A 66,136-nucleotide genomic window follows, 5' to 3' on the forward strand; every position below is an offset into this window, starting at 1 on the left:
AAATGGACTAAGGAAGACTTCCAGACATCACCGTCTGTGAACACAGTTCACCCTGAATTCCATAAATGCAGGTTAAAATTCTATGATGTAAAATAAAGCCATGCATGAACACCATCCAGAAACACCTCCGTCTTAATCTGGGCCAAAGCTGATTTAAATTGGTCTAAGGCAAAGTGGAAACTTGTTCTGTGGCCAGAACGATCAAAATTTTAAATGCTTTCTGGAAAGCATAGACAGTGTATCCTGCAGACTAAAGAGGAGAGGGAGCATCCACCTTGTTATCAGTGGACAGGTGAAAAGCTGCATCTCTGATGGGATGGGGCTGCATTAGTGCCTATGGTGTGAGCAGCTTCCACATCTGTGAAGCTCCATCAACGCTGAAAAGTACATGGAGGTTTTAGAGCAACATCTGCTCCCATCCAGACAACGTCTCTTCCAGGGAAGGTCTTGCAGATTTCAGCAAAATGATGCTGAACCACATCCTGCATCCATCACAACAGCATGGCTTCACAGGAGAAGAGTCCGGCTGCTGACTACCCTTTATCTGCTGCCCTTCACTCTTTTTTATTTTAGCCCTTTTCTTCCTGTTTCATCCTGTTCTTCATTTGCCCTCCTCAAATCTCTGTTTACTCTTGTTGTTAAGTCTGTCCCCATGGCAACAAAGCTAACCAACATATTTGGGGAGAGTGAGTGGAAAAGTAGAGGACTATGAGAGAAAAAGCAAGATGCAGCCAAAGGGAGAAAAAGAAAGAAAAGGAGAGCCAATTTTAAACACTCTCCAGACATGGCAAAAAAAACCATCTCTAGAAAAGTGAGCCCAGCTTTCCAGCTCTAAATATTTTTTAAGATGCACATGGGAGGGAAAAACAGCATCCAAACTGTAAGGACATGTGAACAGAGACCAGTGAGAGCCAACCAGCAGAATCTTTTGTTCTCTTCATGGATAAAACATGTTTAGCAGTGAGGCTCTGCGGTGTCCAGGTCTTCTCGAAAAGTTTCCAGTCATTTCTGCTTTGTAAAAGAATATGCCAGGAGTGTGACAGTGGACAGGAAAAATATGTGGCAAATTTTGGTAATTAAAGGTTCCAGATATCACAGGGGAGGGTGTACAGCACAGGGGAGGGTGTGAGTGTGGGGTTATATGGGGTGCAGATTGGAGTAGTTGGGGGGTGGGGGGAAGGGGGTCGATGGCACCCTGGTTCCTGGGGGTGTGCGGCTGGAACATCGGGATGTGTGCTGGCCTATGCCGGGTACCTGTCTGGGGGGGCCCGGTCCTCCCAGGCATGTTGCGGGCCCTCTGCCTTTAGGGGGTGGGGCGGCCGCCTCTGGGCTCCTGGGCCCCTGGGCCCTTCTCTTGGGCTGCCCTGGGTGGCCGGTCCCTGGCGGGGCAGGCAGCTGCAGATCTTGGCCCACTGGGACCTGTGCCCCAAGACCGTGGGGGGCTCTTGCTGGGGCTCTCCTCTGGCGCCCTTCGGGTGGGGCTGGAGTCGTCTTCGTGGTGGGGTGGCTTGGGTTAGTGCTCCGGGTCTGCTGCTGAGAGCCCGGGTCTCTGGGCTGCCCTGGTCTGCCTCTGACCTCTGTGGACGCTTGGTCGCATTTGCATGATCTCACTCACCACTCTTCATCACTGATCACTCCTTATTCCTCATCCTCTGCGTGCTGACACAGTCACTGAGTTGTTCAGTGGGTTTTTATACTAAGAGATAATTCTTTTTTTCATTTTTCCTGTGAGTTAGTATCTGGTCGCTGATATGCTACTTTCATGATATGTCTTTTTGATTTGGTTATTATTTAAAAATTCTTAATGACTAGCAGCTCTAGTTCTTTGTGTGTGTGTGTGTGTGTGTGTGTGTGTGTGTGTGTGTGTGTGTGTGTGTGTGTGTGCGTGTGTGTGTGTGTGTGTGTGTGTGTGTGTGTGTGTGTGTTTCTGTTTTTGTTTTTTGTAAAAGTTGTAGGAAGTTTTCTGGTGTGTTCATGTACAGGTGTAACAGTTTGTTGTCTGGTGATGGTGTGGATTGAAGGGTCGTTTCCTTCTGTCTGTGATCTTTTTGTCTCCTTTCTTCTTTCCCTTTTGCATCTTTTTGCTATTTTCCATCTTTTTCTGTCCCCTCCGGTCAGGTCCAGCAAGATTACATAGATTCCGTGATTCAATGTAAATAAATAAATAAATAAATGAATCAGATTATCAAGAGGAGCCTTACCCATAGGCCTCCCTTGGCAGAGCAAATTTGTCCAGCACGATACAGCAACCAGATTATCATTTTGCTGCTATGATGCTGGACAGGACAAGTTAAAAAAAAAAGGTTCCAGATATCAGGAAATCGTTCATGCCCAAGAATCTTGATATTGTCATTTTTTCTTTCCTCCTTTAATGCATCAAAAATGTTGCCTCCCTTCAACCTTAGATTTCAGCAGACACAAAATCAATATACAAATAAATAAAAACAATGGAAATGGGGGCAATGTCACAGAAATTAAATGGATTTCTGATGGAAAGTTGCTCTGTTCTTCAACTCTGGATCTCTGGCAAGACAGGGTGGACAGGCAGATAAAGAGAGGGAACGGGGCGGGGGGGGGGTTAAATGGACAAAGTCAGATAGATATGGTGATTTCAGCGGGAGCCATTGAAGCTGCTGCAGAATGATGTGGTGAAAAGAAGAAGAATAATTTAGGCTGCTCAACACCCCAGAGTAGTTTACCTCTGGTGCCACACCTGGAACTTGAACCCAGGCCCTCCAGGCTACCACTCCATTACACACACCTGAAAACACTTACTTACAAAACTGATCACCAATCAGCCAACCACAAATAGGCCTCAACTGAGCCATTTTGAGAGGTCATGAGAGGTTATGCATGGAACAATATTTCAGATGATATTAGAGCAACGTTGGTGGATCATGTGATAAATCACAGCCTGACAATGATGGAAGCTGGGCAGAGAGTCCACCCACGTCTAAGCCAGTTAACAGTTGCATCCATTATAAGGACATTCAGGCTGAAAAAACAGGTGTGTCTTCAATTCTCCACTCCAGTCTGTACCTGCAGTATTTACAGTATTTGTACTGTGTAGTACTGTGATGTGCAGCATTGAGTTAATATCATTTGTAACCTTTCAGCACTTTCATTTGTGGTTGTTGTGAAAACCATTTTTGAAAAAAAAAAAGGTGTTGCATTGAGCTTTGGAGAATGCTACCTGATGAAATGAATGGAAACAGTGAAAATGATATAATCTGCCCCCCTCACACAAATAAAAGAAAATCTAAATCAAGAATAAGTCTAATTTATTTAACTAATAAAGTTAACCAAAAACAGCTGTAGGCCAACATGTCGATGATTTCTGACAGATACTTCAAATTTTACTTTTCATTTATTATCTACATAATAGAACAAAACAAATTAGTCTCATTTATTATTTTTTATTATCATATAATCTTTAACAAACTTTGTTAAACACAATAACTGATTTTGTTTCTTTAGTTTCTCCATATTGTTCCATAAACTGACTCTAGAAACACATTGCTCCAACACTTCATTTCTAAATCTTGGCTTTTTAAATATCTCATATCCTTTTAATTTTAAAAGCTTCAAAATACTATAGATCACCTAATTTCAGTAACTGTAACTTAGTAAATAACGGTTTGGATGGATCTCTCTATGATTCATATTGCTCTTTTCTGTGTAATGAAAACTGGATTCATGTATGTTTTACATGTAGTACTTACCAATATTTCAGTGCAGTACGTCAGATATGGAACAATAAAAGAATTATATGACAGATACAGAGCATTATTGTTCAATGAGTTATTTTTTTTTATAACATATCAGCTGTTTTCGCTATTTTAGTTTGTATACCATTAATATGCGATTTCCCTGTAATATTTTCATTTGAAGATTAAGTAAATAAAAGAGCACGAAAGGAAAAATATAATTTCATTGAACAACATACTTCAGATGAGATGAGCATAAAGAAGGGTTTTACTGGAATGAAAATCCTTTAAAACTGCTGGTGATCTAACAAACAGCAGGGAATGAGGAAAACCTGAAAGCAGGTGAAAACAAATTCAGATTGGCATGAAAACCTTGGCTGGGGTTTCCCCACATCTATTAGATCATTCCCTCCGCTCGCTGAACATGCGAGGGACCTTATCTGATAATGGCTCAAGTATTTGCTAAACAAGGCCCCGCTTGTTATCTCTGCCTGTGAGTCTTGGTCTTATAGGATTATGGTGGGAGTCCCCAGCAGCATGCTTTCAGAGTTTCAGCAGATTCTAATGAAACTGGCCCTGGTCCGCTGAGGATCCCACTACAAGATGATTACATAACTGTAGCCGTGTTGACAAAGTGGTGTTTCATGTGTTTCTTACAGGCTGGAGACCAGCATCTCATCAGATTTCCCCTCTGAGCTATGAGTTTGTAGAATGTGCCAGCAAATCAGAAATTGAGATGTTGGTGCCATCCTTTAGCTCGGTGATGTTTGCAGATTGCTAATGTGATTTCAACTTGCTGATAATGCACAGAAGTGTAACGTTGGAGGAATCCTCCCACAGAACAAAGCTCTCACTATGTGGCAGGGGAACATATTCTCAATCTGCCCCTTTGTGGTTATGAGATCCTAAAGGCCTGTGCAGCCTGATATAATGGAGTAATGCAGTAGAGGAGATCACACATATTTACTGCACATACACACTCAGTCACTTAACTGGACGTGCACTTGGAGTATCACAAACCCCTGCCTTTGTGTCCCATGCACACAGGGAATCCTGTTTAACGACTCTTTTATTCAGCTCAAATGTCATGGAGTGTGAACAGCGGGGTTCGCGTGGCTGGGAAGGTCAGGCTGAAGGAGCAGAGGTCATCTCGGTCAGATGAAGTGGCTGATTGTGCAGTGGGATTGTTGTTCTGCTGAATATCAGTAATGAGGGAGTTGGCAGCAAAAAAGAAAAGTCAGAGGACAGATGAGCAGCATCAGCCAGGCTTTGTACTGTCACACTGTTCTCCACACACACATGATCTACTTCCTCACCGATACACTAGGCGAAGGACACTTTGTTTTGGCCAGTTTAATGTGTTGCAGGCTATAATGTAAAAATAAATAAATAAATAAATAAATAAATAAATCACCCCATATCAGCCTTGATGATCTTAATAGCTTCAAAGCTCCGGGAAGGAAACCAGTTCTCAGCTAAACAGACAGGACAACATGTTCTGGGGCCTCAAGCGCAAGACTGTGCTTAGCAAAGCAAACTACAGGTGGCGTCTGCAGCGCAAAAAAGGGAATACCATTCACTTCAACTTTCAGATTCATAAAAGCCTGCGCATGCACATCCCACGCCTGTTTTCATTTATAAATCAGAATGAACTCTAAAGAGGGCGCACGTAAGGGAACAACTTGCCCTGTTTATATGGTGGGTGTAAATGGTCAGGTGAATGCCTATAATAAATATTCAACACATCTTTTCCATGGTGGCTCTCGAGGGGAAAAGAAACAGAATTTTTTGGAGTGTGAGACTAAAATCCTGATGGACCACATTGTAAAACGTAAAAATGTTTAATTGGTGGGCACAGCGTGGGCATTACTTGTGTCAGAAAGGCAGAATAGCGGCAGCAGGTGGCAGATGCTGTCATCACAGTGTCAGAAGGCAAGACATGCCAGAGGCATTGGAACATGCGACTGGATATTTCAGTCGGTAGAGCATCTGTTTGCCATGCAGGAGATCGAAGTTCGAATCCCACAGGGGTGAATGTTAACACCTTCCAGTTGAGGCCTAAGGCAAGACACTACAGCCCACAGTAAGTCGTTCTGGAAAAAAGCGTCTGCTAAATGACAGTAATGATGCCGATAATGTCGCCTTTTCTTTTAATGTATAAAATAAATATGTACAGATACATCTGAGATTGGTAGCAGTTTATTCAGTGTTAAATAATATTTCTTTCTAGGTCCTAAGTGTTCCAGCTGGGTCGGCGGTGCTGCAGCTGTGATTGGAGAGGGTGAGGCCAGAGACTCCACCCAGCACCGTTGTGGCCTCAGAGGAAGTCCGGCAGGTGCAGAGGGACACGATCACCACTATTAACAATGTGGCCAAGGAGTTGTGGGAAATAGAGACTGTCCTGATAGAAATTGGGGCAAATATTACAAAAGGATTGTGTAAGAATAAATAAATAAATAAAGGAAATCCACCTCTTATATGTTTCATAAGCGTTACATCACTTAGATTCTCCAGCCTCCAGTCTGTCCCACTCTGCTGGGTCTTATAATGAATGACCAAAGCTTTCTTCTCACATTTTATTTTACTGACTGGTAAATGTTGGCAGCAGACTCTCAACCTCATCATTTCCTTGATTTTATTCTGGACCATTGGTGTCGCAGTTTCCTGTTTTCCCAGATTTTGTGCGTATGCCAGGGTCAGAGTTTGCGTGGAGGTTGGAAAATTCTCCCCCCAAGTTTGTTTTTTATAAATCTTAAAACTTGACTATATTTGGCGTAAGCCAGTTTTTATACTTATGCCAGCTCTGTAAATGAGGCCCCTGGTCTCCATATTGACCTCATATCAGCAATAATCCACCTTCCACACCAGTTTCAGTGAATAGACAACATGTTGTAGACATAAAAAATACAGTTTCATCATGTGACGGCTCTCCAGATACTGGTCATTGCTGCGTTTCCAGTGATGTTTCCAGGCAGCTGCTGCAGCATAACAGAGAGGCTGGTGGTCTGGCATTGTTTTAGCTAAAACCACATCCACACCAAGTTCCTGCTGCAAAGCAACAACTATTTATATTCATCACCTACTTTAAGTAAGGTGGGCTAGAAAGCACCATGTGTGCTAAAAAAAATTAAAAAAAAAACATATGTGGAAATTATTACATCAAGTTTCTTCCACAACCTCATGTACTTACAGCAAACTCAGATTTATCAAGTTAAGAAAGATTCAACAAGCTCAAATCCTTCCAGTTAATTAAACTCAGTCACTCAAGCTAAGAAAAAGCATATATATTTTTTGTAAAGCTAACTTGTCAGATTTTAGTGTGGTGTTGTGTACTGCACATTTTATTACAATCAAAAACAAAGTTGATGATGTCAGTCTCGCTTTTAAATTTTTCCTCATGTGTCCAAGAATCCATCTAAGACAGTTCCTACTTTGAGTCTGAGCTGGGAACATGCCATGTGCATGTTTACATGTTCTGATTCTCAGACTTCCTTTATAGTCCAAAGACATTCAAATTAGATTAAGTGGTGATTGTGGACTGACTGTAGGGGTGAGTGTGAGCATGCTTTTTTGTACCTGTGTTGTTTCTGTGATGGACCCATGACTCCTCATCTTCAGTGATGGCTGCTGGGATAAGTTCCAGCACGCCCCAACCCTGCGGTGGACTAAGCAGGTATAGAAAATGAATGACTGCAAAGATGCATAAACACTGCCATCTACAGGCTGCTGTTCTTTAACACATCAACAGCAAGTTAATTGATGCTTTTTTTACTACTGTGTGAAAATTGGGACTTTAAGTGATCATTAAAGTGACAGGATCTTCTTTCCTACTACTTCTGAGCCAATCACTCTAAACCCTCTTCTTTAAAATAATCTTTTGTTCTGTCCTTTAGGAAGATTTTTGAAAAGGGAATCTATCATAATCTTCTGGGGTTAAAACCGCATCATTGCTTTACATATGTTTTAAAAAGTGTGTAAGAGGTGTTATTCTTAGAAGATTCTTAAACAAACTTAAAGATACAGTTGAATTAAATACAATTTATTTTAGTTTTTTTTTTTTTTTGTCTAATTATAATCAGATTAAAACAAACCCATTATATGATCCACATTGGTCCACTTTATAATAAATGTGTTCATATTAACCAAATAATTTTTAAAAATTATCTAGTAAAGGAAACCAAAGGATTGCATTGATTAAATTCTCCACCCTGAGCTGCACAAGGAGACAGTGGAGAAGACAAACTCCCTTTTAACAGGAGGGAAAACATCCATCAGAACCCAGCTCAGTGAGGACGGTCAAATCAATCACAACAATGTCAGAGAAGAGAGGAGCCCAGTGCATCATGGGACATCCCCCAGCAGCCTCGGCCTATAGCAGCAGAACTAAAGGGATGGATAAAGGTCACCAAGCCCAACCTCCTAAAGTCTGATCTGAAAGGTCGAGATCTCTGCTTCCTGAAGCCAAACTGGAGCTGGTTTCATTAGAGAGGTCTGATAACTGAGGGCTCTGCCTGCTAATGGAAGTCCATAAAAGTGTTCCACATATTCCATTTTTAAAGCTCATCTAAAAATGCTTAAAGGAACAACAAACCTGTGATTTTTCTGATTCTTGTGCTGTTCATATGTATCTGTTCTTTGATTGCATTTTATTGTTTTATCTCTTTTTGTATTATGCTGATTTATTTCTATCTTTCCACAGATGGAAATGAGCATTCTTTGCTATAATCCAGCATGTTTACATCATACCGTTTTGGTGCTGATGTTCATTAACCTGCACTGCCCCAATTAAACAAACAAGTAAAATTTAAAAAGCATAAAATTAATTCTGCTATTGTCTCTATTAGGCAGCATTAGTTAAAAGGTGGGTTACGCTTCTTACAGCCAGGTTTCTCAAACAAACTGGTAGGTGCAAAGGAAGGAAAAACTAGCCAAGTAACCTTGTTGAACACAAGATGGCATCCTAAACCTTACCAAATATTTCCACAGCTTATAAGTCTCAGAACAGTAGCTTATTAAACACCTTTATTTTTAATCATGAAACCTTTATTATTACTCTGCCAGTTAGTGAAATTATATCTTATATTATAGGGTCTGGGTTTTTTTTTCTTTTATTTGTTTGTTTTTCTTTTTTTCTATTACATTATGTTATATTAAAAAAGGGGTCAATTAATGTTTGACCACAAAATATTTTGGTTGGTTCAGTGACATCTTAAAACATCTTCATCATACAGTTCACATCATCAGATCAAGACCACCACACCTCACACATGACATTAGTGTCATGTTATTGAATATTTTATGTTGTCGTAAACATACTACTGTAAATAGATAGATAGATAGATAGATAGATAGATAGATAGATAGATAGATAGATAGATAGATAGATAGATAGATAGATAGATAGATAGATAGATAGCGTCTGTCTAGAGTTTGCTGCCAGCTGGGAGAAACATTATTCTGTGAAGGGGGGCGAATCTTCTCAGATTTCGCTCAAACTGGTCCTGCTGCTCATAACAATGTAGCTTCTACTTGGATCCACTTGAGCCTTAGAGTCCTCGGAAAAGGGAGATCTCGAGAAAGAGAGCCTGTCGATCAAATAAAACATGCTGAGAAGAAAATGACCGCTCGGTTATGCTGCCTGTCCCGTTATTTTTCCAGTTTGAACGGCGGGAAAAGTTTTGGAGATAAACGGCTGCAACTTCAGGACCACCGGCTTTCCGATGTCTGTGTGGAGATCGGTCCAGTCCACGTGACGTCTGAGCGATACGAACTTTTGACAGAGGCTGGAGGGTAATGCACGCGACCAGGGACACGAACCATGGTAAGCTTTAATATAAATTTATGTTTCCCCTGCAGCAAGCCTCCGAGACAAGATTCAGCCATTCAGAAAAGCTGAAATATTGTCCATATATTCCCAGTTTCATTAACACTATAACCGGCAGACCACGTCACCTGAGACAATACCCACTGATTAAAGAATTTTATACTACAATGTGGAACTTCTTGGTCTCATCCACTTTCTCAGCCAAATGGGGTCAAATGATCTATTTTTAGGAGGACAATACAAGTGAATTGTTTTTGCAGGTTCCCCAAAATCAACCTATATGTGACGGATTTTTGATAACTGACATATTTCCACCATACCAACTTATCATAAGAATAATAATCATTTCAAGCTGTAGTTCTTTTTCTCTAAAATCATTGTTGTATTTACCTTGCTGGCATTCAGTGACATTAAATGAAATAAATGACATTTTTGACTTTGTAAATGGTTTACATTCAGTGAGAGGAGAAATATCTTGACACATTTGCACAGCAGCTGTAGCTGTATTGACGTGCGGCGAGGTTCATGGCTACTGACTCCTTTAGAGTCAGATTTACAACTCTAAGAACTCAGTATCTATTCAGATGGCAGAATATTGACCACTGGAAATGTTTCATATCTCCTCAGCATTCCTCGCTCACACACCAGCACAAACACACACATATATTTGGCCTAGAAAGAACTTTTATAGCAGCAAGAGACAATGAATAGAGCAAATTTGCGCCCTCCATGTGCTTTAAACCTTGCATATTCATTCTAAACAAAGTAAACTTGATTTTAACCCTCAGTAAAATTCTTAAAACTCGAAATTCTGGTGATTTTATAAACTTGAATATCGGTTGCTCATCAAGAGGATAACAAAAAAGAAAAAAAAAAGTAGAAAAATTTGCATAGCTCACATTTTTATTTTAAAATATTTGTTTTTATTTATTTATTTTTAGACGAAGCAGAGCATAAAATAACAAACCACTGCACCACGTGACCTGCTGACTTTAGCGAACACTGACACGGTAGCAACAAGCACCTGCCAGCTCACGTGCGCCCCCTCAAGGTGCAGCAGAGTACTGTTTGCCTCACTTTACCTTTTCTGCGCAGTTTATTGTCTGATCAGCGAGAATAATTACATCACACACTTACATTAAAACATTACACAGACTGTAGAAAGTCATGGTGTATAATAAATCTTTCTGCAAACTTTATTTTGGCGACAAGCTGAGAAATAGAAACGGGCACGCGACATACAGCCATGAGGCTCGCCGCTGCCTCATCTCGGGTTCCTGCTCTGTATTTGGGGTTGGCAGTGGCTCAGGTGTTAAAGCAGGTTGTCCAATAATTGGCGGTTCAATTCCCACTTCCCCAGTCATCTGTCGTTGTGTCCTTGGGCAAGACACTTTACCCTCCTTGCCTCCAGTGTTGGTAGCTCTGGTGGATATGAATGTTCGGTGATGGTCGGAGAGGCCGTAGGTGCGGATTGGCCGCCGTGTTTCCATCAGTCTGCCCCAGGGCAGCTGTGGCTACACATGTAGCTTACCATCACCAGGTATGAGTGAATGAATAATCGTTTCAGTGTAAAAACGCTTCGGGTGCCTTGAAAATTGCTATATAAAATCTAATCCATTATTACTATTATTTGATTGGGAAATGAGCAAATTCAGTGATTTTACTTTTTAAAATAACTGGGGTCATACAGAAAATACATTTGTAACACAGATCCCTGGACAAATATTAAAATGATACTATTATAAAATTTATTAGTTTTATTTTTTTGTTGTTTTTTATTGTGTCTCACCTGCCTCCCCTGACTGCACATCACTGACTTTAAGGCTGTAAGAAGCTAGGACTGTTTAGTGCACATGTAGCCACTTTATTTGATCAATGATTAATAAATATTTTATTCTAAAAAGAAAAAACATGAACTATTGAATTGTGCACTGTCAAAGTAATTTTTTTGGCATTCATGTGTGGAATAATTTGTTTATCCTAACCACATATACTGTTTTACTTAATTGTGTTTACATTTTTTATTTGTAGACAATGTAAACATTGTAAACTATATATGTGAATGTGCTACATGTTTCTCAGGAATAGGAATGAATAGGGTAGCAGTTCTAGTCCCCTTACTAAGGCTGTTGCTTGTATTAACGTTACTTGCCTCACTGGTTGTGTGTAACATGATGGTCGTCAGTGTAGCTCATTGTAGACCAGAATGTGTGGTGAATGTCTTCTTGTTCGCTGGAAAAGGCCCTATGTTTGTTTTGTTTTTTGGCTGTTCTCATTGTTCAAATCATGAAAACGACCAAGGGTACTTCAGCGTACCTTGTGACGTTTTAAATAAAGGAGAGTGAGCCAAGGATTTTATGAGAACACATCAAGAATAGTGGCTCGTGGACTCATTGGGACCAAAAGGAATTTAGTTAAATTCTGTCTGTGCTTGCAGTGATCGCTTGGTTAAAGGTTTGTTAATTCAGTCACTTTAGCTGATTGGGGTCCTTCACTGTTAGTTTATGTTGTGGCTAAACTGAAGCTCATGGGGCAGTAAAAGCTGTAGCAGCTTTCTTACTTTATATGTATTGAGCTAATTTGAATGTTGTCTAATGTTTTAGCTTCATTCTCCAAGATGTTCTAGCAGTATCTGTGATGTAGATGACATGGACTGGGCTCCTAGACCAGGGATTACCAGCTCCAGACCTTAAAGGTCACTGTCCTGCAGGTTTAAGATGTCTCTCTTCTAGGGCTGGGCGATTAATCGAATTGTAATCACAATTGTGATCTGGGTTTTCAACAATCATAAAATTGAAATGATCCGATTATTTTTGTCCTTCGCAGTTTCCTCTTGTGCTGTTTTCAGTTGTAAATCAAGTGCCACTGGCATTGCAGCGCTCTGCTGCAGACCCCCGACCGCTTTAGTTTTATTCAGCACGAGTTGCAAACACGTCGCCAGTTAAGAGCTGAAGACACGGGAGGCGATGTTGCTCCTTCTTCATCATTTTCTATGGACATGCACACGGGGGCTTGCGACGCTACACAAAAAATAGAAAAATGTTCCATTTTTATGAGTCACCACTAAATAATCCACCAACTCCCAGAGAGACGGACAGACAAACATTATAAACAAACATAACTTTTTTCTCAATTAACATTTAATTTAAGAACCTCATCAACACGATGGACAAACGGCATCAGTGCCATCCCGTCTCCATGTTAGTGGAGTGGATGATGAGTGTGGTGAGGGTGTTGTGAAGGACGTGGCGACAGTCCAGTATTTCACCACCGCTACGGACCTGTGGTCAAGCTGCACCATAGAGCCGAACATAGCTGCTGGTCTGAGACAAACTAGAGCTACTGGGACCTGGAGGAAAGATGCTGATCCTTTTCCTGTCCTGTTTATCACTGAGGCAAACTTGGTAATTACAATGTCTGTATAAATACTATATCAACTGTAGTTATTCTTTATACATGGCAGAGTATTGGTGACTCACTAATGTCCAATGAAGTTGCTAATGTATGATCCACACCCATGCAGACATTTAAAAACAACCTTTAAATAGAATAGAATAGAATAGAATGGAATAGAATAGAATAGAAATACTTTATTAATCCCTTTGGAGAGTCCTCAGGGAAATTTGGGTACCAGCAGCAATACAACACCAACAGTGAAGCAGGACAAGCACAAGACACAATATATACAGGTACAAAGCAAAATAGAGGCAACAAGGTGCAAGAAAAGCACAAATAGAATGCAATAAATAACAATAAGATAAGTTAAATAAAACAATATAAACAAGCATTGCACACAGTAGAGGTGGTACAGATTCCCAGATCACTATTGCACGTATAAGTTATAGCAACTGTTTATATGGGTTATTGTGCATGTGTTCTATCAGGCGGACTGCACACCTCCCTCTCCCCCCTTCTTCTCCCCCTCCTGCCTAATGCAGAGTTGTACAGTTTGATGGCTCGAGGACAAAGGAGTCTCTGAGCCGGTTGGTCCTACTCTTGGGGAGGAGCAGCCTGTTACTGGTCAGGCTTCTCTGTGCACTGATGACAGTGTGCAGAGGGTGACTGGCATCATTCACAATAGCCAGTAGTTTCTTTTAGTGTTCTCTTCTCTGCCACTGTCACCAGGGAGTCCAGCTTCATGCCAACCACAGAGCCCACCCACCTGATGAGTTTTTCCAACCTGTTAGCACACCTTTTTGTCATGTTACCCCCCCAGCAGACAACAGCATAAAAAAGCGTACTAGCTACCACAGACTGATAGAACATCCACAGGAGTTTCCTGCAGATGTTAAAAGATCTCAGTCTTCGCAGGAAGTACAGACGGCTTTGGCCCTTCTTGTACAGGTGATCTGTACAGCATGTCCAGTCCAGCTTGTTATCCAGCCACAACCCGAGGTACCTGTAGTTGTCTACAATCTCCACCTTGTTGTCCCTGATGGTCACTGGACGTGGTTGTGGGCTGGACTTCCTGAAGTCAATAACCAGCTCCTTAGTCTTTGAGGTGTTAAGCTGGAGATGGTTCATCTGACTCCAGGTGACAAAGTCACTGACCAGTGACCAGTCCTGTACTCATCCTCTCCATCATCCCTGATACATCCCACGATGGCTGTGTCATCTGCAAACTTCTGGATGTGACACAGCTCTGAGTTGTAACAGAAGTCTGAGGTGTAGAGTGTGAAGAGGAGGGGGGCCAGCACCGTCCCCTGGGGTGCTCCTGTGCTGCTAATAACAGTGTCAGATGTGATGTCCTTTAGCCTGATGTACTGCGGTCTCTCTGTGAGGTAGTTACCAGTCCAGGACACCAAGCAGGGGTCCACCTGCACCTCCCTCAGTTTGTCCAGAAGCATCAGGGGCTGGATTGTGTTGAAGGCACTTGAAAAATCCAAGAAGAGGATCCTCACTGTGCCCCTCCCCTTATCCAGATGTACTTGGACACGGTGTAGGAGGTAGAGAATAGCATCCTCCACACCCACACCTGCGCGATAGGCAAACTGTAGGGGGTCCTGGGCCTGTTGCACTTGGGGCTTGAGGAGATTGAGGATGAGCTGCTCCATCGTCTTGATCAGCTGGGATGTAAGTGCCACCGGTCTGTAATCATTCAGCTCACCAGGACGGTTTTTCTTTGGAACTGGAACAATACAGGATGTTTTTCACAGGGTAGGCACTTTTCCCAGCTGTAGACTGTGGTTGAAGACATGCTGGAGTGGTTCCCCCAGTTCAGCAGCACAGGTCCTAAGCAGACGAGGAGGCACTCTGTCAGGGCCTGCTGCTTTCCATGGGTGAAGCTTCCTCAACTCTCCCCTCACCTGTTCTGCTGTTATGTGTGGAGGGTGTTGAGATGGGGGGAGAGGTAAAGGTTGGCAGGGGGGCTGCACAGGGGATGAAGTCAGGGAGGTTGTGTACTGCAGTGGGGGAGGGGGGACCGTGGGCTGGTCAAAGCGGTTAAAGAAGATGTTCAGCCTGTTTGCTTCTTCCACTGCCACCCCCTAACTTAAATCTTTTTTCTTTTTCTTTTTTTTTGACAGTGTCCCATGGCTGACCATCAGTGGCTATAGGTCTCTATAGCCACTGATGGCAGCAATGGGATAGCATTGGGATTTGGGGATGTGTTTCCTGCAGCCATGTTTATGTTAAAAGCTTTACTGAAGTCCCTACCTACAGATGATAGAACTCAGCTTTGAATGAATACCAGAAGCAGAAGAAGAAAAAGAACTGAGCAGTAATTTTTCAGCTACTTTTCTTCAAATAAAAGTCACTCAAGGAGTCCAAAGTATTGACAAAAACATCTATCAAAGGTATCAGGCAATGAGCATGCAACATTATTTATCAGTTAACGTTGCCATGAAGAGTAGTTGTGGCAGATAGAAAACACAAACAGACTAAATGACCACAAGTGAAATGAGAGAAGCTTCTGTGGAATGAGGTAAATCACTGTGTTGTCTGATATTTGTCTGATATTTGCATTAAATGCATTATTATTATTATTATTCCCACAAGTTTTTCACAAAGTGTTGGTTTGCTCATTAAACCAGCGTTTCATCCGTCTTAAAGAAGTCCCCAAAGTTTCACATTTCAAATTGGTTCCATATGTAAGGCAGACACACTTCAGAGTTTCTGGTTCCACATGGAAACCAGGAAGGAAACTCTTTGCCCACCCTCTCCTCTTCTCTTCTCTTCTCTTCTCTTCTCTTCTCTTCTCTTCTCTTCTCTTCTATTCTATTCTCTCCTCTTCTCTGCTCTTCTCTTGAAGAAGTGAGTTGCCCTCTGACTGTGGTCTGCACACAAATCCCAGACAGTTCATCTATGTTTTTACCATGGCTGCTCTTCATGTTACAGGGGCCCTACACTGGAATTCGAAGCTGGGCACACAAACCCTCCACAGCCGCGGTATAGTGAGTCTTTGTATGTTAAACACCAGGGACTGCAGCTGATTGTGTTCTCAGCTGTGCTCTCCTGTTACTTGGGTTCACCTCTGTGTCTCTGTAGGAGAGGAACAGAAAATTAGGGTGAACGCATGCTAGTTAAACATTTTATGTTATGTTCACTGAAAGAAATGAAACACTTGAAGTAATCTGCAACAACTAATATTTTAGCATTGTGTTGAATAATTTAGTTTAACTTGACATTTTTAACTTCATGTAAACTCATCATTTAGTTTCTTTAGAATAAAGAATCAATTTCATGGAAAACAAACTTAAAAGATTCAAGTTATTCCAAAGTAAACATTTGATTTATCCAAAAATAACTTCATATTCACATTTTAATTAATAACTTAAAAAGAAAGTTTTTGTATTATACATTTTAGCAGGTAATTTTCATTTATAAATTAGGATTACTACACTACAGCAGATACATAATGACAAACATGTGATTCTGCACCTTTATTTCCACCACTTAGAGGCTGGTGCTACTGGTGGGCTTCTCTTCCTACTGACCTCCACACTCAACCTTAACATTCAAACAGAACAGAATATTCTGTCTGAATGTTTACTCAATCTAAACACAGGTAGTAAAGCACATAACTAAAATTTATAGTGTAGCAAACACAAAAGGTTAAATCCCTGCTAAATATGAATTTCTCTTGAGTTTTTGCAGTTTTTGCTTGAACTGAGTCAGAACGATTCAGATTCTTTATTTGAAAGAAACTAAATGATTAGCGTAACTCTGACTGTTGAGTTAAACACAGTAAATTAACTTGGACTAACTTAATTAAGTCCGTCGTTACAAATGAATGAAATTAATTAAAGTTGGTTATACAATTCGCTTGATTTCAGGTTCATTGAATGAATAAAAAGACATTTTTAAGTGTATTCATGTAAAAAAAAAAAAAAAAAGCCCAAACACCGTTTCTGGAGTGTAAATGTCAGGTCATGATGGTCTGTTGCAGCGATCTTAGAACCCACAAACCCCCACCTCCTGGACCCAAACTGGAAGCAGCTTTTCTCTGCTATTAAGGGCAAATGTAAACATACCTGAATTAATTTTGGTTAGATTAACAGAGCAAGTTTAAATGACAGGAAAAGTTGTCCTTGTTATAAATGCAGGTTTTGAACTATAATTACATAGCTTCGGGCTGTAACCAGGCCCTGGTCCCTGTATAATAATATAATAATGGTGAATGGAATTCAGAGCCTCCACCACCTGTGAATGTGCAGCGTCTTGCCAAAAAGCCTGAAGGGGGAACCCAACCATATCTCAAAACCATGATTCAGATATTTAGTAATTAGGCAGCTTGTTAACTGTCAGCCATGTTGCAGTCAGTTGGTGTTGTGATCTGATGTGGTTAACATGAGCTAGATGCAAACAGAACGACTAAAAGACTTACCCCTCATCTGTACAACAACATAGCAGAAACATTAGTAACGATATGCCAGTTTATCCAAAAACATGCAGCATTTAAACCCTAAATGCAGGACAGAAATGACCAAATAAAATGCTCCTCATGTGATCAAGTGAAGGAACCATCCTGTCCTGATTAGACCAGATGATATCTTGATGCATCACCTGCTGAAAAATTCAGTGTCTGACATTATGATTTGAGCAACTTTTCAAGAGCTAGAGGTTATTTTAAACGTACATACCTGTACATATCCATATCTGCTAATGTTGACCACCTCAACTGACTCACCTCATCATACAAACTGTAGCTAAATCTATTAAGTAAGATATAAATAATAAAACAAGTTGTCTTGTAAATGTTTTATATAAAAAATATTCGCAGCTTCTATTAGGAATAGCTGTTTATTTATTAAAAAATGCAATTGATATTGTCTATGTCATTTTCACTTATAACTAAATTCATCCTGCAGACTAGATTGGTCCCTCTGGTAGGTTGGTTTTGGCCCCAGGGCTATATGTTTGATAGCTCTGCCTTATACAATTAGCGGAGGTAATTACTGAATCATTCATCTACTTAGGCCAAGCTCCACAGGTAACATCAGATGCATTTCAGTAAACACTGGTTAGCCCACTTCCTGTGGTATAGTTACAGTAAAAGATGATGCACTGCATCTATTCCACAGAATGACCAGGAACAGGATTTTGTTTTACATCAAGATTCATAACTGAAATACTGAAAAACTGACTTCTGTTGTGACAGTTCTCTGGCCAACACAGTGCTCCTCCTCCTGCAGCTTTTCAGTGTCACACAGTTAGGAGTCAGAGACGGTTGCTATTCCTGAGAAAATACAGTAGATCTAAAATAAAATATCAAGCAAAAAAGTTCCACCAGTCAAATGAAGAGCTTATGTCAGGTGTGTCCTGCAGGTTTTAAATGTTTTCCTGATTCATCACACCCGATTCAAATTGTCAAGTCTTGTCAAAGCAGCAGGAAACATCCAAAACCTGCAGCACCTCGCAGCCCTCGAGGACCGACTTCAGGTTTCCTCTTTGTGATCCACACTTGGGTCTCACCTCTGGGAACTTCCTCTTCTTCTTTACAACAAGGTTTGCTGTCGTTTGATGGGACAGAAGGGCCGTGTTGTAATCTGCATAGCCATTTTTGGAAGGAACCATGATGGGAATGCTGGTTAATGCATGCTCAAGTGTTTCCCACTCACTGAGATTCATAGCAGATACCTGTGTGGATTCACACTTGCTTTTATACATGCACATACTGGCTGTACGTACTTTAGATTTAGTGGCTACGAGTGTTACACAGGACTCCAGGGAGACAAGAGCAGGTTAGCTAGACTTTATTATAAATCAGCAGGACGGCCCGGAGGGCGAGCAGACCAGGGCCAGGACTCGGGAGGCCGGACTGACTGGGACCGGACCGTGGGAAGACGAGCAAGCCAGGATCTGACCGCTGGAGGGCAACCAGGAGGAAGAGCAGGCTTGGGCCGGGTCACGGAAGGGAGACCCAGAGGACGGGCAGACCCGGGCCCGATCTCTGGAGGAGGACCCGGAGGACAGGCAGACCTGGGCCGGATCTCTGGCGGACGGCCAGAGGGCTGCGCAGAGTGGAGCTGGATCTCTGGTGGACGACCAGAGGGCTGCGCAGAGAGGTGCTGGATCTCTGGTGGACGACCAGAGGGCTGCGCAGAGAGGTGCTGGATCTCTAGCAGGCGCACTGAAAGGAGCTGGATCTCTGGCGGTTGAGCTGGGAGGCGAGCAGGCTGGATCTCAGGCGGCTGAGCAGGCTGGATCTCAGGCGGCTGAGCAGGCTGGATCTCCGGTGGACGGCCAGAGGGATGCTCGGGCTGGAGCTCAGGTGGACGGCCTGAGGGATGCACGGGCTGGAGCTGGGGCTCAGGTGGACGGCCTGAGGGTGCACGGGCTGGAGCTGGATCTCTGGCAGGCGCGCAGACAAGAGCTGGACCTCTGGCAGGCGCGCTGACAACAGCTGGACCTCTGGCAGGCGCGCTGACAACAGCTGGACCTCTGGCAGGCGCGCTGACAACAGCTGGACCTCTGGCAGGCGCGCTGACAACAGCTGGACCTCTGGCAGGCGCAAGGAGCGCAGGGAGGCTTACTGACTAAAGCCGGAGCGCAGGGAGGCGCACTGATTGGAGCTGGAGCACCAGGAGGCATGCTGACTGGAGCTCTGGAAGGTGCACTAGCTGGTTTTCTGGAAGACAAGCACAATGCATTAATTCTGGCGGGCGACCGGGAGGTCGCACAGACAGGGGAAGAGTCTCTGGTGGGTGACCGGAAGGTCGCACAGACAGGGGAAGAGTCTCTGACGCTGACAGGAACTGGATCTCTGGAAGGCATGCTGACAGGGGCTGGATCTCAGGAAGGCACGCTGACTGGGGCACTGGAAGACAGATAAACGTTAAGGCGTCTGGCGGGTGACCGGGGGTTCGCACAGACAGGAGCTGAGTCTCTGGCGGGTGACCGGGAGTTCGCGCAGACAGAAGAGAACAGAAAGGAACCAGCAGCTGGAGAGGAGTGTCCCGCTCTGAGACCCCCTTGGAGACTGGAGCCACTGGTTGAAGAGGAGCGCTGAAACCATCGATCTCCTCAGGGGCAAGAACCTCCAGAGGTGGCGTGGACCCTGGAGCTGACCTCGGACTTGTAAGCGCCAGGCAGGACCGTTGCGCTGGCATCGGAGGTAAAACTGGAGCAGCCCGTGGAGCAGATATCAGAGACCGAGCAAGAACAGTCCTTGGCATCGGCGTCGGACGTGGGAGAGCCGGTGAAGACCGGGGAGCAGGACAGGAACAGACCGGGGCTGTGGCGTCTGACACTGTAGAGCCGGACCGGACTGGGAAGCAGGCATAGAAGGCTGCAGGACTGGTGCTGACCGTGGCTGTGGTGTCGGACGCTGTAGAGCCGGGACTGACCGTTGCTGTGGCGTCAGACACTGTAGAGCCGGGACTGACCGGGGAGCAGTCGTCGGAGGCTGCGGAGCCAAACAGGATTGGGAGGCAGACATGGGCAGCTGCAGGACCGGGGCGGACCATGGCGGTGGCGTCGGACGCTGTGGAGCCGGAGTAGACTGTTACTGAGGCGTTGGACGCAGTAGAGCCGGGCAGGACTGGGAAGCAGGCGTAGACTCAGGGGATGTGAGCCTGGGAGCTGGAGGAGACGCAGGAGACACTGGCTTGGAAGCCGGGGGAGATGCTGGAGACACTGGCGTGGAAGCTGGGGGGGGGCGCTGGAGACACTGGCGTGGAAGTCAGGGGAGACGCTGGAGACATGGACCCGAAAGCTGGAGGTGATGCAGGAGATGTGGATGCCAATCTCGACCCGACATTCTCCAATTCAGCATCCGAGTACACCCCCCACACATCTTCCACCAGCTCAGCCAGACCTGGAAGAGGAAGCAGGGTTGGCCTGGATTCCAGCTGGGTTATCAGGTTTACCGCAGCATGTATTCTTGCCGTAGGCCCGGGGTACTTGGCAATCATGTCCGTATAAGCTGTAATCGCTGAACTAACTGCCTCGAAGTCCTTGGGAACAAGGAGAATCTCTAAGTCCAGCAATGCTTCCTTCAGGATGTATCCTTTCCCGCACGTTTTTTCAGTGTTGGTCGGACCTTCTGTTACACAGGACTCCAGGGAGACAAGAGCAGGCTAGCTAGACTTTATTATAAATCAGCACTCAGGAGAAGAATCATACTGGTACCGATACTGGAGAAGACAAAGTATTGAGGAAGCCAGGAACGGATTGGGAGTGAGTCCATATGGTGTGTAGGTTAAGGTCCGACAGGGAGTGACTGTGGTGCTGGAGTATATGAGGACTGGGGACACAATGGAAGACAGGTGTGACAGGTTGGCTTGATTATGATGAGCGGATCAGGAACAGGTGTGGAGGATCAGGGAAGTGCAGATGGAATGGAGTGACTGACTGAAAGTGGAAGGACAGGCTGTAACAACGAGGTTCCGCACGAAAGCTGCACGTTCAGGTGCACGAGGGCAAGATGTCCTCTAGCCTTTTCTGACACAAGCCATTTGTGGACATTTGTGGTGGAAAATTATATGAAATAATGGTGAGACCATTGTCCTGAGTTGGACAAGAGGGGAGTTTTCTTGGTAGGTTGGGAACGTGATCCTGCCCCAAGTGGAGGAGCTCAAGTATCTCTGGATCTCGTTCACAAGGGAGGGAAGAATGGAGCAGGAGATCGATAGGTGTATTGGTGCTCAGAGTAGAGAAGAGCCCGATGAGGTAGCTCTGCCATCTGGTTAGGATGCTTCCCGGACTCCTCCTTGGTGGGTGTCCAGGGAGACCCAGGACATATCGCAGGGGCTATGTCTCTTTGCTGACCTGGACCCCCCCAGAAGAGCTGAAATTACTGGCTTTGGAAAAGAAATCTGCTTTTTTTGTTTAGGCTGGTGCCCATATGACACAGCCTTGGACAAATGAAGATGGATGGATGGATGGATGGACGGACGGACGGACGGATGGATGGATGGATGGATGGATGGATGGACGGACGAATGGATGGTCTACTTATGAATAAAACTTTATTAATGTTTTTTCTAAGTACTTTAGACATTTTAACTTTGCAAGCTTTGTTTTTAAATATTTGCTGCATTGGTTTATGTTACATTTGTTTAATCTGCACCGTTTTCCCATCTACAGTCATTTTCTGAACTACCAGCGAGTATGAGTACTGGCTAAATTCTACCTGTGCCGTTGCACCTAATAGAAAACAGGTGCAACAGTCCAACACCTTTAAAGACTTGTTATTGAGCTCTATTCATGTTGCTTAGTGTTATTGCCTGTTCCAAAACCCAATAAAACAGTAATGGTGACCATTTAAATGTAAAATTGGATCAATTTCAGGAAAAACATTGCTAAGAAGTCAAATGGTGTCTCACAGAAGTAAAGACATGCGATGATAAAGCTGCCATTGTTAACCAGAAAAAAGTTCCAGTTTTTTTCTTTTTGAACTAGGATATTTTATCCTTTGTTCAAGAGTTTTTTTTTTTCCTTTGTAATTTGGACAAAGCCCAAACATAATCTATTTATTGACCATAAGCATTTTGAAAAGTCAGCCTTGTTAATCTTTTGGCTGCAGTTTCTCTCGGCAAACATTCACTCTCATGCAGCGCCTTCCTCTCCGGAGAAAGGAATGTGCACTGGGGAACAGATTTGACCACATTTGCAGTCCTGTTGCAGCCATATGGAGGGGAAGGTTTTTGTGCCAAGGAGTAATTACTTTCAGGGCTGTGACCTGATGTCTAAGTTTCACTCTACAAACTCAGAGAGAATGCAAAGCAAAGCATTCTTTACATATTTGTCAAAGATGAAAAAAGAGGGAAAAAAGTCTATATTCATAGCAAAGTTTTGAAACAAAGATGAGAGAGGTTTGGAACAATCTGTGGGTGACTGTAGACATATTTTACTGTTTTAGAAAGCATGCATAAAGACAAGAAAAGACTTCTAGAAACTATTCTAGATAAAAGGTAAATAGTCAAATTTGGCAGAGTGTTTTTGGCACATAAAAAAAACTTGATAGCTATTGTTTAAATTACTTCAAACTGGCATGAAATCCATTGAAAGTACTTTGTTTTTAGGTTATTTTAGGTTTATAGTGTTGTGGGTTGCCCTGCTCCACTGGTTTCTGTTTCTGGTGCCTGTGTCGTCATGTTGTCAAATGTACCTATAGATTTAGAACAGTATTCATTGCATGACTCATTTTAATATGTAGCTCACATGGCAGTAAATGATTTAAATGCAGGTAATAAATATATTTAAAAATATTTTCTAAAGTAGCTACATAGTCCAAATGCAAGTTGGATGGATATGTTTATGTTTATGTTTGTGTTTATTGAGATCCCCATTAGCTGCTGCATCAGCTATTCTTCCTGGGGTCAGTTTACAGTAGAAAAAGTATACAATTCACATTTTTCACAGATTACAAATTAAATATTAAAATAACATTTTGATCATCTTACTTTTTTGACTAATGCAATATTAATTCCCACACATTGTCATAATTTATACACTAATTTACAATGTAGTCATACTTATCTTATATACTATCATACTAAAATACACTCGCACATTATTCAGTTTAAATCTGATTATTTTTATAATATATTTTCAGTTGCTTTTTAAAGCAATAAGCATTGCATTATTGTGTAATATTTTGTGGCAGTGAGTTCCACTCATGCATGGCTCTAAACATCACTGTACATTAACTTAAACTTGTTTTACATTTTGGTAGAGTGAAACACAGCCCTACTGCATGCCTTGTCGAGTAATTATGTGTGTTTTTGCTAAACGGAAGTTTCTGGTAAAACCTAATCAATAAATATAACCATCTATCCTTTACCCATAACCAGGAGAGTCGATTTTTAGCAACATTTGTCATAAAACCACATTTCAGAGCAACACGTGCTGCTTTGTTTTGTACCAACTGTAATTTTGTGATATTGTTTAATGATGTATTTGCCCAAACCACAGAACAATAATCCAGATGAGACAAAACTAGAGTTTGAATGACATATGGGATTGTTTGCTTAGTTGGATATTCTGAGCATCTTTTGATAACAGACAAACTGATACCCATTTTAGAGACCACTCTTTATATGTGGTAATCCCATGATAGTTTGTTGTCTATTCGAATTCTCAACAGCTTTACCTCCTCCACTTGCTTCACAGATATATCTTTTATGTGGAGATCAAGTTGAGGTTTATCTCTTAAAGAATGATTTGTACCAATGACTATGCTTGTAGTTTTAGAAACATTCAAAATTAGTTTGTTACTGTCGACCCAGTTGACTGTAATTCAAGTTCTTGTTTAAGGCTTGTTTTTATGTCATGGATTGACTTTTGCTGCAAAGTATACTGTTGTGTCATCAGCAAACATTGAAATGCTGCTTTTCTTAACACTGATGGTAAATCATTCCTAAATATTGTATACAGAAGAGGGCCAAGACAACTGCCTTGCGACACTCCATGTTTTACAGTCTTGCAGTCCGAGTAGTGGCCATTGTAATAGACCAGTTGTTGTCTATCCCACAAATAACTACTAATTAACTTTAATGCTGATTCCACAAAGCTATAGGACTCCAGTTTTTCCAACAAAATGTTATGATCAATTATATCAAAGGCAGCCGAAAAGTCAAGTAATACAACTCCAATGATATTATTATGTTCCATTTCCCAAAACCAGTCATCCATCGTCTGGGTTAAAGCAGTGGAATATTTTTCTCTATAAGCATGCTGATAATTTGTTAATAAGTTGTTATCTTTTAAATAGGTAATGATCTGTTCATACTTCATTTTTTCCATTAATTTACTCAGAGTTGGAAGAAAACTAATCGGTCAAAAGTTTGTTTCTGTGAATTTCATTTTTTTATTTTTTGATAGAGGTATTACTTTGGATATTTTCCACACCAAAATGAATTTATTTTCATTAAAACAGTGATTGATGAGGTGGGTTACACTCGGAGCAATAATTGAGGCAATAGGTTTTATCAGTTGTCCGTCCACTCCAGGAGGTTTATCCTTGTATGTTAACAGTAATAGTTCCACAAGTGATATACTTATATTTTTGAAAGTAAAATTGCATTTTTTATTACTCATCATTTCATTTATTAATTTAAAAGATACATTTTCCTTGGTTAACTTTAAGGTGTTTCTAAAGGAATTAATTTTATTTAAAAAGTAATTGTTAAATGATTAGCTATATCATAAGATTTTGTTATAAATCCACTGTTTGTCTCCAAGTAGGAGGATATAGAAGTATAGCCTTTCAGGGGAGAATTTAGAGTCTTCCATAATTGTTTACTATCATTACTAGTTTGTATTTTCTCATTATAATATTTTTTCTTTTTTATTTTGTTTTGTTTAGTTACAGAGTTTCTTAGTTTGCGATATGTAAGCCAGTCTGACTGAAGTCCAGATTTAACTGCAGTCAGCTTAGCTTGATCTCTTTTTAGCATTTGTTGTTTTAAATCATCATCTAACCATGGAGTGTTTAAATTGCGTACAGTAAACTTCTTTACAGGTGCATGCTTGTTCACTATCTCTTTTAACAACTTATCAAATGTCTGAAAAGCTTCTTCTGGGTCTTTCTCTACAAGAACGTTAGACCAGTTGGCTTTTTTTGTCTCTTCTATATATTTATCTAGATTAAAGTTATTGAATGTTCTTTTTCTCATAATCTTTGGACCAGTTCTTGGAAATTTTGTTTTTCCTTACTGTAGTTATTAAATTATGGTCACTGAAGCCTACAGGAGTGGATGAAGAGTCAGTGCAGAGATGTGACATGTTTGTGAAGATATGGTCAGTAGATACTTTAAACTTCTATAACTTACTCTAGTCGGTTCATTTATAATTTGTGTTAGACCACAGGCAGCAGACACAGTCATAAGTTTTGATTTCATCGGACAGTTAGAAGAACCCCAGTCAATGTTAAAGTCTCCCAATAAATAAACTTCACTGTTTGTGTTAGTGACAAGATCAAGCATCTGACAAATATTTTCTAAGTAATCATTTTTAGTATTTGGGGGTCTATAGCAACAGCTGATGAGTAGTGGCTTGAGGTGTTTTAAATGAAGCTGTATCCAAATGGCTTCGACTGTGTTCAGCATTAGATCTGTTCATACTTTCACTGGTATATTACTTTGAACAAAAATTGCAGCATTTCTATCTTTACGAAATATGTTGTATCCATTTATTGCTACTGAACTATCATCAAATGTTGAGTCTTAATGAGTTTCTGAAATTGCCAGTACATGGAATTTATTTAAAGTTATTATATTTTCTAATTCACATATTTTATTTCTAATACTACAAATATTAATATGTGCAATTTTGAACTTAATTTTTGAAAAATTGTGTGACATCGTATTTGTTGTGTTTCATTATATTAGATGTCTTTGATTTCATTTTGTTCATTTTAGTTCATATTGTTTGACCAAGCATCTTAACCTCACCTTATCTGTATTTGTCTAGGTCTTTGAGTTCTCTAATAAACACCACTTTGGTTCCATCATTGGGTTGTATAGTCACCTTACAATTTCTCGTCCATGTTGCCTTGATTTTGTTTTGTTTTTTAAGAGTACGCGCATGTCTGGCAATTTCTGCATTTTTGGAAGTCAAGTGCTCATTTAAGTATACATTAGTACCTTTACGTTTTTTTGATTGTTTAAGTAACTCAGTTTTATGTTTCCTATTCCAGAACCTGACTATTGTAGCTGGCTTTGCTGTCTCATCCCTTTTAGGAAAGGGGTGACATACTTCGATGTGACTGCTCTGGATGGTCATGTCTTTACTCTCAAACAACTTTAGGATTTGCTGTTCAAGTGTTTCTAGTTCTTCCACTGATAGGTTATAAACACGGAACAGTAACGGTCTTTTCAGAGTTTCCAGATCTTTGGAGCTCCATGCTAAATTTTTGTTTTGTTTTGTTTTTCTTTTCTTTTGGCCCGTATGGAGAAAAAATAAGGGAGTTTAAAAATAGAAAATTTGTCATTTAGACATTTAATACAGCACACTGCAGTTGAGACATAGAGCATTTTTTTTCTAATATCTGTGCTTGTACATAAAGTATTCTTAATCTTTTGGGTAGAAACTGTTAAGTTTGTGGAAACTTGACAACAGTGTTAAGCTGTGTAGTTGCAGCTCCAAAAATGGATCAATTTCTAAACAAATAGAAAGATGGTGTAAAAAATGAGGGAAATGGTGACTTTGGACACTTTCTCTGCTGAACTCTGAAAACAAGTGTAGTGGTGCCACTGGCATAAGAATGTTATTACCACTGAAACAGCTGACATTTGTAAGATTTTCTTGATGAGGCGCCGGCAAACGAAGGCTAATTCAGCATTCATTTTGCATCCTGTCTCTTCTCTTAGATCTCTCCTGCCAGTAAAAGTCAGTCTGATGTTGACTGTTGTCTTATCTTTTCCTGTCTTTCTCTGATAATTTCATCCTGCATTTTTTTGGGATGAATTTGCCGTGGTGCCCTTCAAAACATCCAGTGTGATTATATCCAGTTACTAGTGTGTGATGCAGTGCTGTAAAGCCACATGCTGCTATAAAGTGAAGATTGTGGTGTGTGTTTTCTCAGCGTTGGGATGCTGCAGAGCAATGTATAAAATAAATGTTAGCGTGCTCAAAATGAGTTAGATTCAGAGAGTTTTAAACTAATAAAAGTATGCTACTTTAATGAAAATGGTTGTGTAATTAGATTCATATTCTTAATTCATATTCTTATGTCCATCCACAAATCAGTCAATGGCTGGCTTTGTCACAAGGTTTGATGTTTGATGTTAAGAGCAAAAATGATAGCTGTAGATACTAGTTTGGTTAAAGGTAAAGGATTTCAAAGATGCTTCAAGTTGTTGAGTTTTTGTTTGCTTTCTCATAAAGAAAAACCATCAGCCATCACTGAAGAAGCTGGATGATTATACTCTCACCACAGGTTCATGGCTAGAGATTTCAACAGTCGTATGTAACCATCATGCATCTATGTACTCATTTACATGCAGAGAACTGTTCTGCAGAACCAAAGCCATGATAGAGACACTTAGGCACAAAACCCTGCAATTCCTTTCCACTGCTATGGAAAACTGGGTACTAAATGGAAAAAATAACATATCTTTAGCCTCATATTTTAAGGTTTTATAGGCAATAATGCACAAGTGAATCAGCAGTGTTAGGAGAATGGAGTTAGACACAATTTAGCCAAAATATGACTTAGACAGTTTGACTCTAACAGTATGTACACGACAATGCTAACAGTCTGGTGTTACATATTTGCTGAACACCTGCTGGGGGTGTGAGGGTATTTGAAGAGTTGTTGAATATTTCTCGATGATTTTGAATATTACTTTTGCAAAAAATGCCCATCCCAAAAATGTATAGCCTATTTTCATTTATGATATGATTTCTGGAACATCTAATGTGTTGTCTGACTGCATAATTTTAAATGTTCCAAATACACAATTCATAAACACTCCCCCTCACAGTGTCTGGCCAGCTGAAGGTCTTATCAGCAGAAGGTTGTCAGGTTATTGCTGTCATACTTCATAACTCTACTGGCATATGACGGCCGACATGTAAACCATGCAGAAAAAAACCACATTCCTGAGACAGGGAATGACAGCTGGAGCCACACCGGAGCTGGAGCCAAAAATCTCAGGATTTTTCATGCTCATGGTCTTTCTGTTTTGAATTTACTGTGTTTAGACTTTGCCTGGAGAAAAATAGAGTATGCTTGACTGAGACCAATTCATGGAAATTTGTTTTGTTTTTTGTTTGTTTTTTAATCAATGTCAAAATCAGTAACTGGACATCACAAGCAGCTGTGTCATTATGAAGCCTGAAACTGACAATGCAAAAATAATTGTGTGACAATGAAAAGACACGCAAACTTGCAATCAACATGTAGACAGTGGGACCCTCCGCTAGCCTGTGGTAGCTGTCAGCACTGGACACTGGGATTTTCTTTCTTATATAAGCCTATTGCACAAAACAACTTTGTGTTAAACAGCATAACTTTCTGCTGTTAATAAGTTACATGTGCTATCTAACTGATGATGAGTAGAGCTGGTTTTCATTTTAGATCTGAGGTGCATAACTGTCAGTTAATTAAACACTGAAACTAGTCCACATCACTTGTGACCTTTATCATAACTGTGACACTGTGATAAAGTTAATTTTTATTTTCCCTCCAAGAGATTGTCTTTCTAGTGTATCAGGGTAGTTTTGGCCTTTGGTGCAGATACCTGGTGTTTGTTGACTGTCCTCATCGGTTTCATCTGCTGTTTGTGCTATTACACCATATTTTGTCATACAGCTCTAGTCTGTTTTTAAAGTGTTTATTTGGTTTATGACATTTTGCTGTTCCTGGTTGTTATTGAAGTTGTTTTTTGTTTTGTTTTTTTTACTTTTTGCAGGTGCTGATTTTAGAAGTAGTTTGTCACTGGGCTTCTGCTAGCTAATATTCTCTCACTGGTGTGTGCCAATGATTAAATAAGGAAGATTATGCACCAAAGACATCTTTGTATTCAGATTTTAATTTTGTGTAGCTTGATAGTTATTAGTAAAATAATTGATAAAATGCATAGATGTGTGTCAGGGACCAAGAAGTAAAGCAACAAGAAAATAAAAATCATTTCAAAAACAGGGTTTTTATCCAAAATAATGAATGAACTAGCCAGCCTATAGAAGAGGTCAACTAATAACAATACTCTGTAACTTAAACAAATGAAACTGAGGAAAACTGATCTAGCATAAGGGGTAACTTATCAAGTGGTTTGGCCAAACCAAATAATGCAAACATGGGAAAAAAATGGCTATCAATACAGTAACTAGACAAAGGCTCAAAACTAAAAAATACACAACCTTCCATTATTGCTAAGTGTACACCCCAAATCACCAATGCAGGGTAAACATGAAAATAAATAAATAATGTTTAATATTTGTCCATTGCGGGGCTTGAGCCATCACAATGTGCAGATCGTCATGGAGCCCATGTTCCTGTAGGTCATAGCACACCAAACAAACTGTGTAAGGCGGATTGTTTGGAGGAGTTCATGAAAAAAGTAAGAAAAGGCCTTGAAGTGGTTCCTTTTAGGAACTATGAACTTAGTTCAGAATTTTAAATGTTTGTGAAATGAACTAGTGACTGTGGAGGTGATCTATAGGTGGTGTCATAGATTAGACAAGGTGTTGGAAACCTTCCTCAGAGGTTTTCTCCATATTGACATGACAGCATCACACAGTTGCTGCAGGTTTGTCGGCTGCATCCATGACGAGAATCTCCCGTTCCACCACATCCCAAAGCTGCTCTACTGGACTGAGATCTGGTGGCTGTGGAGGCCGTTGGAGTCCAGTGAACTCATTGTCATGTTCTAGAAAGCAGGTGGAGATGATCTGAGCTTTGTGACATGGTGCATTATCCTGCTGGAAGTAGCATCAGAAGATGCTCCACTGTGGTCATAAAGGGATGGACATGGTCAGCAACAATACTCAGGTAGGTTGTGCTGGTTAAACCAGGCCACGTTGGTACTAAGGGACCCAAAGTGGGCCAAGAAAACCTCCCCCCACCATTACACCAGCAGCAGCCTGAATCATTGATCCAAGGCGGGATGGATCCATGTTTTCATGATGTTTATATGAAATTCTGAGCCTAGCATCTGAATGCGGAGCTGAAATGGTGACTCATTAAACTAGACTGTTATGTTGTGAGTGGAAAAAAACAGACACAGTCAATGGTTGAACTAGCCACTTGTGTTAGTCAGTCTGCAGAATACTCACTCATCTCTTCCTCTGTTGTTACATTCACCTATTTAGTCATAGAGCCCCCAGGTGGTGAAGAGAATACATAGTCTTATACAGTTCCCAGTTTAGGAATCCTTCACCTGAATAGAAGTGTCTGTAAACACAACACAAACAACGTTTTTCCATCTTCTATTGTCCAGTTTTGGTGAGTCTGTGTAAATTGTAACCTGAGTTTCCTGTTCTTAGCTGACAGGAGGCACCCGGTGTGATCAACAAGACATTTTGGTCCAGGAAACTGCTGCTCACTGGATATTTTCAGATCATTCTCTGAAAACCATAGAGATGGTTGTGTGTGACAATCCCAGTAGATCAACAGTTTCTGAATTAGTCAGACTAGCCTGACCTTCAGCAAGTCATCTTGACCATGTCTACATGACTAAATGCATTCAGTTCCTGCCATGTGAATGTCTTATTAGATATTAGTGTGTACAGGCTATTGAACAGATGGACCTAATAAGGGGGCCTGTGAGTGGATATCTCATGTTAGATAACTGAACACGGTTCAGCCACCACCTGTATTTGGACAACAAAATACTCCACACCCTGCCTGTTGCCATGGACATTGGTGAGGTGAAGGGGCAAAGGTCAATGAAGATTTGTGTCTTTCAATGTCAGCAGATGTTCAGAGTTCTTTCCTCAGCTTTCTTATTATCTGTGTTAAAGCTAATTACAGGCTATGGGGTGGGAAAGAAGACACACATGGGGAAGAGTTTTCTAATTTATGAGAAGATATTCTCTTGTGCTGTTATTGAGGTTGTTTTAGTTAGGAGTCCACACATTTTTGATAAAGTGTATGAGCTGGGTAACATTAGTCCTGGAAACGTTGCTCCCTGACACAATCATCAGGTTTTACTAATGTGTGACAAGCTAAGCTGAATCTCAACAGCTTAAAATGCTAAACTTTAGAGGAAAATTGACACTTTTTAGATGTACCAAAGGAGAGGCTCAGTGATCTTCACATTTTAGGTTTTTTACCTTTATTGATACTCCATCAATCTCAGCTGTGATTTGAGCCAGTATACTGTTAACATGGGGGCTACTAACTATGCCCAGGAAAATACCTCTTTTAGTTCATACTCATACTTGTTTCTGTATACCTTATTTTTAGTTTGCTGATTTGTTTTTAGTTAAATGTCTATTTACTGTGTGTCCAATACTTGAATATCTCATATATCGCTTATCTCAAGCCTAAAGTTATTGCAGTTGTTAGATACAATGTATTTTCAAATTAGGTAAATTGATTTATATGAATAAAACCCCATAAAACACCGTATTACTGTATGTTACGGTCCTCAGGCTTTCCAGCCTGTGGCCTAAGTGATTCTTCCGGACTCCTCCTTCTGTCACCCAGATTGGCCGATGATTGGCTCAGTTCCGGGATCGGCTGCCCAATCAGGCGGCGTGAGCCTCATCAAGAAGGATGATCGCCTACATTCGGGGCAGCTGTGGACAGAGGGACGCAGTTTTTCCCTGTTCTGGAGCTTTTCGCTTGTGTGTGCATTTGGTAGTATACCCTGTGTGGGTTTTGTGATCTGGTATTAGGTATTAAGTTTATTTGATTGTCTGACAAGACCTTATATCCCTGCCCGAGGTGATCTCTTTAAGTTGAATTTGATTGTGTCTGAGTTTTTGTTCTGGTTTAGCTAAAATCTGCCACTGTGGGCATTGACCCGTATTTGGGACATCTTTAGTTAATATTTATCTGTTTTGTTGTTGATTGTGATTTGAGTTTAAGTAAGCTTTTTGTTTGTCGGAATTATTTAGGACCTTTTGTTTGGGGATATTGGAAATTAGGAACCCCGTTGTTTATTTTGTACTTATTCACTTTTGTTTGTGCAAATAAATTGTATTATTTCTTATATTCCCCAGGATCTGACTCACATGTTCGTTCCCTTTTTCCCCTAGAAAAAGGGGACGGACCACTGTACTATTTTTGATCATTCATTAGGCTAAACAAAGTTAAAGGGTTATTTCTCTGTTTTCATAAGTCTAAGGTTTTTCTTTTTCTGTCACTAATTTGAAAACAAAAGAAAAACCTCTTTCTGTTTTAAGATTTTTTGTATCAGGCCCATCTTTTTACAGCTTGTGATCAGGACTTTTTTTTTTTTTTTAGAAAAGTCACAAAGTTACATAGATCTAACCTCAAATTAACATATATTACATTTGATAATTCTTTATTTGCCGAACATTAAACATAAATGCAGAAGCAGTGGTTTACAAACAAAGTACCAGGGATGGATAATGATAACAATAACTGCAAACATCAGTGAACTGAAGAAACACTGTAAAGAAAAATTGGTCAACATTCCTCCACAACAACATGACAACATGATCCCTTCAAGGTGCAAGGTGGTTCTACAAGCTCCTGGATCATGTGGTGTACTTAGTTTTAAACACACTGCCTCAACTTTTTGGCTTAGTTCTTGTGAACTCTAATTAATGATGATGATAGTGATATTGCGTTACATGTCCTATTCAGTTGTTCTTTACAAGATTTTATTAACTTAATTTTAAGACCTGATAAGGAGCAGATAACCTTTCTTTCCTGACATGTAAACCGTTCAGTTTAAAAGAGGATGTGCTTTCTTTTCTTTGAAAAAGACCTTGTATCATATTCTTGTTCATACACTTAACTGCCTACACACGTGTTTTCCAGATACACGAGTATTCATTCCTGTATTTGTTCACATCAGTCATCAATTCACATAGCTGCATCAGCTCCCAGTTTTATATATATATATATATATATATATATATATACTGCTATCACAGCTTGAGATTGACGAGGTACAACACAAATGCTTTGGCAAGGGGGAGCCAGGAGTTAACAACATCCAGAGAATGGGTACGAAGCCCCAATAAGCACAATCACGCTGAGCGAGGCAGCGACTGACCTGAGATAAGATCATTGCAATAATGAAGCCTTGAGAACGATTCCTACAGTGACCATCACAGAAACCAATGAGCTGATCTACACCTCAGCAGCAGTGATCCATATCCATCATGGAAGAGGAGGTTGGAGGCTAAAATCAAAGCAGCTCGGAGAGAAGTGAGCCAACTATCAGAGCTCCAGAAAGGTGTAATGAAAAAACAGGTATCCAGGAGATACAGCCAGATGCCCATACCTGAAGCACTAGAAACTACCAAACAACGACTCCAAGCCTTGGCCACCCGCCTAAAGAGGTACACGAGAGAAATTAAAGCAAGGCAAATAAACCGGCTGTTCTCAACTCAACTAGCTAAAGTGTACTCTCAGTGGCAGGGTAATAACAACAGGGCAGACACGCCAAGGCCCTGTTCATAATTTCTCTTATCACATTCATGGCCCCTAAATGATCAGACCTGTGTCTCCAACACCTGCACAGCACCAGTTATTTAAACCAAAGACGTCACCTTCCTCATTTTACAGCTCACTAGCAAACCTCAATACTGAAAAGTTAGACGATATAGAAGAGAACAATATCTAATTGAAAGCAAGCGTTTGCCAGCGTTTGTTGCTGCGGTAACAACAAACTCCTTGTGCTCTTTCACACGATGACAATCCAAATGCTTTATAAAGTCGCTGGTGTTAAATTTGGCAGCATTCATGCCGCCTCTGGAAATTTTACCCCTGCATATGAGGCATGTCGCTATTTGCTAGCGAGTAATGATGCCAAATTACTAACATACCGCTAATGCAAAATGCTAGCACAACAGTGACTCAGATGCAGCTGCTTCTCCGCCTACCAAGTCAAAATAATGGTCACGCAAGATTACGTAACTTCCTGTGTCTATGTGTTGTCGTGTTTGGCAGAAAACAAGAGTTATGATTCCGTTTTCGTGGCATCGGATGGTGTTCAGACAGAAATACTCACTGATACTGATACCTGTACTTTAGGCAGGGTCTGCGAGCATTTCTGATGCTAGTATCGATATTCTCTAACTCTAGCTGTCAGATGTCTTCTGTCTCATAGAATCAGTGTTGCTCTGCAGACCAAACTGACAGATCTGACAGTAAATGTTTGATGCTTTGCTTTAGTTTGAATGTCAACTTAATAGTCATAGTTTGTTGGTTCTGTTTAAATGTGTCAGATACAGGGGCGTTTCCTGGGCCTGGGAACACTGGGGGCTGAGCCCACACCCTCATTGAGAAATCTCGGTGAACCAACACAGTAAAAACGGCTTTTTATTTAAGCTTTCTTGGCCATTGTGTCACCTTGTTTAAAGCCAAATACTGTAATATGTGCTATTTATTTTCAGTCTTAAACGTGACAACGTAAACAAGATCTCTAAAATCAGTATTAAACTTTTACTTTTCCAGACATCTGCTCTTTATCTCCACAACTCTCTTTAGTGCACACCTTCTGCAACAAAAGGATGAATGTGAACTGTTTCCAGTCATTTGCAATGTTCAGAATAAAGATGATGCTGTAGTATTTGCTGTACCTCTCTATCATCTCATCTGTCTCTTCCTTCTTTCCCTACAGGCTTCATCACTTGTTTTCCTTCCATCATTTCCCTTCTTTCCTTCTTTCACTTGCTGTTTTCCATCTTTACCATTACTACTTTTCAGTAGTATAGTCTAGTTTAAACTAGTGGTATACTCTGATTTTTCCTTCCCAGTCTCGAACACCCCTGTCCTGAAGCAACACACACATACACAAACCACCAACCTCATTAATACATAAAGTAAACACCCACACAAAGGTGAGACCATGAAAGACTGGTTTTGCATTTCAAATATAAATGTATTGTGAGCAACATAAAATGTAAAACACTCTTTAAAACTCTTTAACCACTAACCAGCCAGTGACCTGGAGGTGAACAAAACATTAGTAAATACATTTATAATAAAGCTGTTCTTTTTCTGTCTATATTTAAACTAAAACAGCATCTAGAAACCAAACCTCCAACACTAATGGGAAAGCCGTTTCCATCTACTACAACACGAACGTGCGCACACACACACACACACACTCACAGCAGCAGGTAAACCAGCAAATCACCTAGACTTCACCACTGGATTTAGTGCATATGTGTAGAACAGAAAAGGGCAGGGCTAACGGGTAAGTACAGCTAGCTTAACCTTCGAAGTATGAAGTACTGTCATGAATCTGCCTAATGTTCATTCAATTTTTAAGACATACAGCGTTTAAATTGCTTGTGGTTTACCTGTTTCGTGTGTTGGCCAGACTCTTCCACAACTGAAGAGGCGTCTCTCTTCTGCAAATAAAAAACCCTCTGGTGACCTTTTTTACCGCTAATGATGACCGCTCGAAATAACACCAGAGTTCAGATTAGGGATAAAACGCTGGGCTGTTAGCCAACACAGAGGATTCGCCATAAAATTCCTCTGTGATTGGTCACATTGTACCTGTGTTGGATTCACAGTAGCAGGAAATTACAAAACTACCATCTTCTTTAATGTTATAAGGTGGCTGAGGGAATGTAAACTTATTCCTTCTGGGGTGAAAAAACATTCAGAGCTTAATGTGTTCGGGGCTAGAGCCGGGAATGCCCAGGCCAGGCGATGCCCCGGTCAGGTGAAAGCAGCATATTACAGTAAAGAATCAAAAACTTTGAATTCTTATTTATCTTTTAAAGAGCATTTAGGAAGAACACAGTAACACTATAATTGTAGTGTAAAAAAATGGCTTTTCCCTCTTACTATGTGCTTCAGACAGCAACACTGAATTATGGGTGTGCCTCAGTGATCCTGGATTTAGCTGCATAGTTTAATTTAAGTTTGTTGCTGGAAACACTCGGCTGGCTGCAACAAGTTTTATATTCTGCTGCTTCCAGTGCATGAACAAACTCAGTTTGTCTCATTTCCATTTTTGGTAATAAAAATCTTACATCGGTTGTGTGATATCATAGAACAGACCAAATCAGAATTTTTTTTTGACCTCATTTCATCGCAGGGTGTGTATCATGTGTTAGTGCAACCTCTGGCTGACCCTTCAGGAATATGACCACTATGTTCTGTTTAGTTTGGAGGAAATACTAACTTTGAAATTTATGATGTCACTCCATTATAATCATGGTTCTGCTGGTTTCCCTCTAAATTTGCTTTTCTTTTTCTATTTTTCCCCCCACTCCTGCAGGGATGGCGAGTGTGGTCAAAATTCTGCTGTGGCCATAAATTGGTCCTCCTCCTTTCCCCTCTCTTCATTCTCTTCCTCATGGTCTTAGTAACGACGATCACTTTGCCCCCACCTTTGCCGCCCACTGACATTGACCGACGGTCATCCCGAGCTCTGAGCTCCGCAGGGGAGTTCAGATCCAGGCCCAGGATCGTGGATCCCCCTCCAGCCGCTGTCTTCCAGCAGCCTAACCCTCACATCCGCAGCAGCACATGGAAATTAAAAACTGGAAAAGCTCCATCTAAATATTCACCAGCTTCAGCTCGCAATGACAAAAACGGCATCGAAGCCAGAGGTCACGTTGGCATACACAGAAATAAACACAGAGGCAAAGATGTGGGCTTCCAGTCAGTTAGTCATTACCTTCCTCATTTCTCAGACTTTACAGTCAACAACCATGAGCCAAAGCTTAGAATTAAGCTGGGCAAACACAGCACTCTGGTTCAGCACACTGCACAGGCGTACATTAATCTAGGAAGCAGTAAATCCACAGCACCACATAGCCCTTATCCAGCAGACGCCATAATAAGTGGAAGCAGAGCTGCAAACCCACTGGAAGACAGACGGCAGGAAAGACACATAAACAGGAATTCAGACAGACAAATACATGGCAACCGCAGAAGTCACCAGGCTTTGGAAAGACACAGACAGGTAGCAAAGCACTCTGGGAAATCAGACAGTGTTTTTTTGCTGGATCCCACAAAAGATCCCACTCGATCAAAGAAGAATCCTGGGTCACTGAACCCTAAAAAGGCTTCGTCCCAACCTGAGGTAACTGTTAAAAAGGATCATGGCGACTGGTGTCAGAGCTTTACAGAGCAGAGGTTCCCAGAGAGTGACCACAGGAGGATCAGGGTTGGCAGAAATCTGCAGCTTCTTCCCTGGCTCAGTGGAGACGACATTCAGAAGATGGAGCTTCTCGCTGGGGGTGAGGTCATCAGCAAGGCCAGGGTGCCTTCACATGGACAGGTGCTCCAGGTGGCACTGCATCCTCCAGGACAAAACCAGGTACAATAAACTAATCTGTAAGTATAAATTCATGGGAAAACTTATGTAATTCTTTCATTTATACACACTAAGAATAGTTTCTGTGCTCACCCGCTTTCAGTCCTACTTATTAGCATGTGGTAGACATAAATAACGAAGAGATGTGGAGTAAAAGTAGAAAATCTGTTATTTTGATATGAATAAATAAACTTAATAAAAATCTCAACATTAACAACTTAGACTATGCCCTCACTGACCATTTTATCAGGTCCACCTGTTCAATAACGTGTTAATACAAATATCTAATCAGCCAATCACACAGCAGCTGTTCTTGACGTTTTAAGTCATTTCTATGCCCATCTTTACCACAAGATGTCAGTAATTCTTACAGACTGTACCTTTATGTGACTTTAGCTGTGATCCCAATTCAGGGTCTCCACACTTCGGAGTGTGTAGACTACGTAGGCTACAGATTGTCCTCCGTAGTCTACACACTTCGAAGTCCGCTTAACGTTCGTGAAATGCAGACAAATCTGCAGCAACTGTGTGATGCAATCATGTCAATATGGAGCAATGTGTCCAACACATTGTTCAATCTATCACACCAAGAATTAAGACAGTACTGAAGGAAAAAGCAGGTCCAATCCAGTACTAGCAAGCGGTGTACATATGGAGTGATATATTCTTTCTAAGAAGAAAAAGTGAACAAATTACTGCTGTAGTAATAATGCAGTGTACTGTAATAGTACTATTTCACCTGTGGAGCCTCCTTGTGATACCATACACAGTCATTGTGCTGGAAAATGTATATACTTCAACAGCACAAAATAAATTACTTGTGAACAAAACCCCTCTTACATTCTCTACATTCTGCTGTGGATAAAAGTTTTACCCAGCCATTTCCATAAATGAACAGAATGTTAACATATTTACCACATTAACAGACATTCATCATGGGATTTTTTGGGATCTTACATTTTTGATTTTCCATTTGCCAGGAGAATCGAGGGGATGGCTGGGCGTCTTGGGTTTGCTGCTAGCCTAGCACAGACACCTCCATGCTTGCCTCTCTTCTGCTTCCTCACACATCGCTTTTGGTGTCTCCTCTCCAGCAGGGGGTCAGCAGTCGGGTCTGGCGTAGCTGTAGGTCGGCGTGTAACCATAGCTCCCTCAGAGCCCCTACTAGTGTGTTGGACAAAGGGTTATCCAGCGCACATCTGCCAATGTCTAATAAAACCTGGTGACTGTACTTGTGTTCAAACACACATAGAACACGAACACCTAGCTATTGGGACAGAGAGGGACCGCTGTGCCCACAATGTCCATAATTTTTCTATTTTGTCCATAATTGCGTGTAACCGATATTGTCCTTTTTTCTGTTATTGCAACTTAAGAAAGATTTTTGGACCTCATGCTCAGGAAAGAAAAGGGAAAATCTGTTGGATATTAAATTTTGTTAAATGTCAGGTATAGTTTTTTTGCAAATGGCTGAGTTTAAAAGGTTCACATCTCACAGCAGCTGTGCTCCTCTGTCACTGCTGTGTGTCAGAGATTTAAAAAGCTGCCGCTGTTGATGGTTTTAATTTAATATGTAGATAAGAAGGCATTACTTAAATAAATAAAATGAAAGGTTTTATATATACATATATGTCTGTTACAGAACCCACCACTGATGAGAGATCCACAGCAGCATGGAGCTGCGCATGAACATCCAGCCACCCACATCGAGCGCTGCCGTCAGGGGTTCTGCTCCCTGATTAAACGCACTGATGACTGGTTTGAAGTGTTCGCCTTCCACCTGGACCGAGTTCTGGGACTCAACAGAAGTCTCCCTGCAGTTCTGAGAACTTTCCACAGTGATGTTCTGCCCTACCGGTACATCAGCGGTACCCCAAGACCAGCAGTGTGGTGGGATCCTGATATTCAGCATCTTACCGATGAGGACAATGATCAGAACTCAGTACCACTCAGCTGGGTCCAGTACCAGAAGCTGTTACAGGCCAGGTGTGGGAACAAAACAGACCTGAGATCAGAGCCATGTGTGGGAGTCCCACATTCAGATTGGGAAGGACTGGCTCTTTATGATTTCTTATTACAAGTAAGAGAAGTGTTTTTTTCTTTCCTTCTGTGTGAGAGATCCTACTACATTCACGTACAAGTAGCAGAGGATGAAATACATGTGTGTCATCTTAAGGGACATAGACAGGAGACGGTGAGGCATTGACCTGTTTTCAGTTAACTCTAGTTTGATTTGCAGATATTTCCATCTCATATCACTCAAAGCTGAATGAAAGATCTGCTTTCCTTTGAAATGAGTACATTTACAAATACTTTCTATCCACTCTGCATCTGGAAGGGCATGAGGGTCAGTGTGTGCTCAGAAACCCAAAATGAATGCAGAGAACTGGAAAAGCTGCAGTATTCACAGCTCTTGATGTGCACGTCTGCAACTGAAGCCTTCATGAATGTTATCTGTGTGTTATATGCCATGTAATCTCTCTGCCAGTGATTTCTGCTATGCTGCATAAAGGAATGCATTATTTAGAGGAGATGATAGCTTGGATAGCATCCTCCAGTCTCCCACCACCTGAAATGGTTTAAAAGGGCATTCTAGGACATAGCTGGCCTTCTTGATCAGTTTATCTGTAGTGCAAATGCTGCTGCGGCCTCTTCAGGTTGAGCCTGACCTGAATTAATTTGTTCATTCATTTTCTATACTGCTTTCTCCATTAAGGGTAACAGGGAAGCTGGAGTCTAACTCAGTCAGTATATTTAGTCTGACTTAAACAAGTCATGAATTGTAATTTTGCATCATCAAGTGGGCTGAAAGCTCTTAAACCTTTTACAATCTGCAGCAGACAGGAAATCAGGGCCTTCCTAGCTCTTGAGGAACTCACTTAACAACCATGGTGATACATAACATGCATGGAAGTATGAGGACCGATGTATGACAATGTTTAAACAGACGCCGTTATTCACGCATGTAAGGGAGCATAAATGGGTCTTTAAAGGGGCCACTCTGTTCTTTTAACACATCCCTGTAAACAGCACTGTATCTCTGCAAAATAACACAAAACAAAACGTCAGTTTTTAGTCAACTAGTCATGCACATCCCTAATAAATAGCATCCTTATATACTTGTTTGGGGGTGAGGTTCAGATGTGTAAGAGCTGTATGGAGATAGCGTTATCTGACTGATGATTGATCAACTTCAGGAGGAATGTGTGCTTTTATGTGGGGCAGTACAAATCTCTCTGTCCTAATTTGGTCCTACAGCACACTTCAGCATTATTTTAAAGTGGATTAAAAGAGCAAAATCTATCCAATAAAGAGCAGCTGAAAAGTGTCATAGTCATCAAATCTGATAACATCTTTTTTGTATGAAATATATGTTTTGGTATTAAATGGCCGGAATTTGTAATTATTTGACATTTTAGTGATAGACACATGAATGAATTTCCTTCAAGCTCAGCTTTCAGGCAGATGTACTGTTTTCTGTCTCACATATTTTAACTTTCCAGCTCATGACATCCTCAGGCTGCACTGCAGATGGCGCACCCTGTCCCTGATTTTACAACCTCCTGGAGTCATTTGGATCTGCTTTGATCTGTCCATACACTGAGACCGAGTGTGTGCCTAACACCCATCAGCAGCGTGTGTGTGGGGTTGAATATGAATAACCCATGAGCCAGCACTCTCCCCCCCATTTTGGTTCCAGAAGTCAGTCCCTGTTACAGGGCCAAGCTCTAATAGCTTCTTATTGATCAGATGAGAGTGTCTCTGAACACTTGTTCCAACCTGCTCCCTCAACACCTCCAGTGTCTCTGATAGCTGGAAACCAAACACCAAAGCACAGGAAGAGCACCGTGAAGGACAAATGCTCGCTCGTTCACACACGACAGTGGAGGACACCCTGGGGAGAACAAGGGAACTGAGGATAAGGTTACATTGAAACTGTAGGTTTATGACTAAAAGACTGCTTCTGCAGAATAGCATGCTTATGATAGATGCAGATTATATTCAGTAATCATTAGATCAGGTGATCAAGACTATTTGAAGACAGTAATTCTGGTTTGCACAGCAGCAGCCAGACAATGTGAATCCAAAACAAACATTATAGTCAAATATATCAAATGTTCAAACTGCTTGGATTATAGATGTGCTCCAATAATTTTAGGGCACCTAGTATAAACTAATTTACATTTCTAGAATTTAAAACTCAATACCCCCAAAAAAAGATTTGATACTTCATACAATTTTTGGGCTCTAGTGGCTTTTATTCAACTGTAGAGTGATAGGAAGGGGTCAGAGAGAGAAATGACAAGCAGCATAAGTCCGGGACTCGAACCTGGGTCGGCTCTAGTGAGGGAGCGTCTGTGCATGGGGCAGATGCTCAACCAGGACAGCTTCACACCACCTCGTCTTGTAAAAGGCATTAAATGATCATAATTTCCACTCTACTAATGAAAGTAGGAACAGAGCTTTAAATCTTCAGGGCTGTTTTCTGACAGTTGGAATGTCATATTTTTTTGTCTTGACTGGCAGATGGATCACCTGTGGATGTAACTAGATGATTTCATGCACTAACTTTCTTTGAATGGTACTGAGCCTCTATCATTGTGATTATTCACACTTCTTTCCATCCTTCTATCCATGCATGGAAAATGAGAATAATCACAAAAAGGTATGGGTCACTGTCATACAGAGGCAGCAGGTTCAGAGGAGACCCAGACATCACTCTCTCTAGCTCCTCTTCAGGGATGCTGAGCCATTCCCAGGCTGGGAGAGATGTGTAATCCCTCCAGCGAGTACTGGATCTGTCCTGTCTCCTCCCAGTAGGACCCTGGCTCAGGACATGCCCAGAAAATCCCTAAGGGGAGGCGACCCTAAGTGATGCCCAAACCACCTCAACTGACTCTTTTCCATACAGAGGAGCAGTGATTCCACACCAAGCTCCTTTCGGGTGTGTGAGTTCTCTCTCCAACAGAAGCCACTTGTATTTGTGATCTCATTCTTTCTGCAAAGGGAGGTAGACCTGTAAACCAAGAGCTTCACCTTTCAGCTCAGCTTCCTCATTCCTGCTGTTGAAGCCCCAAGTCCATCTCTCAGTCCATCCTACCATCACTCACAACTGAAAATCAAATATGCCTCCAACTACCTCACTTGAGCCAAAGACTCATATCTAACCCAGAGGCAGCACTCCACCCTTTCCCAGTTGAGATTCACGGCCTCAGACTTAGAGGAAGTGACTTTCACCCTCAGCTGCATGCTGCCCCAGTGTTAGCTTAAGATCCTGGTCTGAGGAAGCTATAAGAACCATCTAAGAACAAGCCAAGCCATAAGAACAAGCACCTTAAGATCCTGTCCATGAGCACAACAAACAGGGTATTACCATTTTCCATTTGTATACATTCAATTTTTTTACTCAATTTTTCTACTATTCCCTCCACAGATATGAGCAGTTGAGCACAGCAATGAAAAATAAGAAAATAAGATGCCCATGATTTTAAGCCATGATTGAAAAAAAAACATCATCTAACAATATATGCAATCATTTCTGACAGAGGAGTGTTAAAACAGCTTGTGATACAGTGCAGGGTATGGGTTTAATGGGTTACACTCCCTTCAGATGTCACACAGAGACAAGACTTTGATTACCGAGCACTAACAGCTGAGGCAAGAACAGTGAAACCCGGAGGATGAGGAAGGATAATCGAGCAGGTGATTAGATAAAACAGAGAAAAAAAAGATTTGAATGAGTTTGAGTCCAGAAAAAGATTTTTTACACTTTTTACAATTTTTCCCACTTCAGTGTTGTGGGCCCCTGACCTCTGCACAGCTCCACATGTTGTCTTTAAGTCCATACTGGCACCATCACAAGACTTCTACATTCAAGACAGATTCAGTATATCCGAGTGAAATGTGGCAGCAGGGTGAGAAATCTCCTGAAAGCACTGCACAAGTGAGAAGAAACAGCAGAGGTGAAGCTTTACTGCACAACAAAACACACATGCAACTTGCCTCTCTCACACACAGACTCAAATAAAGCTCTTAGAGACATATATACGTCTGCTTGGACACGGTTCTGTGGGGATGCATCTCTTTCCTCTGCCACATGGGGGCAGTGTTGTAAACATAACAAACTGAAATGAAGGCTCCTCTTTGTTTTGTGTTTTTCTGATATTGGTTTTTCACCAGCACAGGACTGAGCCAAGTTCTTGGTTTAAAAGTCACCCACAATCCTTCAGCACTGAAAGCTTTGCAGATGGATACATGCATGAGATCAATGGTCAGTCAGGAGAATCCAGGAATAATCTCCACATTTTCCTAGAAACACCATGAGGATCCAGAAAGAAGTGAAGCTCAAGATAGTCTATGATAGGAAGAGTGAATACTTCACTATAAACCTCCTTCATCTCTATGGAAACCAGCAGGACCTTCATGGTTCATTTCAACAAAGGCAGAGTCATAGGAGAACACATTAGCAGAGTTTTTTTAAAGCTGGAATAAAACTTTTGACTATAAAACGGCAAAAGTAAGACTTGTTGTTGTTACAGGTAAACGACCGTCTGGACAGGTACTGCTGTGGATTTATACCCAGTCCGGCAGAACTCTGTGTGGAGAACCTGCTGCATGCCAAGTGTGGCAACATCAAGGACCTGCTGCTGGTTCACATCCTGGTGGGTACCACAACCACCACTAGCTCTGTTTAAGTTTAGTCTGTGTGCCATCATCAAAGTTGGTTGATGAGGCACTTAAAATATCATTTAGATGTTTTTCTATCCTGCTTTAATAATAATCCTTCGGTTAGATGATGGGTTTACCTGTTTATTTATAAAAAGAAAGTGGCTTATCCAGTATCTTTTTAAATTCTAAATGTCTCTGTATCCTGTTGTCAGGTCCTTATTTTTTATATCAGCGAGAATAAAGAGATTAGCCTATGATGTCTTATTTTTTTCTCATACTTGAAATCAATCAATCAGGAAATAGAAACTTAGGTTATACATTTAAATGTTGCAGCTCTTCACATTTAAATAGATCGTGAATGAAGGAAGGGAACAGGACAGGATGGGAGTCCACACACTGGTGGGGACTGAGCAGAGATAGGAGATGGTAAAATACTTCTGATGAAGTTCATCTAGGATCAGGAAGACGTCTTTATACCAAGTGTACTTCTGAACTTTACCTAATAAACTGCCCTGAGATTGCTTTTGATGTAAAATGCTACAATACACAGTCATTGGCCACTTTATCAGGTCCACCATTCTAGTACTGGGTTGGACCCCCATTTTCCTTAACAACTGTCATAGATTCAACAAGGTAATGAAAACATTTCTCAGAAATTTTGCTGACAGCATCACACAGTTGCTGCAGGTTTTTTGGCTGAACATCCATGATGAGAATTTCCGTTCCACCACATCCCAAAACGGCTCTGTTGGATCGAGGTGGATATTTTCTCAGTAGATCAGCAGTTTGACCACGTCTAAATGCATTGAGTTGCTGCCATATGATTGGCTGATCAGATATTTGTGTTAACAAGCAGTTAAACAGATGGACCTGATAAAGTGAGCCATGAGTTTATGTGTTTAAACCATTTGTTTAATACTTTAATCACATTTTCATCATTAGTTTGCTTCACTTCCAATTTTAACAGTATGATACCTAAATTCTTTAAAGTCTCAAATTCAAGCTACATTTCTGTTACTGTGTCACCAGTGTTTTTCTCCTGTGTGTGTGTGTGTGTGTGTGTGTGTGTGTGTGTGTGTGTGTGTGTGTGTGTGTGTGTGCGCGCGCTCAGGTGAGGGCAGCAGATCCTTCCAGACTGGTATTTATAGACAATGCAGGGAGGCCACAGCAGTCCATTGACAACCTTAACTTCAGGCTGGTTGAGGGCATTGATGCGTGAGTACAAAACACTTTCTCTGGAGGTTTTTCATTCTTGTGTCTTGACACCGGTCCAGTCAGACAACTTATGTGACATTTTTAAAAAAATATATATTAGGTTTATGAAGTGTTATATTATTTCTTGTCATATTAAATGAAGCGTATTAGAAGGAGAGCTGGTTGAATCAGCTTATTTAAAGTCTAACACGATTTTAAGAGCAGGAATTGGGGGATGTTTTTTAAGAAAAAAAATTTTGGTCTATCAAATGTTTATCTTTTTATTGTAAAATTTCTGCAAAAGACTTTTGGAAATATCTATAAATAACAAGAGACTGTTTAAGGATTTGAGCAAGCATTTGACACTCAAACATACCACATCGAGCTACCACCTGGAGCAGTGAAGAAAACCTGTAAAATCGCAACCGGTGCTACAACACAGTCATTTTGATGCTTTCTCCTGTTAGGTTTCCAGAGAAAGCTGTTTCAGTGCTCCGCTCAGGCTGCCTGGAAAGTCTTCTTCTACACTCCCTTTATACAGACAAGGAATTCTGGGATAGCCGTGGTGGAGCCAGCGGCCTCAGGCCCCTCATCCGTACAGTCGAGGAGAGAGGACAAATACTACTTCAGTACGTCAAGGAGAAAAAGCTGCAGCTCAAGCGGGACCTGTGACTCCAGCTGTTCAGGACAAACTGGACTAAAATCGAAACAGTTTGATAAGATGATGTTTCGTCACTGTGATGATTAGATTTTTTTAATATAGTTGTCTGTGAAAACAGCTCATAATGTATAAATGTACAGAGGTGCAATGTGAACAAATTTCTGCCAGTAACTGCAGCCTCTCCCAGAGTAAATATATTCTAACATTATGTATCTTATGTTACAATCTGTGAAAACAAATGACCAAATTGAGGAAATGAGTTCTGAATTTTGCATGCAGATAAACAAAGATAAGTCACCATTTCTTATGTTGTACCCTCAAAAACTTTTTCCCCCCATCATGTAACAAATTGTGACAGCACAAACACAGAATTATAGATATTGATATTGCTGCAAATGGACTCAGACACAGAAAAAAATGTAACATCAGATGAACCCTTTGTTGTTCAACTCAGGTGTCCATTTCTCTCAGTCAACCATCTTCAAGTATCAGTCCAGCCGTGTTAGATTAGATTATTTGATTATTATTATAAAGGTCCACATACTTCTTTATACGGCATCACAGTTCACAATGCAAATCAGAGCAAAACCTGAGCCATGAGGTTGAAAAAACAGCCTAGAAAGTTTAGAACCAGGATTTTGGAAGAACCAGGATTATCTGGTTTTACAAAACCAAATCTGAATTGTTTGGCCTAATTTTGAAGGAAATGTGTGGAGGAAACCATCCTCATTACCATTACCATCATTATTACCAGCATCATTCATTACCATCCCAACAGTGAAACATGGTAGTGGCAGCATCATGGTGTGGGAGTGTTTTTTTAGCTGCAGAGACTGGGTGGCTGGTTGTAATTTGAAAGAAAGATGAATGCAGCCAAGTACTAATTTATCCTGGATGAAAACCTAGTTCAGTGTTTTTAGGATCTCAGGCTGGGTCAGTGGTTCACTGTCCAACATGACAATGACCCTTAGCCAGGGATGTTCACAAGTCCTTTTTTACAAGTCCAAGTCAAGGCTCAAGTTTGTGTTTCAAGTTCAAGTAAAGATGCAAGTCAAGTTTTAGTTGTAATGAGTAATTTTCCATGTGACACCTGCTGTCTAGTCTGCTTAGAAGATGCATAATAATATCCAAGGCATGTAAAATACATACTCTCCCTTTACCAGCATTTTTGAACAGCACTGAAGCTTAAACTGACAAATGCTCTGGCCCTCTCCTCTGGACAATTTCTTTGCTTTACTGAATTCGGGAATCCTTTAGATCAGGGGTAATCAAACTTTTCCTGGGGGCCACATTATGGTTCCGGATGATGATGGGGGGCCAGTCCCACCTCAGCTGTAACGTAAAATTGTATGACCCAGACCAGAATGACCACCAGCAGGCCAATGGGATCATTATTATTTTAAAATGCTGGAAATTAGACCATAGTTTCTACCAAAGATCCTCAATGGATGCAGTTCCAGAACCACTGAAGGAATCAAGTATTGATGACTAGTGGCGATGTCTGTGGCTCATTCTGGAGTAGATTGCAGTGGTTTGATGTTTATTGGTTTATCTTTACTGGTGTTTTCTAAAAGTAGTAATTGAGGTCTTCACACTTTGTTTTGATTTGAAATACCACAGATATTCCATTTATTTACTTTCTAATAAGAATAACATCAAAGCTGTCAAAATAAGAAACCTCTGCCTAGTCGAGGTGATTGACAATGGCAAAAGTGAAAAAGTACAAAGTATATTGTAGGTAGGCCTGTTGAAATTAACAAACAATAATTTTGCGCAGCATTTAATAAAGGTCAAACAAATAGGCCTATTAATATAAATAAATTAAAATAAGATTAAAATAATAATGTGAGCAATTGAATAACTAACCAGTAAAATAGTAGTTGCTGAGAGACTCACCGCGTTGAGCGCATCCTTTTTGTCGGGACACATTTCCTCGGCCACAGCAAGGATACACTCCTTAACAAATTCCCCACCAATAAACGGCTTTCCATGGGTAGCTAGTAAGTGAGCTACCTTGTAGCTTGCTCGGACAGCAGCCCGGTTGATCTCGGTTTGGCGAAGTAATACGTTCTGTTGAGCCACCAACCCGCCTCTCATCCTCCGAATCCTGTCTTCTCTGGCTTGCCCTCGCAAGCTAGCATATTCTTTGTGGCGTGTTTCGTGGTGACGACGCAGATTGTATTCTTTAAACACAGCCACGCTTTCTTTACATATAATACAAACTGCACGGTCCTTACACGGAACGAAAAAATAATCGGTAGTCCACTGTTCTTTAAAAACTCTGCACTCTCTGTCAACTTTTCGTTTAACACTAGCCATTTTGACGTCTTCAACGCTGACAGTTACCTGCGCATGCGCTGTCTGCCGACTGATGCTGCTATCTCAGGCATGACAGGCGTGGGAAATTCGTCAAATGTAAACAGTTCATTTTTATGATTATTTTTTTATAAATATCAGCTGGGGGCCGGTCAAAAAGGGGTGGCGGGCCGGAGTCGGCCCGGGGGCCGTAGTCTGGTGACCACTGCTTTAGATGAACATGGAAATTTATTAAGATTTGTAAATGTGCTCTAAACATAACTTATTCAAGTTTTTAATGTGTACAAAAATCCATCTGGACCCACAGGAAAATTTTTTTAAAACCAATACTGCAGTTCATATAATTTTTTCCTGAACGTAGAGAGGAGGGCCAATATGCTGCACTTCAGTGCAGGGATCACCAACTGCAGGTTTTAGACGTTTCCCTGCAGCAACACTCCTGATTCACATGACTGCTTGTCAAGTTCTGCACAAGCTTCTTAAGCCCCGTTTCCACCAACGGGTGGGTGCATGTTTCTGTTTCCACATGCAAAAACTGGGAAGGGTACCCTAATATCTGACCTGACGCGTGCTACTTTGTTGGGACCCTTACCAATCTAAACAACCCAACCTGAAAGGGTGGAGCTTGACAAACTGCAATTTGTTGATTGGTTGAGAAAAAAAAGTTACTGTGCGACCTGGCATAAAAACGAAGCAGGAATGGCTCCTTGTTGAAAGGACCATTTTTTTCTTTTTGTTGGTTTCATCTCCGTTTAAAATGGCATCACGAAGCACTGCAAAGAAGAAAAAACACAAACTGTTGGATGACCGCCAATCTCCTCCTTTGTTTCGTGAGTCATGTTTTGGTTCTACTTTAAGGAAGGCACTGTGTTGCAACGGCATCATGCTATTACGTAGCTGATGCATCTATTGCTATCGACCACTCCACCTCTCAGGTAAGGTTACAGTTGGCTGTGGAAACACAATGAAATTACAGTTTACAAGCCATACCCTTACTGTCCCCTCCCAACCCACACCCATTGATGGAAACGAGGCTATAATGACCCATTCATAATTTGACTCAGGTGTATTGCAGCAGGTAAATATAGGTCCACAGTTGTGGGGTTGAAATAACTGTGTGATTGTGTAATATAAATCCAATGCTTGCAGGTCAAATAATTATTCTTTACATTCCTAAACAGCAGCACTTTTCTAATAAAATTGACCCAGTAAAACCGGATTGTTTACAGGTGGTTAGATCCCAGTTTGATCCCAGTTTAACGCCATCATGGCAAAGTCAGCACTTTATGGAAACTGTGTTCAGTAAATATTTGATTCTTATTCTGAATACATTTAGTGTAGCCAATCTGATGGAGTAAACATTATTTTTGTACAAAGATAGTAACAAGCTAGCGCTGTGATGCTAACCTTGTTGTTAACATAGATGCTAACATTAAGCATTATTGGAAAAAAATCTGATTTGTGCTGTTCAGACTCATTAAAGAAAATCTGATATTGGCCACATAGGGGCAAAAAGGCTGGATTTGGCCACTTTTGCCTGCAGGGCGAACATAGCCTCAGACCCAGCTGAACAGGAGGGAGCTGAAAATGGTGGCCCACCAACATTCTCAATCTGACAAAAAACAACCACTGAAAATATTCAAATCCCTGTAGCTGGAGCATTTCTCACAAAAAGACTAGCTCATGTATTAGCTAAGTACTTGTCTCCATGTCATATTTGACTTTTTTTCCTCAATAAATTTACAAGAACTTCAATAATTCTTTGTTTGTGCTGTATTGAATACAAACTGATGAATCTGTCTTGAATGTAGAAGTCTTGTGATGGTGCCAGTATGGACTTAAAAACAAAATTATTTAACTGCCTTAATTTATGAATCAACATCAATGTCAACACTCTGCAGCAGTACTGAAAACAACCCGATTGTGCAGCATCTAAACTGATCATTGTTTACAGCTGAAGGTAGGTTTTACACTGTTAATGCTAATGTTAAATAGCTAGCTGCTATCCAGTCTGCAGTAGATTAGACGCCCCTTGCTAAACACACACACATACACACACTTACATCAGCCAAAATTTCCCCTTAAACAGAGTGACTGACTGGATGCCTGTTTTTACGAGATAAGCTTTTAATCAAGGGATTAAAGACAGCTGCCAGCAAATTGCTTCTGGAGCCAAAAATTTGAACCATTTGATAAAATAGACTAAATATATTTAGTTTTTTTTTTAGATCATTTATTGAATACAGGACCTTACATGTTTTAGAAATGCACAGATGTGTACAACAATGAAAGAACAGAAAAATAATTAAATGAAATTAACAAAAACAAAGGCAAGTAGACCAAAAGATCCTCAAAAGCTAGACATCATACTGAGATCCAAAGAAATTCAGGAACAAATGAGAAAGAAATTAATTAAGATCTATAAGTCTGAAAAAGGTTAAAAAGGTTATAAAACTTTAGTCCAATATATTTTTATGCTGTTTTTCTAAAGCTTTGAACTCCAGCGAACCACAGTGAGAGTCATTATCCACAAATGCTGAAAACATGGAACAGTGGTGAACCTTGCCAGGAGTGGCCGGCAGACCAAAATTACCCCACGAGTGCAGCAATGACTCATCCCAAAGGACACAAAGACCCCGGTCATGGTCCGTGGGTCTTGGGTTTGGGCGGTTGTGGTCTGTTTGCTTTGGTTTGTTTTTGCTGCCCTTTGGGTTCATTGTCTTGTCTGGTTTCCTGTTTTATTTTGCAGATTCATTCCCCTTGTGTTTTGAATTCTGTTCTGCTTCCTATTAATTACTTCACCTGGTTTGATTTTCTCACTTCACTTGTTCCTTATTAGTCCCTCAATGTATTTATACCCCTTAGTTTCAGTTTTCTTTTGTCAGATCTTTGTCGTGTTTCCCCTTTTCTTGTTCCATGAATTTTCTGGTTCATTCACAATAAACTTTGTTCCTGCGCCCGTCTACCTTCTGCCTCTGAGTCCTGCTACTGGGACCTCACCTCTGCCGCACCGTGACAACCCCACAACAATGTTCAAAGAACTGCAGGTCTCACTTGCATCAGTTAAGGTTAGTGTTCATGACTCTACCATAAACAGAGACCTGGCAACAATGGCCTGCATTCAAGATTCAAGATCTTTATTGTCATTATGCAAGTATAACAAAATTTTAAGGAGTCTCCTGTTGAGCTGAACCTTTTGGAAGGTGTGCAACCCATTACATTTGGCATCAAAGTACCACTGCATTTAAAAAAAAGGCATCATACCAACAATGAAATATGGTGGTGGTAGTGTGATGGTCTGGGGCTGTTTTGCTGCTTCAGGACCTGGAAGACATGCTGTGATAGATGGAACCATGAATTCTGCTGTCAATCAAACAATCCTGAAGGAGAATGTCCGTCCATCTGTTCATGACCTCAAGCTGAAATGAACTTGGGTTCTGCAGCAGGACAATGATCCAAAACTCATCAGCAAGTTTACTTCTGACTGGCTGAAGAAAAACAAAATGAAGACTTTGGAGTGGCCTAGTCAGAGTTCTGACGTGAATCCTATTGAGATGCTGTGGTGTGACCTAAAAAATGCGGTTTGTGCTTGAAAACCGTCAATTTGGCTGAATTACAACAATTCTGCAAAGATGAGTGGGCCAAAATTCCTCCACAGCCCTGTAAAAGATTTATTGCAAGTTATCGCAAACACTTGATTGCAGTTGTTGCCACTATGGGCGGCACAACCACTTATTAGGTTTAAAGGACAATCACACACAGGACCATGTAGGTTTGGATTTTTTTTCCGCTTAATAATAAAAACCTTTTTTTAAAAACTGCATTTTGTGTTTACTTGTGTTGTTTTTTACTACTATTTAAATTTGTTTGATGATCTGAAACATTTAAGTGTGACAAACATGCAAAAAAGTAAGAAATCAGGAAAGGGGCAAACGCTTTTTTACACGACTGTATTCTGTTTCAGAACAGTATACATTTTGTGATGTATTTATAATGCTAATGATGGCTGATGACCAATGTGGAGACAAAAACTCACTACAACAGGTTGACAGAATAAATGACAGAAATTTAAATCAAATAAGTAAATACAAAATTAAATAAATAAATTACAAGTTCTATGGGTTCAGGTTGTCTATAACTGGACTGAAAACAACAAAGTTTGGTAAATATAACAAAAAAGAGTGCAGGTATTTTGGCAAAAATTATCTCAAGCTGGACTCTGACTCAGCCAGAATCTTTCAAAGCACAGTGTGGTATGTACCCAGTCCTCCCCCCATGCAGCTGTATTTAAACACCTTGCCAGCTGGACTACACCCCACAGCTCTACACATCCCTGGCTCATTTTACCATCAAAGCACTCCACATCTCTTAGACTTTTTTTTTTTTTTTTTTCTAAAAAGTGGAACTTTACCTCTCTCCGTCCAATGCCGAACTGCTCATCACTTGAGTATCACACAGTAAAGGTCTCTACACCCATCACTGCATACATTCTGGTCATTCACCGCCCTCACATTGGCAAACCACAGGCAACTGACTTTCTGGCTCTCATCTACTCTTTCAGTCTCAAACTGGTACAGATTCCTCCAACACACAAAGCTGGCATACTCTTGACTTGGCACTGACCAGAAACTTCTCCACAGCCGACCTGTCCGTCACCCCACTGCACCTCTCAGACCACTTCCTGGTTAAATTCTCTGTCTTCCTTCCTCATGTCAATCAAGCAGCTCCAAAAATGGTGTCCCACCCCAGAAACTTGAGATCCCTTAGACCTACACAGCTGTCTGATGAGGTTTACTCTACCCTCCCTTCACACTTAGACTTCTCCTTACTGTTTGTTAATGAGGCTACAGAAACACTCTGCTCCTCTATCGCCTCCTGTCTGGACAAACTCTGTCCTCTGGTGTCAAAACCAACTGAACAAAATCCTCCCAGTCCATGGCTCACAGAGGTCTAAGGGAGCACAAAGCCGAACTCAGGGCTGCAGAAAGAAAGTGGCGCAAATCAAAATAGAACACTGACTTGTCTGAGTACCAGCAAAACTTATATTTTTCACATCCAGCCTAAAGGCGGCCAACATAGCCTTTTATCAGAACAAGATCTGCAATGCTCCCAACACACGACAACTGTATCTCCACCACCTGCTCAACCACCCAGTGTATTGACTCAGTAACCAATTCACTGAGCCTGACCAACTCAGCCTTACCAAACCAGCTACTGGTGCCTCACTCTGCTCTTTCCGCTCTCTAAATGAGGACAAAGTCTCTAAACTTCTAGTCAACTCAAAAACCACGACCTGTCCTCTTGATCCTGTTCCCTCTGACATCCTGCAGAGCATTTTATTTACAACCAACTCCTCTCTTAAATCCGGTGTCTTTCCTTCTGCCTTCAATCAAGCTCGGGTTACCCCGTTGCTGAAGAAACCCACACTCAACCCAGCCCAGGTTGAAAACTACCGGCCAGTCTCACTGCTTATATTCATGTCTAAACTACTAGAGTGTGCCGTCTTCAGTCAGGTCTCACAGTTCCTCCAAGACAACAACCTGTTTGATCCATATCAATCTGGCTATTGGCAAGGCCGCTCTACTGAAACTGCTCTCCTGTCAGTTACTGATTCCCTACAGGTTGTCAGATCCGCTGGTCAATCCTCAGTCCTTATACTGCTGGACCTGTCTGCTGCCTTTGAAATGGTCAACCATCATATACTGTTCTCAACACTCTCTGAGCTTGGCACCTCAGGAACTGTTATTTTGTGGTTTATATCCTACCTCACAGGATCCTTCACAGTATCTTGGGGAGGGGGAATATCCAGATCACATGGGCTGACAACAAGGGTGCCTCAGGGCTCGGTGCTTGGCCCTCTTCTCTTTTCACTATACACCTCCTCACTCGGTGCAGCCATTAACTCTCATGGTTTCTCCTACCACTGCTATGCAGATGACACTCTCCGCATGGATGAAGGATCGCCACCTTCAGATAAATCTGTCCAGGATCAAGCTCATTGTCTGTCCAGCCAACCCTTCCTTACTGCCAGAGATAAGCGTGCAGCTCGACTCTATCACGCTATTGCCTACGTCTTCTACCAGGAATCTTGGTGCCATGGTAGACAACCAGCTGACCTTTAAGGACCATGTTGCCTCGGTTACTCAGTCTTGATTCCTGCTCTGTCACTGCATTTTTTTAGTGGTTTTAAGGAGTTGCTTGCTTGATATTCACATTTAAGGGAGTGCAAAGATTCGTGGTGTTCATGATTGTATTATGGCCTGTTCTGAACCAAAATTCTAGGGCAATTTTTTTTGTCCCAGTCCACTGCCCCTGCTGCTCTGATTTCAACAGATCTTTTGTATGAAAATATTCACCTTGTTTCTGTTTGACTGGCTCCTGTTACATGAATAAGATGTATATCTTCCATACTTACTTAAAAAATGTATGTAAAGAGTGTGAGCAGAGATGGAGAGAGCTGATGGCGAGCATAAACAACCAGCCAACTGTGACTCAGCCAGCTGTGATCATGGAGCAGAGTGGTGAAGGTCATTATCTGTTGCAGTGCAGAAAAACAAGAAGAGAAATGTATTTGCTACCTTGAAGCTGATATGTAAAAATGTAAGTCAGAGACAGGGATTAAGCACTGGCTTCATTTTCAGTCCTATTATAGAGTTTACGAGTGTGCTCAGTGTCTGAGAAATTTCAAGAGCACCTTGAACTGAACTAACAGTGTTCTGTTAAGATCACCTTCGCTTTATTTCTCCCTCAGAAATGAGTCTTTTTTGTTTAATTATAATGGCCACAGTCATTTTACAGTTACATACATCAGTCAGTGTGATCTAAGCAGATTGTACATCTGCAGGAGGAAACCTCAAAGGACCCCAAAAACAAGAATCTGCTGTCAACATCAGATGCTAAAAACACCCCAGAAGTCCAGGAACTGTTTCCCTACTGAGATAGATAAATTGGATGGATGGATGGATGGATGGATGGATGGATAGAATAGAAGAACATTCAGCTCTATATATACAATAATAAACAAAACATACAAATCTATATACAAATCAACAGAGTGAGTATGGATAAAAATAAGATATAGAAGTATAAAAGTTAAGAACATGATGAGTACAATGAAACAGCAACGGAACAAATGCAGCCTGTTGACTATCCAGGCTATGGCTGGGGTTATCCACGATAGAAACCACTTTGTTCAGACAGAGCCAGATAGCTGAGATCCACTCTGTGCTGTTATTAAACCTAACTCATCAAACGTCAACAAGAAAGTCACAACAGATCTGATGCAGTCCCTCGTTTAAGATCCTTCTTTAATAACCTCACATTTTCCTGTCATCCTTGTGAATGACTCAGATTAACTGGTGAGTAATAATAGTTGACTTGAGATCTGTGCTCTTCAATGTTTGATCTCTGAAGGTCTAATTAGAGCTCCGATAGACTTGAGTTCTTGGTATATGGTATTGCAAAGCAGAAAAAGAAACACAAATTAGTTCATTTGTCTTAATTGCTGAAAATAGCATGTCCAGCAAACACAGACATCCTGCTGCAATCTTTGATGAGACAGTTTATCATGCTGCTAACGTTTATAAATGTTTTCTTTGTTTCATGACTATTAGCTTCCTGACTGCCCTGAGTCACCATCATCTCCTCTTTTGCCCCCTCAGTGAGCTTCCAAGAATTCGACTTAATCAGAAAACACAAACCAAATCCTCTCATTCTCTGGAGGATGTTTCCTGCAGGAGAAAGCTCTGCCTTGAAATAATCACAAAGAGCTACAATGCATGCAGAGCTAATCTAGAGGAAACTGAGATTAAGAATTAAATGACTGGAAAAATCAGGGCATGTTCACTTTAAACATAGAAAGAAATCTTCATCCTTTTACTGCTGCTGCAGCTCCTTTCTGCAGTGTTAATAGCCATAACATTAATGTGAACACCGCATGTATTTCTGTGATGCATTCATGCAAAATGACTGCGGTTCTCTCCCTGCAGGGCCTCATTAGTAGTCCACAGGTGATATGACGTGGCGTGAGCTGACAAAGCAGTCCCCTGCTTGCCCCTATCAGCTAATGCCTGTCTGCAGGGCAGACGGCAGACCTCTACTTCCAGAAGCTGCTATGGGCAGTGTTCATTACACTGTGTTCATGTGTCTGCCAGCATTATGGAGCCTTCCAGTCTCATGGAATAGTATTGATTCTTTCATTCTACATGTTGTGGCCTTTTTCAGTGATTATTCAATATACAGATATGCAGAAGCACTATCGCCGGTTTAAATCTTATCTGTCAGAAGTCTTTTAATCTCTCCATTGTGGATTTCTCCTCTTCTTTAGCCCCTTTTTCCTGTGGTGTACCTCAAGGGTCCATTTTGTAATCCAGCCTTTTATTCTTTAAACATGCTGCCTTTGGGAAAAGTTTTTATGAAGTATAACATTTCCTTTTTATGCACATGACATCCTGATTTCAGGGTTTTCATTATAGTTTACAAATGTCTTAATTGTCTTAATTTTCCTGTTGCTTTTATTAGGTTTTATTAGGTTTAACATCTTTAACTCCAGTGATTTCCTCCTAGGGATCCTTCATGCTGAGGGCTATGTCTGTTCGGTCTGCAGGGCTGTTACCGGGGGGACCGCCCTTGTCTGGGTGGCTGGGGGTCCTGGACTGCAGCCCCATGGCTGTGGTGTGGACTTCGGTCTGTCCTGATCTGGGAGGTATCCAATAGAGGTGTTCTGTGTGGTTTTGAGTGGGTTTCTCCTGGTGTGAACTAGGAACGGATCACAGATTTTTTCCTCATAGCAGTCAAGCCACGTTTCCATAATAATATTTAGTTAAAGGGTGTGGGATTGGGTTGAGACAGATTATGATCAGGTGTGTGTTTTTAAATTTGTATTCAAATTGTTAATGTAGGTTTTTATGCATTTCTTTGTATTAAAAGTGTTATTATTATTATTATTATTATTATTATTTATTTATTTATTTCTAGAAAAACAAAGCTTCAAAAATTAAACAGTGACGTTGACTATCAAATTAGCTGCCAACTACTTTGATAGTCAACATAATCATGACAATTGACTATTCTTTGCAGTCCCAAATGGTTGGGACAGGGGGCTCTAGCACCACCTAGTATTTATCTGTGCACACCACTGCTAAAAATGAATGAGTAAATGAAGAAAAGTGTCTAGACTTTATGGATATGTCAAGAAATGACAGGGTCTGATTGAGTGAAGGGTTAGACCTGTTACATATAACAAGTCTTTTAATCTTGAGATTTTTTATCTGTTTGAGACCTCACACATGAAGATAAAAAAATCAGTTTTGATCATACTGTGTGTGGTGTGCTCCGATAATGTAATCACAGAGCAACACACACATAACGATGCTGTCCTGCAACTGATCTACAATCTAGTCCTCCGAGCCGGACAAATGTTGAAACGTAGAAGAACCATAGCAACAACCAACAAAAAAACAAAGAAGAAGAAACATAGTAACAACCAGAAAACACAACACCCAGCATGGAAGATGATATACAGGACGAGGGAAGGATGGTCGTCTTGGGACTATTGTTACAGTTTTTCTCAAATGCTAAAACACAAAAGCCAATCCCCTAAACCAAATGACCAGTTGTCTAAACACATTTACTAAATCTAGCCATCATTTTCCAATATCATAAACACATTTCACATGAAGACACAATTCACAAAACACAATCCTCCGTTCTCATAAATCTAAACACATTTTTCCTTGCTAAAACACAAGTTGCAAAAGAACTCTGCTCATATTCTCAAATGAAAGCTCATGTGATGCAAAATGCTTGCCACAGTCAGCAATATTTGAATACAATGAACACACCTGGCGTCATTCATTACACACAACGACTCAAAATTGAAGACAACTGTTGGTAATGCTGTGACCACATGTATAAAAGCAAGTTCAGAGTGCACAGTTTGCTGAAGATCCCAAACAAACAAAATGGATGAAGGCAGAGTCAGGGGAAAAGGAATTCAAATCAGAAGAGGAAGAGGAGGAGGCCAACAAGGGAGAGGAGAAGATGCAGGAAGGAGAGGAGGAGGTCCAGGACGGAGAGCAGAACAACCTCGCACCATCATTACGGACGAGATGCGAGCAACAGTCATTGACCATGTCATTGTCCATGGCATGACAATGGCTGCAGCAGGGCTAAGAGTCCGTCCAAACCTGAGTAGGTTCACCGTGGCCAGCATTATCAGGGCATTCAGACAACACAACAGGTATTGTACTCTATTGCTTTCTTTGTCACAATACAGTTTTACAAGCCTGTGAAAGTAGTCTATTGGTTTCAAATCAGTTGTTAGACAGTAAAACATGTCAATTGACAACACATGTTTCTTTCTTTAGAGTTGAAAGAATGCCACATAGAGGTGGGAGGGTTGCCATATTTACAGCGGCACAAGAAACCTTCATTGCGGATATGGTTCGTGAGAACAACCTCATCAGACTCCGGGAGATCAGAAACAAAGTCATTGCTGATAATTTCAACTTTGAGAGCATTGATGATGTCAGCTTGGCCACAATAGACTGAGTTCTCCGGCGCCAAAAGATGCGGATGAAACAGGTCTATAGGGTTCCCTTTGAGCGCAACTCTGCGCGACACAAAGTTCTACGTTACGAGTATGTGTAAGTAAGTATACATCCATGTTCACAGTACAGTTAGTGGACATACTGTGTTGCTCAGTGGCCTACATTACTTCTGGACGATACTGTGCTACCTGATTGACTGTTGTTCTCAACACCTGTGCACTTTCACATTTTCACAGAGGATATTACAGTTGGATGCGATGGCCAGACCTCATGAGTACCTCTTCCTGGATGAGGCTGGCTTCAACCTGCAGAAACGAAGGCAAAGAGGCCGTAACATCATTGGCCAAAGAGCCATCACTGAGGTTCCTGGCCAACGGGGGGGTAATATTACTCTTTGTGCGGTCATGGGTTCGGGGGGGACTTGTCCACCGGCATGCTGTCCTTGGGTCTTACAACACCCAACGTCTCCTCAACTTTCTAGAGGAGCTAAGAGACATCCTCCTGCTCCACCAACACCATCCTGGGCCCGCACATCACATTTATGTGATCATTTGGGACAATGTCAGCTTCCACAGAACAAACCAAATTAGAGAGTGGTTTACCACCAACAGTAACCAGTTTTTAAACGTTTGCCACCCTACTCCCCTTTCCTGAACCCTATAGAGGAGTTCTTCTCATCGTGTAGATGGAAGGTTTATGACAGACAACCATACACTAGAGAGAACCTCCTAAGGGCAATGGAGCTGGCTTGTGATGACATCCCAGTGGAGGCCTTCCAAGGATGGATTCGCCATTCCAGGGCGTTTTTCCTGTGGTGCCTGGCAAGAGACAATATAGCCTGCGACGTGGATGAGGTGATGTGGCCCGATGCAGCTCAGCGACATGATGCCGCACCGTGATTGTGTGGTGTGAATAAAGTCAATAAAAAAACTTCACACCCTGATCATGTTTTCAAGAGTACTGTTGTGTGCAATAGATTCTGCCATGAGTTGTGTTACAGTAGTGTACATGCAGTATTTTCTATAGATTTATACTCTTCATATGAAACTCACAAATCTAAATGCCTAATCTTCTGCAGAGATCTAAGAAGATCTGTTACTGTAAAGTTTCTAAAAATATGCATTGGCAGTTATGAAACAAAGACCCGTCTCACAAATTGAGCATTGTGTTTTCAACTGTTTTGCTGTAGTGTGTAATGATGTGTATAGTGTTTACATTTTTGAAAGCTTCGAACTGCTCTTTTGGTGTGTAAGCTTGAGCTTTGAAGTTCGAAGGTGTGTTTGTGTTTATGTAGCTTTAGAAAAGGGTGTTGTGTTTAGGCATTGGGGAACATGGAGGAAACATTTGTGAAATATGTTTTAGCATTTGAGAAAAACTGTAATAGAAAAAGCCAGAACTGAAAAAAATAACCGACTGAAGACGGCGTGAACACAGACTTTATTTACTTCCTTGCTCCCGAGCCAGCTCGCTCTCTGACTGGACAGAATGCACGAGTCATCTGCGTTCCTTAGAAATAGACTCTGAAATATTGAACATGTTCAATATTCCCAATTGTCGGCTACAACCCGTTTCGGAGCGGATTATCAGGACAAAGCAGCTCGTCACCACAGACAAAATGATAATTGGACAGGGAAATCTCACCATGATCGGGCGCTTGCAATTCGAGGTCGGGAAGAGGCAAAATCAAAAACAGCCCAAAAATCGTTGTGTTCTGTACCAGGCCTTAGATGTGATGTCAGTATAATGGAAACTTTTTGTCTCATAAATGTTATTATAAAAAGTAAATCAACTACATTAGTTTAAAAAGTTTTCCATTTGTTCTTAGTATTGTTTTGGAAGCCAAATTCTTTCTGAATATTGTTCCTCAAAAGAACTTATATAACCAATTTTTTATCTGTTGTTGCTCTATGCATTACAATCAAACTGGATTTGTCTGTCCACTAAAAGGACGAACTTTAGCTTTTGTTTCTTAAAAGTGACCAGTAAAATAAGGTGGATTGGAAGTGGTGTCACGTAAAATCTGAACAGTTTTCTGATAAAAATGACAGTGTAAGTCAGTCATTCAATTCCAAGTCACTTTTTGTATCTGTATTAAACATCTGGACTAAACCTACAATAGAAAAGCTTGGAAGTGATGAAAATGAATGAGGATTTTCCTACTGTTACGTCCTCATTTAACTAGGGGCAGTAAGGATGGAACACAAAGCGAGTCAGATACCGGACCTCAAATAAAAGTACAATTTATTAAGACAAACAAAGGGTTCAGGTACAAATACGACTATCCGGTGTCAACCAAAATAATAAACAAACAATAAAATGGCAACTAAAAATCAATAAACAAACAAATTACCCAAAATGGGTAATAATTACTATAACAACAGAAACAGAAAGTGTCCCACTAAAAGGGTTAACGATTACTCTAACAAACAAACTGAAAATGTCCCAAAAGAAATGGGTTACACGCACACAGGCGGAATTAGCTCTATAACAAACCAAAAAGACTTCACCTCAAGTAGGGAATAGACACGTCAAACTCAAGTCAACAGTTTTACTAATTATCCACAATTTACTACGACAAATCCACACAGGGTAACTTCCACAACCAACAAGTTTGCAACACTCCCAGTCTGGCAAGCTGCATCCCGCTGTCCACAGCTGCCCCGAATGAAGTGGGTGGCGAGGCTTATTAGGTGCACAGGCGTTGTCATTAGTCAGGCGATTGGCATCCAGGAAATAGGTACCAATCCCAGTGGAGGCAGGGCGGTTCCAGATGAGGTACTCGCTGTCAGTCATCAGCAGGGCAAGCTGCAGTCTTGTCCTGTCTGTAGGCCGGCAGGCAGGCGGCCGAAACACCTATTAACTGGAAAATAAACCATCTCAACTTTGAGTCATTTTGGACAGAGCCAGTTCACAGGCAACATTTCTTTATCCAGTCAACCAAATGACTTAAGATATTCAGTCAGGCGAAGTAGATGGCAGCAGGACTTTCTTCTTTTTATTTATCTTGATGGTCTATTGATAAAAGTTTAAAATTTATCATGTTTATATGTTTGTTTAAAGAGAATGAAAAGAGAATGTTGTATTTTATAGTATGAAACATACCAGCCAAGGAATTTCTGGTGACTTCTTCTGTCAAGGAAACATGAACATCCTTCCAAGGAAACCTTTGCCTTTCCCTCTGACAGAAGGGATATAAATGGTGTGTGTCTGTGTGTGTGTAGTAACTGGACACCACCTCATACCTTATTTATGCTGATGCTTCTGAACTGGTTTCTCCTTGTCCAGAAGGTAAAATGTAGAGATAGATGGAGGCTGCTTCAGATCACAGGAGCAGCACAAAGAAATGGAAAAGATGACATGATGGAGAAGTGGCAGCGCAAAGCAGACCTGGCATTATCATTTAATTTAATTCTTAATATTGCATATCTCTCAATTCACTTCAATGTTTTCAAGCACGACATCACCTTTTTTATCCTGAATATGATGGTGAACTGCTGCAATGAAGATTACGAAAGGACATCTCTGGTCACTATGATCTTTATCTGCAGTGGTTCCCTGTTAAATCCAGAGTAGAATTTCAGATTCTTCTCCTCACATATAAAGCTCTTGTGGGTGCATTTACACCAGGACTGCAACTGAGCAGGGAGTTAAAAGAAAAATGTTGCACCATCCTTTTGTTTTGTCTGCTTTGACACTGCATTTGACTGAGGTGAACCAAACCACCTGAACAACATCTCACAGTAATAACATCTGCTTGCTAGAGGGCGGTATTACCAAAAAGGACCACTGACCAAGAAGAAAGAAGAAGAAAATGCAGTTCATCAGCTGGCCAGGGCTAAAAACAGCACATTCACCACAAGTAAACAATGGAGCAATAACAAATGTATTCATTCATTCTGGAAATGTGCATATTAGTGATCAAGCCCCATTAGATCTTAGGGTGCATTCACAGCGGAGCAGTTTGGTCCACATTAAACTAACCCTGGTCCACTTCCAGTTCTATTTGTTTGGAAGAGTGTAAATGCTTAATCCCACTTTGGTGCAGACCAAGGAAACAAACTCTTGCCTCCTTGAAAACTCTCAGATCACTTGTAACTGAACCTTGGCCCAGTGTGCTGACAGTGTGAAAGCAAACAGACCATCCAGTGGACCAAAGAAAGGAAGTGACGTGGAGTAACATGCTGGATATCTGGCTGTTTCTCCTGCTGCTCATACTGGACAGATCCTGGTGAAAGACGGATCAGGTTTGAACACCATAATAAAAACAGAAACCAGACTGCAGAAATATATTGTGGCTCCATTGCTTACTTGTTTACTTTTTACAACTAAAAAGGCTTTTTTAGTCCTGGCCAATCAATGAGTCGGATTTTCTTCTTCATTCTTCTTGTGTAACAGGTGTGTTAAAATATTATACATTTCACTAAAAATGCCCCCTATATGCTTGTATATACTTTGTTCAGTATTATTTTCTTAATTTTTCTTTGAAGCACCTATTTTATTGGAGGGCTTTTATTTCTTTGTTTGATCCCGGTTGCCTTTGGTGATGTCACTTCCTGTTCGCGCTCTCCTCAGTTTGCTAGCAGCCCCGCTTAGGAGAGGTGAGTCTGGCAGTATAATGTGGGAGATGTTAAAATATGATTTAAAACTAGGGCTGCCCGATTATGGGAAAAATGATAATTATGATTATTTTGATTGAAATTGAGATCTCGATTATTTAACACGATTAGAGAAAGAGAGAATGTTGGGGATATTAACCTTTTGCAGTTCCTATGACCTTTTCAGGAACCAGACCGTTTTATCGTGCATTCGGACATATAGGAACTGGGTTAAAAGCCCTCAGTTCCTAGAACCATTTTAGCTCCTACTCCAAGGCAGGGTCTTTTCGGGGTTCTAAAGGAACCCTCATGACGTAGGTGTTTCGTGACTGGTAGCGACGCCCCTTGCCAGATTTCCGCATCTTGTGTCCCCGCCACATTTAAAAATTTCGGTTGCACATACGGACAACAACAACAACAACAGAGCAGCGATAAATGGACCGACGAGGAGGTCAAAGCTCTTCTGACCGTCTACGACACAGAGGATTTTCAGAGAGGTTTTGAAGGTTCGCAGCAGAATAAAAATATTCGTGACGATCAGTTCTCAGTCAGAGAACGTGGGGATTTATCATAACGTAAAGCAGCGCATGGAGAAAACTCACACAAGACAACAAATAAATTAAGGACCACAACAACCTGGAGTGGGACAAACCGAAAAAACAGTAAATGATTCGACACCTTGGACCCCCGATACGCCTTCTCAGGCAACGCTGCAGCAAATGACCTCTGCGTGCGGTTTCTGGGGGCGATCATCCGCAGTGAAAACACTGCACACTCAGAGGAGTTTGAAGCTTAGTAAACAGGACAAGAAGCATTAAAGCTTATGTATAGACCTATGAGTTGTTCTCAGATCCCACCCAAATAGCTGAGCTGATCTACTTCACATGTTTTCCATCTTTTTTGTATATAATATTGTTCTGATCTATTGCATTGTGCAGGCATCTTGTTGAGTTTTTGTATTACAATTCATAATATTTTATTATAGTTGCTGTGTGTTAAGTATCTGTCTCCACCCTCCCTGTTTTTCCATGAAATAGAAAAACCGACGCTCTTCTGGCTGCCGTGCAGGACAAGCTGTTAGATGCTGAACAGCAGAGGCAAAGCGATGCAGCTTCAACATGCTGCAGGTCTTCCAGGAACAGGCACAAAGCGAGTGGCTGTACGGACAGAGCTGAAGCCAGCGGAGATCTGTGATGGAGGGTCTCTGGGTGTACTGAACATGATGGCAGGAAAAGCCAGTGATATGCATCATCATATACGCACATGTAAATATGTATTTTTGCACTGCTGTATTCACTATAAAAAATAAATGACTTGTAAAGAGTCTGAAGTATTCAGTTTTTGTCAGATGTGGTTTGGCCACATCTATAAAATGTTAGCTAATAAAAATATTAAGTAGTTATTAACCATTAATAGCACTGAAATTTTAAATAATCCATCTTTGCTCACTACATTTTAAGTCTTATCCTGGGGGGTGCATTACATTACAGTTTATCAACTTTTAAAATGCAGCATAGCACAGGATAAAGTTCATCATGTTTAACGAAGGTCCAGCATCAAATACTTGTGGACATTTATAAAAGTCGCTTTGGATAAAAAAAAAAAGGTGGCTGCTAAATGACTGTTGAAAAGTACACACCTGTAAACATTTCACCACCCTTTACTACATTTTAACCCTCATATACTGCTAATTTTGTGTGACTTTATCTCCTCATAATTCTAGACCATAAGTTATTATGAAAAGGTGTGTTGTGATTTGTTGGAAGGCAGGCGGTAAAACATCCAGGCTGTTCTCCATCTCCTTCAGTATCTGCAGCAGGTGGTTGTGTCCATCCTCTCCAGTGCAGCTTCAGGCGGCCACAGATGGACTGAAATGTCTCCCTGGACATACAGAAATTCTCTATCTACTGCTCATTGTAAAACTTGGAACAACCTTTTCCCACCAGTCATCAGCTTTTCTCCGGACCAGCCGGATGGTGAGGAGTGTTGTTCAGTGAGCCGCAGCAACGTCTGAAATGCAAACAGAACACGAGTTACAATAAACCTGCCGTCTGAAATATTCACTTATTGTAATCTGCTCAGCACAGACTGTAGAAAACTGTCAGTGCACGTTTAATAAGTTAAACTTACATGTTGTCTCCTCCGTCTGCGGCGCTCTGCTCTCCTTTCTTCTTCCTCCATAAAACGAAGAAATATCTCCTGCCGCTGGATTCTTCATTTCTGGACTCTCTATGTGCATTCCCAGCCTCGACTTTAGACGCCTAACTTCATCCTCCATCAGTAACATCCCAGTCAGGCAGAGCA

The 66,136-nt window shown here is 41.1% G+C and overlaps 1 protein-coding gene and 1 long non-coding RNA gene across 4 annotated transcripts; one reads left to right on the forward strand and one right to left on the reverse strand.

The window, feature by feature from the left end:
- Positions 1-9,234: 9,234 nt before the first annotated feature.
- Positions 9,235-47,784, forward strand: gask1a (golgi associated kinase 1A). Of its 3 annotated transcripts, none has more exons than XM_041989154.1 (6): positions 9,235-9,528; positions 36,804-37,850; positions 39,490-39,927; positions 44,387-44,509; positions 45,628-45,731; positions 46,178-47,784. In XM_041989154.1, the coding sequence occupies exons 1-6, from the start codon at positions 9,526-9,528 to the stop codon at positions 46,380-46,382; spliced, it is 1,920 nt and encodes a 639-aa protein (XP_041845088.1). In that variant the 5' UTR covers positions 9,235-9,525; the 3' UTR covers positions 46,383-47,784. The 3 variants fall into 3 exon arrangements, with proteins under 3 accessions (XP_041845088.1, XP_041845089.1, XP_041845090.1); XM_041989155.1 differs by having other exon boundaries at positions 39,520-39,927; XM_041989156.1 differs by lacking the exon at positions 9,235-9,528 and having other exon boundaries at positions 36,767-37,850.
- Positions 47,785-54,217: 6,433 nt separating this feature from the next.
- On the reverse strand, positions 54,218-58,240 carry LOC121642437. Its single transcript, XR_006010885.1, has 3 exons — positions 58,140-58,240; positions 55,314-55,316; positions 54,218-54,227 (listed from the first exon to the last, which is right to left on the reverse strand). It is a non-coding gene; the product is annotated as an uncharacterized LOC121642437 (long non-coding RNA).
- Positions 58,241-66,136: the final 7,896 nt, after the last annotated feature.

Source organism: Melanotaenia boesemani, chromosome 6 (genome assembly GCF_017639745.1).
Source record: "Melanotaenia boesemani isolate fMelBoe1 chromosome 6, fMelBoe1.pri, whole genome shotgun sequence".
NCBI lineage: Eukaryota > Metazoa > Chordata > Actinopteri > Atheriniformes > Melanotaeniidae > Melanotaenia > Melanotaenia boesemani.

What these genes read in the sequence shown, in the direction of transcription:
- gask1a (XM_041989154.1), top strand. An exon ending in TGCTGCTGGTTCACATCCTG is followed by an intron (nt 44,510 to 45,627) that starts GTGGGTACCACA and finishes GCGCGCGCTCAG; the next exon opens with GTGAGGGCAGCAGATCCTTC. An exon ending in CTGGTTGAGGGCATTGATGC is followed by an intron (nt 45,732 to 46,177) that starts GTGAGTACAAAA and finishes TTCTCCTGTTAG; the next exon opens with GTTTCCAGAGAAAGCTGTTT.